The sequence below is a fragment of the Lactuca saligna genome, chromosome 2, assembly GCF_052625555.1.
Source record: "Lactuca saligna cultivar CGN05327 chromosome 2, ASM5262555v1, whole genome shotgun sequence".
In the NCBI taxonomy this organism is placed as follows: domain Eukaryota; kingdom Viridiplantae; phylum Streptophyta; class Magnoliopsida; order Asterales; family Asteraceae; genus Lactuca; species Lactuca saligna.
This window is the reverse complement of record NC_136418.1, coordinates 159,932,891-160,004,979: the sequence shown is the minus strand read 5'-3', so window position 1 is coordinate 160,004,979 and position 72,089 is coordinate 159,932,891. Positions and strand designations below refer to the sequence as shown.

The window sequence follows — 72,089 nt, the reverse complement described above, 5'->3', positions numbered from 1 at the left end:
TAAACCATCACTCACCGGTGATTACACGAAACACCATGAGTCCCTCCACCCACAAGGCGGCCGACGACAAGATGAATAGGAGAAGAAGAACAATAGCAGCGATTTAGAACAGTTACAACGGTTGCTTGGCAATTGACTCGCGACTCCGACCATGGCTACGAGGCATTCGATCGGTCTTTGGCATGCTTCGGGTTCGTCGGCACTCGTCAGGGGGGAAACATCTCCGGTGGCACACCATTCGGTCGACGGGAGGTGTAGCGGTGCCGGCTAAGTGGTCATAAAGATGGCGGCTGGTGAAGAAACGATTAGGTTTAGGGTTCAAGAATGGGTGACGGGTTTATATACCCGGTCCCCTTAGCTACTTTCCATAATACCATCTTTAGTCCCTCCATTCCCTTTTCTTTAAAAAAATAAACCCCCATAGTTATCATTTAAACCCTGAACTCGAAAACCCCTTTCAAAATAAGTCCCATCTTTTACCAAACAATCCCCATCTTCTAAAATCTTTACAATTAGCCCCTCGAGACCATCCTTTCATACATAATTATTTATTTTAGGACTACCATTTATTCATTAATTTATTTATTTAACTAATAAATAAACGGGTGTTACAAATACGAAGAACAACCCCCCCCCCCTTTTTGCGAGATCTATCCAAAAACGCAAAAATATTTCAAAAATAAGATCAAATAATGCCCCAAATCTGATGAAATTGACTGATACAACCAAGCTCTGATACCAATTGTAAGTCCCTAATATGCCTGTGTATCAATCATATCCGTTTGATGGTGCGGAATCCTAATCAAACGGATGATGTCAGATCAAATAGAAGAGAAGGAGAAGAAGATTAATATGAATCTTGTATGTATTGATATGAATTAAAGCTCCAGATACAAAAGATTCACACACACACGTTTCTCTCTTTAGGCCGTAAACTCTCTAATGTTCATCAATCTATTCCTCACACCCTAATATCTATATTTATACTAAAGGAACATGGGCCGGAAACAAGTGGGCCGTAAATGAGTTTACGGTCGTAAGGTGTTTACGGCTGTAAACTGAGTTGTAAACATGACCATAAACTTATAAATATTACAGAAAAATACCATTGCCCAGAAAACTAAAGTATAAACCATATTTTGACCCAACAGCCTTATTAATACATTGCTTAACCTAGTAAGGATCCATGAAATTATCTTTATGTTGATTAGATCTTCAAGTCTCCTTCACTTTCACCAAGAACACTCACTAGTTCTTGGACCGTGAACCCCCTCCCAAGCTTACGTGAGTATCTCTTCTATCTCCTAGTTAGACTTGTTAAAATCTTGATTTCTAGCCTTGGATCATCATAAAATACATGAACATCAAGAGTTTACGGCCGTAAACCCTTGCATGGCCATAAACTCTTGTGTTGGTCCATGTTTTGGCCTCAAACTCATTTTAAGTTCAAACTTAGGACCGTGAACACTTAGGGAATGCTTGTTAGGGCTATAAATCATCTCGTTTGCAAGTACTCCCATGAGTGTATGGCTGTAAACTCCTAGTATGTACACTCTAGGACCGTATACACCAAAATCCGTATACTCCCTTTGGCTGTATACCTCTTTGACCATAAACTCCTGGCCGTACACACCTTAGTGTGTCCATAAACCCCTTTGATGCAATCCTTTGTGGTTGTAACACTTCAATATAAGTGTTTCCTAGTCCCTAAGGTGGTTTCCTTGCATGATTAGTTGTATATACACTAATTATATACATATATGTGTCATTATATGCTTATTATGATCCACTTGTGCCCGAGATTTCACTTAGCACTCAACGTCCTTTTCCGATCTTACAGTCACACCACTCACTACAGGTGAGTTCATACCCCTAACTAACCTTTTAAATGATTTTAAATGCTTTTATTAGGGGGGGATACAAGTTGAAACATTATAGTTATTATATCAATCACATGTGATTAATAACTGTCAAACAAATGGATTTCTTATAATTCAAAATTGTATTATCAAACAAACTATTTCAAAACCCTTTTATCAAAATCTTTTATATGCTAAATTCTTTATCAAACTCTTTTAAACTTATATATTGTCAAAATCATGTCTATTCAGATATAGTTATATAAATAAGATTGAAAGGACTTAAGATTGATAATTCGCTTTATTTCCTATTCCGTGTTTGGTTGTGGACTTAGGGTATCGGTTGTTTTTCCGAAGGTTGTTTGAATTTTAGTTATATATTATGTATATTTGTATGGATATAAAGGTTTCTTACATCGTTTCAATGCCTTTAAGTATTCAAAGGTGTACAAACATACTCAATTATGCAAACAACATCACTAGTAAACTATAATAGGTATAGTTTAGAGGTCTACTACTCACTATTTGTAGTACAATGAAACATACAAGAGTCAGTTCATACATGAGTCATTTCAAACATACCATAACGAGAAATGGAAAGAACATACTATAATGAGAAACAAGTAGGAACATACTACATACTATACAAAGAGAACATACAATACACTAGAACAGACATAGCGTATTAGACAAATACAAGAGTACTATAACATAAATGTGAGTCACTACTTCGTGGCATGGCATCGTACTGTTGTGTCTCGTTTTGTAACCAGAGTATCCTGGAGGGAGAGCGTGAATTTGTGTATAGATCTATACTGGATTGACCATCCTACACCTTGCTGCTAGCAACAGTGGGACCTACAGGTCTACGAGAGACGAATGTCATAACATTTCGATGTCTTCGAGCGTCGTGTTTTCTACTAGTCGATCAAGTATGGTTACAATCATATCACAATATACCTTAATTAACAAATGGTTTAACGTAGTTAGTACAACAGTAGTTACTATATACAATACTATAGTAGTTTATTATTTTTCCCATTGCATTCACATTGTGATCTTCTCACATAAACAGTAATGTAAAGCTATATTTTGGTAATGATAGTCACACTTGGGAAAACACTCACTTTTACAAGAAACAAACAATCAGAACATTTGGGTATTGGTAGAAGGCTACATTTTAGTAGAAAATATAGGATTTTCTAGGAGATTCAAACATTTACTACAAACATTTACAGCAAACTTTCATTACAAACATTTACAGATATTTTACAACATTTATAAATACTTTTCTTCAAACTTATACAACTTTGATGCTAAATACTTATGAACTCACCAACTTAAATGATGATCCTCTCTTTCAAAATAACTTGTATTCTCAAGTCACCAGTAGACAAGTACAGATGGCAAGTTTTGAGAAGACGGAGCACTTTCAAACTCGTCTTTATTTTGATTATTCATTTTTGGTGTCTTAATATTATTGCACCGAACACACGTGTATAAATTATAATATTAATGCAATGGATGATGTTGTTTCTTGTTTACTATTATGCATTGTTGTGATACTGTACATGACGTCCTCCGCCCCGAATGTTTCTACCAATTCGGTTCGGGGGTGTGACAAACTCTGATAATAAAAAACAATATGTAAAAGAAAAGTTTTACATGAAGAAAGAAATACATAATGATAAATTATTTGACGAAATGCGTATTAAACGACCATGTTGCGTACATTCTATTTAATGAAGGAGAAATTTGTGTATTCTTATCTCTTTTTTCTGCAATCTTAATCCTAAAATCTTAACAATCTTATCTACATTCATGAACTATATATACTCTAAATCAACCAATTGCTATATCATGCAAAAGCTCTTGAGTTATAATAGTTAATTAGTTGAAATCCAAATAGCTTTATTATTAAAGCAATATTTATTACAATTATATAAAGTTTTTTATTACAATCATTATTAAAGAGAAATTGAAGGGTTATTGGAGCTTCAAATGTATAAAGATCACGTATTTTAGCATCTATTATCAAGATTGTAGAACTCGCTACTCGGTACCTGTTTGGCCGACTGTCGAGTAGTGAATACTTGGGAGTACTCAGGGAGTACTTGAATTCGGTAATTCATGTAGAAATATTTTTAGGGAAATTATATATGTCAAAATCATAAGTTGATTGAAATATATAACAACATTAGATACATGTGAATACGCAAAAACTAAAAAAACACACAATGGTCTCATGTTGTGAATAATTACTGAAAATTCAAGATATATATATATATATATATATATATATATATATATATAGAGAGAGAGAGAGAGAGAGTAATATTCACATGTATGTGTGTTAAATAATAACTCATTAAATATATTATACATATTAATCACCGAGTTGGCCGAGTTTTACAGCACTACCGCTTCACTAAGGGGCCGATCGGGGAGTACTCGGATTCTGTAACTCGCCTCAATAAGGGGTCGAGTAGAGAGTACTCAACCGAGTAATCGGCCAACTCAACGAGTTTTGCAACACTGTCTATTATAATATTTATAAAAATAACATGTTTATAGGGTCACCCAAGTCTTCCTTTTTACAGATTTGGAACATATTTTAATTTTATTACTATTTAGATCCAAATTGTTAGAATATTAGGGGTAGGAAACAAAATATTGGTAATAAGAATTTGGATTGCTTCACGTATCGTCTTGATTCATTTTTCTTGTCGGTTTTTCTCCTATACGATGATTTCTATACCAAGAAATCCAACTTGAGAAAATATGTGAAGATCATTGTAGGTTTTAGGAGCAAAAACAGAGAAATTATTTATGAAATAATATTTAGATAGTTAATTCTCATTAGAGAGTTTCGGTTACAACAAACAAAATATGATAATATACACTCATATATTCTAAAAATGGATAAGTGTTACAAAGTCTGCGGATTCTACTGATGAAAAGTAATTTTTGAGAAAAAATTTCTAGACAATTTGAATTGTATAATTGGAGCTACCTATAGCAGCTTAGGTTGTAGATGTCACGGTCACCTTGGTACTGCCAATATTATTAGGTTGTAAAGGTAGCTTGAGTCGCCTATGAGCAGACCAAAACTTAGTATTTATCTTTACTCTCCTTCGTTCTGAAATGATTTTTGCACTAATGTAATATCTTCAATTAGGGCCTAGAGCATTTGCATGATTTTTGAAAAAAAAATAAAAAATTAAAAAAATGATGGCTAAATGAGTTAATAAACATTTTAGATTAAATATTTAAAGGAAAAATAGCCAATATGGACTTAAAATATAAAATAAATAGGGAATGACTAGTTTTGATAAGTCGGTGAAATATGAAGGATGAGACTAAAACTGATTATGACTTATGTATTAGAATGATGGTGGGTTGGGAAAAAGTCTAAGCTTTCTAATGTTCATTAAAGTTTAGTGACATTACAGTCAAAATGCAAGATAAAGGACTTGACGTCCAAATTTCTACAGTAAAATTATGATTTTTAAAATAAGAAAAACATCCGTTTTGATAAAAACATAATCAATATAAAACCATTGTTCATAAATCACAATCTAAAACCCACATAATAAAGAAAATCATCATGGAAGTCTATAAACATAAAGTTGATGATGTGTGTATACAGTCACGTCTTCCCTTTCCCATAATCCAAAAAAGTACTTGAAAACATTTAATCTGTAATTATAAGCACAAAGTTTAGTGAGATTCTCAAAATACCATATACAACAATATACATACAATGTCTACAAATAATAGCCTTCAACACAATGTTGTTCCGCCCCTTGGCTTTTAGCATAAAGCTGGTTCGCCCACTGGCCTTCAGCATAATGTTTGTCTGCCCCTAACCTTCAACAGAAAGTTGTTTCGTCCCGAGTATCTTGGCCTTCAACACATAGCTAGACCTCCATCAACTCACAACATGATATATATATATATATATATATATATATATATATATATATATATAACAAATAGACAAACAAACAATCCAACAACAACAGGAAATCGACTAAATTATTCTACTTGCCTAATAGCACACTACATCGTATCTACATCAAAAACGGAGCTCGTATAAAGAATTTACGCCACACCAAAACCTGGAAAATCGGGCATGCGAAGTCTGCGGTGCACACCGATGATGTGGTGCCACCAGAGAGTGTTATGTGGCAAGTTGATCGCTCCCTCCCCTTAAGTTCTACATGACGTGGCACAATACTGGGGTGACACGTGGCGCCACAAGAATTGGACATGTGGCGGCTTCTAGAAGAAGAAAGTGCAGATAGCTCAGTGTGTGACATGTGGTACCAGGCAAAGGAGGACATGCCAACATTGTGCGTGGCGGACATAGTATGGGGCATGACACGCCTCATTTCTTTACTTATAAATATATGCAAAAACATGCTTATTTTCTCTCACCAGTCATCCAAAACCTCTTTGGAGATCTTCCTTTCTCGAGTTTGATTTTATTAGGACTAGAGTATTTTAGCTTAATTTTGGAGTAGCTAGGAGTCCAACACGTAGGAGTATACGGGTCGGGATTTTATCCTCATATTTTCCACGTTTTCACCTAAAGCTTTGTAAGTTAAGCTACACTCTCTTATTTTCATTGTAACTTATATTCATAGTCATAAGTCGTTATTATGGACCTATAAATAATATTTATCAGTAATTCCAAGTCAAAATATTGATTAATCTACTTACGTGAGAGGTGTCTAGAATGGTCATGCTGGCTTGGTTGTTGGATTTTAGAAAAGTTATATACCGAAATGATCCTACCTCCCAACCGTACTTCCCGGCTGATACTTACTTGATAGACCTATCAGTATTCATTGGGATTAGTGACGGATCTAGCCTTCTTTACTAGATTCCCTTAGAATCTAATAAGTTATATTATTATAGGTTAATACTTAATAGGCTCGGTGTCATTAGTAGGATCGTCGAGTTAGTTGTTGATCTTCTAAGTAACTATCCATGTGGGTTCATCTCATATATTATGTATTCCAGTATATATCCATGTATGTTAGGATATAGGAGCCATTAGAGTAGAGTCGATAGCGTAGTTTCTATATGTAGGGCTGAATGTGTGGTGTTTATGTGCATGTTTGTTGGTATGCTTAAAAGTTAGTAAGTGTTGATATCAGAAAGAACAATGTACAAAAGCCTATAGATTTGCGTCTATGTAATTAGGGTTGATGGCAAAACGAACAAAGTATGGGAGCCTATAGAGCCATGAAGATTTTATGGCGGAACACTTAAATTACGAGATCCATTATGTGTATGCATGTATAAGTATTGTGGTATATGGTATATAGGGGGGGGGGGGACTCACTATGCCTAGCACTTACCGACTTATTCATAAATACTTTTATGAAATTCACTGGTTCGTAAGAAGGTCAAGGTTCGACTGTAGACGCACGCATTCACAATCATGTGTCCGCATAATATAAATTAGATTCTGATGTAAATGAACGTTTTGGAACTAATAAAAATGAATTTTTTTTTTGAAAATCGAGACGTTACAAGTTGGTATCAGAGCCTTAGTTTTAGCAAACTGGATGAACACTCGTGTGATTCCAAATTCAAACTAAGGATTTGAGTAATTAATAAATATTTTCATAAAAAGAATTATACAAAAAGGAAGGTATGTGGTGTTTACAATCAACCAAAGCTTTAAAAAAAAAAAAAAAAAAAAAAGTGGTTCCTAAAATATCCATATTATTGTATCTGCTGATATATGAACTATTAGAAATGCATCCTAGTATGTAGGCTAGGGATCTTTTCAGGAACTATAGAGTAGAATTGCCTGATAGTTAAAAAATGCCTTATATCATAGGGATATTCTTGTTATTTTCTTCTTAGAACCTATATTAATATTAAGTAGTTTGACAAAAATACATTAGGTTGCATGCGCTAGAATTAGATAGTTTTAGACTACCTGATTTTGTGCTATTGTGTAAATCTTGTCTGAGTCCAACCATTGTAGGGTCAGATTTTCCAGTCGATACACTGTTTGATCCTACGACATGTAATCATATTTCGTATGATAACTATTTAGTACTGGTAAAATTTCTCCCTCGGTCGATAGTAGAGTGAAGAATAAGAAATCTTAGAAGGAGAGTCTAGGAAGTAAAATACAACATATAGTAGGACGCTGGTAGAAACATAAGATCCTAGAAAGGTCTAAGAAAGAGAGTTGTTAGATCCTTGAACATTGTGTGTGAAATGACATGTCTATATGAGAGCATAGTAACTTAGAAACATTGGGACAATTCTTGGAATGAATATGAGCATGTATGGAAAGTAGTATAAGGGCCCATACTACTGGAAGTATAGGGTTCATACATGAATCAAGTAAAGTCACAAGGTTACTAAGGAGTTGTAAAGGATCGATCATTACCCCAAAAGAGTTTATATATTCGTATTAATCCAACCCATCTATATCTCCATAATGGTAATGATCACGAGGGGAAGCGGTTCGGGTTCAGGATCAGAAGGATCAAGACCAAGAGAGACTGACATTCACGACTAGATAGAAGCAACAATATCAGCTGCAGTAAGGCAAATGATTACAAAGATGTTCGAATCTATCAAAATCGAACTAATCGCCATGTTTGACGAACGGTATGCCTCCATAACTAGCACCACTATCGCAGCAGCTACTATTGTCGTTGTTGCCGCAATCTTGCTTAGGGAGAAGTAAATGCCCTAGAAGGAGTTCAATAACACCAAGCCCCAAAGTTTGAAGGTGTTAGGGATGCAATTGTTGCAATGAGATGAATCTTCAATGTAAAAGGATGCTTCTACACTTGTGCTTGTCTGGAAAATTTGAAGTTCAGATATACACAAAATCTTCTACGACTAGGAGAAAAAGACTACTGGAACGTTGTCACCAAGAACTATTCACCGCCGGAGAAGAGTACGGTGACTTAGGAATAGTTCATTGAGAAGTTCAAGGAAGAGTACATTCTTCCAGTAAAGAAAGAGCGACTCGCTCAAGGGTATCTGTCTCTCAAACAGATCACTAAATTAGTAACTGAGATCACTAAGATGTTCACTGAGAGGGCCTTGTTCTGCCATGAGTATGCTTCATCAGAACAAGTTTAAATGTCTTGATAATTAAGTATTCTCAAGATAGATATTAGGGAGTTTGTATCAAGAAATCGATACGAGACCTTAGTAGAGATGTAGGAGTATGCCAGGAGAAGGGAAATTGAGTTGGAAAATCAAGCGAAGGAAAAGAGGCAGACTCCATCTCCATCCAAGGTAGAAGCCAAGAGATCCAAGCACATAGATTCAAGGAATGGAGGACAAAGACGTCCTCAATGTAGAAAGTGTGGAAACACTCATGTAGGAGTCTATCATGCTTTAATAAGCTACAAGTGCGACAAAAAAGGACATTACAACCGAGAATGTGATCAGAAGGCACAAGGGGTGCGCATCTGTTTCCACTACAACCAGATGGGCCACATCAAGGCCAATTTGTCATATTTTGAACCCAATAGGCATAATACAAGCTTCAACACCTGCAACTTTAAGTATAACTTATGAAAAAACAATTGTAAGAGTCATTATATATATATATAGATATATGTGTGTGTGTGTTATAAATTTGAAGTAATTATAACTAAAACTAACAAACCTAAACTAAAACATTATAAAATAAAATAAGGGGATTTAAGAGGATTCTTGAACACTTAGAAGATTGTATTTTGGATAGTGTGATTTTCTCTTTACATTTTATGGGTATTTATACAACATAACATACTATTCATGCATTATCAAAATAGTAATTCAATAGGTAAAGGAAATTATTCTAGGGGTGAAAATTGTTCATCCACATGCATAGTCTAACTCAATAATTTGATGGAATTTATAACACTCCCCCTTGGATGAAAAATTTTCTAATCTTACTTCAACTTGAAGTACTGTCTCATTAAAAACCTTGCTAAAGAAAAACTCGTGGAAAAAAACTTTAGCGAAGGGAAAAAGAGTGCACTGTATGGTTAACTCCCTCTCATTTAGACACCTGTTACATTATATGTTATGCATATTTCACATTCTGATGTCATTCACATGCTTTCAAAATATTGTAGTAGGGAGTGCCTTCGTGAAGAGATATGTTGCTGTGTAGTTGGATTTAACATATTTTTATCAATATTTTATAATCTCTTGAATGTACACAAAGAACTTTAGAAGTATATGTTTTGTCCAGACACTCTTGATATATCCTTTTTTCATTTAAGCGACACATACTGAGTTATCTTCATAAATCAAAGTTGGGCCTTCATATTTATCTAGTCCACATGAAGACAAAATGAGTTGTCTTATCGATCTTAACCATGTGCATTCTCTACTAGCTTCATTTAGTGCAATTACTTTAACAAGATTTGAGGATGTCGTAACAAGTGTTTGCTTTAGAGAATGCTAGGAAATTATGGTACCTCCATTGATGAATGCGTATCCACTTTGAGACCTAGCTTTTGAGAATGCCAGGAAATCAAGCCTTGGTTTGAATTTTTGGGATAAAATAACCATAAGTCAGTAGTTTGTAACATTGAAACATCAAGTATTTTCTTTTTTAACCTAAAAGTATAATTATGTTGCAAAATTAGTCCTTATTCCAAGCGTACTTTGGGAGTATGCTTGGTGTAGTTCATTAAAAAGTGTGTGTGCATGTGAGTAAGTTGGGCGTACTCATGAGTATGTTAGGTGTACTTGGCAGGTGAGAAAACCCTAATTTTAGGGTTTGAGCACTATTTAAGCATCCTTATCCCTCAAAAACCTTTCCCCGATCAGCCTCCATCTTCCAAAAATGTCCCTTGCAAACCCTAGTTCTTTGGTGTGTGATTTTGAGCTTAAAAAGAGTGAGTTCTTATGCTTGTGAAGGAGGAAGATGGTGGAAGATCATCTTGGAAGCTCAAGTCAACTTACATCCATAAGTATCTCACCCTCAAGCATCCTTTGAAGGTATAAATCCTGGAACTTGATGAATGTTTTCCTTGGATCTTACTAGTTCTTAAGTTTTTATGCATTTTGGTCCCATAATCTTGTTATTCACGAGTATGGCTTACTCTAAACCATAAGAGTTGTCCCTTCAGACGTTTTTAAATGCTAGGAACCATAAAAATGTGATCTTGGTCCCTTTCTTCCTTACATGCAAGAGTTATGATGTTTTGGTTTGTGTATTAAGTTAAGGTTTTGGTTATTGGACCCCTTCTAGCCATGGAAAGTCATAAAGTTGGAAACTTTATGAATTAGAATGATATTTGGCACTAGATCTGAGCTTTGGACGTCGAATCTTAATAGAATAAGAACTTAATAAGGAAAAGTAGGATCAGGTTGAGTACAACGGGCATACCTGGTGGCACGCTGCACGTATTGGGCAAAGGCCCCATATTTTATCTAAGGACCTACTACACCAAGTGTAGTGACTGAGTACATTGGGCGTACTCAATATGTGTTGACCCCTTTGAATTTAGACTTTGACATTAACCAGGAATTTGACAAAGTTTTCCTTAGGGGTATTTTGGATAATTTGAGTGGTAGTTTGTGTTTAGGTCACTTTTTATTGTATAGGTGACTGGTAGAGTTACCAGTTGGAGCCATGATCTGTTTAACTACATTTTAGATTGTGATATGAGTTTTTATCACTATACTTGTGGGTCGAAGGAACTAATTCCGGCCCAATGGATTATGTATCCTTGTATATTGGATTGATGTTATGTTGGTTATATGATACAATGGTAGATCTATATGATTACTTGTGCTCACTGATTATGTGTTAAACCGGTAGATTTGTATGATTACCCATACTTGTTGGTTATTTATTGTTATTATATATGTCGACATGTTAAATGTTAGGTTGAGGTTATCCTACTTTGTAAAGAAGGCCAAAATATCCATGGCGGTCCGGATCGACTGAAGCCTTACAAGGTGATCCAATCAGGCTGAAGGCCTAGAGAGCAGTCCAAATAGGTTGTAGGCCCTGCGATGCGTTCCAGTCAAGTTGAAGGCTCATATATGCATGTTTTATCTGTAGAGTTATGTATGGTGCTTTAGGGTAACTCACCAAGCTTTGGGTTACAATTTGATTGTTATGGTTCCAGGTACTTCATAGGACATGGACAAGGCGAAGGCTTGATCATGCACACCCTTGAGATTTTTTTTTATGAGATTATGATTTTAGGATACTTTAATATGTGATTATGACTTTTATAAACTATGTGTTGTAAACATTTATGGTTTTTGGAATGGTTTAAAAATGAAAATTTTACTTTGATTTTTGGGATGTTACATAGTTCCTCGAAGGTATCGAAGAATATGTTTGATCCCATTCCAATGTCTTCTTGTAGTGGATGAACTGAAACTTTCTAGCAAGTTTACAACGAAATAAATATCAAGTCTATTATAGCTAGTAAGATACAAAAGAGCCCCAATCGTATTTGGATATGGTACTTTTGGACCGAGAACTTCTTCATTTTCTCCACGGGGAAGAAATGGATCTTTGTCAATATTTAATGATCTAACAACCATTGGGGTTCTTAAAGGATTGACATTGATCATATTTGCCTCATCCCGAATTTCGAGGCAGTTTTTTTTATTTATTAAAATATATCAAAGTATGTTTACATTGTACGAAAACATGTGACTAATGCATGTGTGTACATTCGAACCTACCCCTTCTCATAAAGTACCCGAAAATCATTTAACAACAATTGGGTAAGCACGAGGCTTATTAAGTTCCCCAAAATACCATATATCAATATATATATATATATATATATATATATATATATATATATGTATATATATATATATATATATATAGACACATGCATAAAAGCAATGGCTCACTCTATGCCTATATATATATATATATATATATATATATATATATATATATATATATATATATATATATATATATATACTAGGCGAATGCACGCGCGTTGCGCAGAAACACCTATATAGTTGAAGTCTTTACAAATATATGATTTTTTGAACATAACAATAATGTTGTTGTTAAATTAGATATAATAATTCCTATATACTAAATTGATATAATATATTGATTATTTTTAATCATATGATAATATATACATTTATTATAACTTCATAATCTCAATCGTTTGAATGAATTGTACCCACGAGTTATACATGAATAAAATTAAATATAATGTATGATTTGATGTTATTTATAGTTGTTTTATTGTTAATTAATTTTTTAAAATTTATTTGCTTAATGTTTTAATTTCTATAATTATAATTATTGAAAACATCAAACATTGTTTTTTTATTGTAAAGGAAAAAACATCATAAATGGTCCCTGTGGTTTCCCAAAATCTGAAGTTTAGTCCATGTAGTTTAAAAACCTCATAGATGGTCCCTGTGTTTTCAAAACATTTGATGTTTGGTCCTTTTTGCTAACTCCGTTAAGTTTTATCCGTTAACTGAAGGGTATTTTCGTCATTTCACTACCACAGGGACTATTTATGATGTTTTCTTTTATTTTATAAAAAAAATAATAATAATATGCAAAGGGGTTATACCCTCCCTCTCTCTCTCTCTCTCTCTCTCTCTTCCTTTCATTCTTATATCACCAGCCACCACCACCATCATGTTTCTCACTCTTTGTTGCTGATCTGAGCTACCCAGACATCCTCACATGTGTTGTTGTTACTGCTTGTGTCGCTCCATCGGACCAGCTCCCATCACGACCCATATTTTCTTCTCTATTCTTGTACCTAGTTTCCGTTCGGTTTTATGGAGGGTTTCCCTCCAAATCTTGATCCCGATGTTTCTACGCCATTGGAAGGACAATTGGATAAAGCAAAATTAGGCTCAAAATCAGTTACTATTTTCACCTCGAATCTTCCTTTTGGCTCTTATCAAGCTAAAAAAGTGTCTATATGTGTTAAGAAATTCAATCCAGGTGAAAAATTAGCTAAACCTAGGGTTACCGGTTCGGAAAATAGCGATCTTCTGAAGAAATTGAGCTCCAATCCTCCGATTCATTACATTACAGGTATGCCCTCCCTCCATCTTCACTATTTTTGATTCGATCAAATCTTTTCCTTTTCGCGTTTTTTGCAAATTCAATGGGTATGCCCTCCTCCCCTATCTACAACCAGGCTCCTTACCCCCTCTGATCATCTCGATGGTTATCTGATCATCAAAGGAATAATTTAAAAACCCACACGCACACACAAATCGGTACCTGATGTTCTTGGTTAATTTTTTTGATTCCTCTTTCATCCAAAATGAAGTTTTGTCTTAAAGTTTTGGTTTTGTTTGACTGTGTTTGATTCTTGGTTTGTCTGTTTACAGGCATTAAAATCGATAGCTCCTTCTATAAATTTGATTCTAGTCTTTGTTTAATTGTTTTTCATTATTGGCTTGCTTCTTTAATTCTCGGCTCTGTTGGATTCTTGGGTTGTTTAACTATTGGCTTTGTTTGACTGTGATTGAAATCAATTGATTCTTAGTTTGTTTGATTAATCATGCATATGGTTAAGGATTGTAAAGAACTCTTATCTCCTCTTATCTTGTCTCAAACAACCGGAACTTTGTCAAACCAAACAGTTGGAGACGAATTGGGTTCAAGGTCATCGGTGCTAAAAGGTTGCTTTGGTTGGAGATGACAGGAGGAAAAAGGGGGGTCGTGTGTGATGTTTCTGGAATAGATGGAGGAGGCATGTGTGGTGTTTTTGGGATGGAGAAATCAATGGTCAGTAATGGAATGGTACTCACCGGAAGTACCTATGTCGCTTTTCTGGAACAGGGCACCTGAGAGGGAGAGAGAGAGAGAGAGAGAGAGAGAGAGAGAGAGAGTTTATATATTAAATACTTATATTTAGTTTTTTTCTTTTAAAAAAAAGAACTGAAAATATCATAAATGGTCCCTGTGGTGGTGAAATGACAAAAATACCCTTCAGTTAACGGACAAACTTAACGGAGTTAGCAAAAATGACTAAACATCAAAAGTTTTGAAAACACAGGGACCATTTATGAGGTTTTTAAACCACGAGGACCAAACTTCAGATTTTGGGAAACCACAGGGACCATTTATGATGTTTTTTCATTATAAAGCTACCAATATAATTATTTATATAGAATTGTTTTTTATTTATTGTTATTATAAGTTATTTTAAGCTACTTATTTGGAAACTTTTAATGATTATAAAAATATATTTAAGAAATATTTTAGTTAAATTGAAATTACAATTTAGTTTTTGCTTTTATCACTACAATTTATCACTTTTAACTATTTACAAAATATTCTTTAGTTTTTTTTAAATGAAGCTGATATTTATATTTGAGTTGACATTGTAATGCGCATAAACACCTATATAGTTGAAGTGTTTGCAAATATATATTTTTTAAAACATAACACTAACGTTGTTGTTAAATTTGATATAATAATTCGTATATTAATTTGATATATTATATTGACTATTTTGAATTATATGATAATATATAAATCTATTATAACGTCATAATCTCAATCGTTTGAATGACTTCTACTGGCGAGTTACACATCAATAAAATTAAATATTATATATGGCTTAATATTATTTATAGTTGTTATTTTTAACTAATTTTTGAAAATATATTTGCTTAATGTTTTAATTTCTATCATTATAATTATTTAAAACATCAAACATTATTTTTTGATTTTAAAGGTAACAATATAATCATTTATATAGAGTTATATTTAAACTATTGTTATTATAAGTTATTTTAAGCTACTTATTTGAAATTTTTTAACGATTATATAAATATATTTAGGAAATGTTTTAGTTAAACTGATATTACAATTTAGTTTTTTGCATTTATCACTATAATTTATCACTTTTAACTATTTACAAAATATTATTTGGTTTTTTTAGTGGAACTGAAATTAATATTTAAGTTGACACTGTAATGTTATATTTAAATTAACAATTTAAGTATTTTGTCCAAACTGTTCAAAAATTATAGCTTTAAACTGATAATGGTTTACATGCAACAACATTTTAAATCTAATAAATTAAGTATAATATGTTAAAATTTAAAGAAATAACTTTATAAATAAAAGTAAATATATTATTTTAAAATTGAAATTTAGTCTATTTATGATTACACTTTAGGTTTGATATTTATTTAACCTTATTAACCAACTTACAATCATTATTAGAAAGACACTAGAATTTATCACTTTTAACTATTTATAAAATAATCTTTGGGTTGTTTAAGTTAAATAAAATTTATATTTAAGTTGAGCCTATAATGTTATATTTTACTTAATAATTTAAGTATTTTATACAAATTGTTCAAAAATTATACCTTTAAAATGATAATGGTTTACATCCAATAATATATTAAAACTAATAAATTAAGTATAATATGTTAAAAGTTAAAAAACATAATTTTATAAGTAGAATTAAAGATATTATTTTAATATTGAAATTTAGTTTATATATGAATACACTTTAGATTTGATATTTATTTAACCTAATTACCAAATTATAATTATTATTATAAATAAATTGAAAAGTCATGGGAGTTTCAAATGAATGTGGTGAAAGGAAAAAAGAATGGGGGTTTCAAACGCATGAGATTCAAGAAAAAATGCTAGCTTTATAAGTATGTATGATATATATATATATATATATATATATATATATATATATATATATATATATATATATATATATATATATATAGAGAGAGAGAGAGAGAGAGAGAAAGAGAGAGAAAGTTCAATAGAGAACCAATATGGATCAAGGAACCAAGGAGCCCATCTTAACCATCTATTTTCTATTCTTGGCCATTAACCCTTAATTAACCAAAAAAACACGGAGGGGCATTTTGGTAATTTAGCGTCTCATTTAATATTTATGTTTGTCTCCGTTAACGTCTTCTGTTACTGTCCTTCATCTTCAACACTGATCGATCCAAAATCTTGCCCGTTCTTCAAAATCTCAACCTTTTTCATCCAATTTACTAATAGTTTCTTCAGATTTCAGCTAATAATCAGGTATTTTTAACATCTATTCATCTTTCTTTTATGACTATTAGGTCAATTATAGACTTTGATTTTACCGTTTTTCTTCTGATGCATTGTTTATCAACTTATTTGTATTGTTATTGTAATCGTCTGATTGTCAAATTCTCTTGATTTTACCGTTTAATCTTCAAATTGTTATGTTTTTATTGTTACTTTGCTAATTTTATGTCATGTGTTGAATATCCGTTTGATGTTACTGTTTTTCATTTGGTCAATTTTGTAATCATGCGTCTGTAATGCATATTCGACATTTAGATAATCAATTATATCTTGTGCATCTTCTGACATTTAAGTTTTTTCCAAACTTTTAGTGATTTTGAGAATCTTATCTTATCTTGTGCATATATTTTAAAGTTTTGTGATTATCTTGTTTATTCGTTTCCTTTTTTGTATATCAATTCTAAATTTATAATTTGTATATAAACTCCAGGTTACCGATTCATTATGAGTTCTCTGAATTCTTGTTTAGATTTGCATTTAACTTTTAATGAACAATCACGTAAGTTTTTTTTCTTAATATAAAATTCACATTTTCTGTGTAATGTAATAAAATAGATGTTTTTTTTCTTTTGCAGTTCATGATCAATCTTTTTCAAGTATGAATATTGATCATTCAAATAGCAGTAATTCTTGTTCAAATTTGCATTCAATTATTAATGAACAATCACGTAAGTTTTTTTCTTAATATAAATTTCACATTTTTATATAATGTAATAAAATAGATGTTTTTTTTTTGGTTTTGCAGTTCATGATCAATCATCTTCAAGTATGGATTTTGATCATTCAAATAACAGTAATTCTCGTTATAGTTTTGATTTTCAGCTCTACAATACTGAATCTTTTAAGCTTGTTCCTTATGATAAGTTGATACATAAGAAGCCTTTCAAAGGATTGTTGTTTGATTTGTTGGACATTGGTCTTGACTTTTACAAGACTTATGGTCAAGAATCTGGTTTTGATGTGAATATGTCAAGTCAAAAAAGATACAATGATGGCACAATTTGTATTAGATATTCAACATGTAGTAGATCTATTTTCACAGAGTCGTTCAAGAATGAAAATATTAATGTGAAATTTTCAGATGTTAAGAGAAGGAGAACTTCTTCTAAGAAGAACGGATGCCTTGTTGTTTCAAAGTTCAAGAATTAATGATGTTCTTTAATGTTCTACATTTATGTGTTTGTTGAAGATCACAACCATGAACTTGTTGCTCAAGATCAGTTGCACTTATTAAGGATTAATAGGGCAATGGATTTTCTTGATGAATTCTTTATACATAAGGTTGGAACTTGTAACATTGGTGCTTCAAAAGCATATAACTTGGTGAGTAGTACGAAGGGTGGCTTTGATTCTAGGGGAAGGACTGCATTTGACTTTAAAAAATTTCACAGAGATTTGAATTCTAAAACTGGTGTCAAAGATTCCCAAATAGTTGTGGATATATTGACAAACAGAAGATTGTGTTTCTCTAATTTTTCATTTCAGGTCCAAAAAGATGTTGATGATCATCTTATTTGACTTTTTTTAGGCTGGTGATACTTCGAAAGCCAACTATAAGGAATTTGGAGATGTACTATCTTTTGATGCAACTTATCAAACAAACAAGTAATTCCTAATCCTTATTTGTTCTTTTTATGGTATTTGTTCTTTTTGATAATACTTATAAAAAAAATTCAGGTATTTTATGGTATTTGTTCTTTTTACTGGAGTTGACTACCACAAGCGTTGTGTTACTTTTGTTGCTGGTTTACTAGCTTGTGAGACTGCAGATGCATATGTGTGGTTGCTTGAAGTGTTTCATAAAGCATTTGTCAAGCCACCCATGATGATTGTAACAGATCAGGATAAAGCATTTGTCAAGCCACCCACGATGATTGTAACAGATCAGGATTCATCAATGAAGAAAGCTGTTTATTTTGTTTTTCTAGAATCCAAGCATAGACTATGCATGTGGCACATCACTCAAAAACTTTAGGAAAATGTATATTCTTTGTTTCTTGATTCCTATATATGTTTATAACTATATAGATCATAAATGTAATATCCCGAGATTTTCACAGGTATTTCCAAATCCTCCCTCCTATCATTATTTTGTCACTTGTAGTCATTGAGGTTGGAAGTGTACAACCAAGATAAGTCTAAGGGCCAAGGATGCAACCTTGAACCAGGAAGGAGTACATTGAGCGTTCATAAGAGTACGCTAAGCGTATTAAGGTGTGCCTTAGTATGCTAGGCGTACACTTGTGTAGTTGTGTATATTGGGCGTACTTATGTTAGGAGGAAAACCCTAATATCTAGGGTTAGGGGCTATATAAACATCCTTATGGCTCATTTTCTCTCATCATTCTCAGCCTCCATATTCCAGAAATGCCCCAAATCCTAGTTTTGTGTGTGAGTGTGAGTTGATGTGTGCTTTGAGCTCTTGATGATGAAGTCATTGCATCAAATAGTTGGAGAAGGAAGGAAAGCTTGTAGATCTGAAGTTTCCTTGTGCTATAGGAGCTCCATAAGGTAAAAATCTTCAAACTTTATGCTTATATGGAGTATATCTTGCTATATTAACTTTATGGAGCCAATTCTTGTCCCAAAAGTCACAAGTTGGTGCATGATGTGATTTGGACAAAATAAATTGTCCTCCTAGACTCTTGAAGAGGTTTCGAGTGATAAAAATGAGGTCCTAATGGCTTAAGATGTCCCATACATGGAGTAGGAAGGTCTTAATGGATTAAGACCACGTATTAAGAGCTTTATGGACGTAAAAAGTGTTAAAGTTCGTGACTTTATGAGTCTTAGGCACATTTGGTCACTGGATCTGAAGTTTGGGCTTAAGTGCTTAAGTCATTAAGCACTTATTAGGGTTTTAGCAAAACCCCGCGTACACCCCACGTAAATCTATTATGCCCAGTATACTAAGTTAACCACCCCGATGGTGGTCAACGTTAAGAAGAGTACGCCCATCGTACTAGAGGAGTACGCCCCACGTACATCCTTTGTTGGGCTTTTGTTAAAATGGGCTTCGGGATTGGGCCACCTTTGGACTAGTTAGACTTGGGCCTTGATGGGTTTTCTAAATAAGGGTGTTTTGGGCCAGTTTTGAATATGGATCTTAGAATAAGGCCCAAATAAGGAGTTGGTCCCAATGGGGTAAGTTGGGCTAATAATGGGCCTTGCTTGTGGACTTTCAAGATAATGGTTTTGGCATTGGGCCTGGCCCAATAAAGAGAAAGGACATGATTGATTGTATGGACCCTTAGTCAAGACTGATATCTCATGTATTGACTTGGTGTTTATTATGTGATAGTTCGGGATTCCCGGTGAGAAAATGATCATAGGTTTCAGTACTTTCAGCACTACTTGTGAGGTGAGTTATCCTCAATATATCAACTGGGTGTAAGGCACCAATTCCGTCCCTTATCAAATTTGGATCCAGGTTTATTGCATGATATGCTTATTGATTTACGTTCTGGTAGTTAGGATACTGATATTCTATGTTAGTGACCTGTTAGGTCTGTATCATGGTAATAGGATGTTGTTATGATTAGTGATTGGTTAGATCGGTTTAACTGTTATATATGCTAGCATATGATATGTATGATATGTATGTGCACATGTTTGTTGATTGGGGTTGGGTTGAGGTGGTCCTGCTTTGTGCTGAAGGCCAACACCCAGGGCGGTCCCGATAAACTTAAGGTCCTGCAAAGGGGTTCAGTTAGGACGAAGGCCCAGCGAGTGGTCCAGATAGGCTGTAGGCCCCGCGAGGCGGTCCAGATGTGTCGAAGGCTCGGAGAGCGGTCCAGATAGGCTGAAGGCCTGCGAGACAGTCCAGTCAGGATGAAGGCTCATTATGCATGTTGTTTGCTTATATGTTATATGATATGGTTATATATGAATGGCGTTGGCATTTTGGGGGTAACTCAGTAAGCTTTCGAGCTTACATTTGTCAATTATTGTTTCAGGTACTTCGGAATAACGTGGGAAGGAGAAGGCGTGATCGTACACTTCCTCAGTTTTATGTTTATGATTTCTGAGAACTCTGATATGATACTATTTTGAAAACGAATTTTAATAACTTAATGATTTTTTTATGTTTTTTTAAAAGTTCAAATTTGGCATGATTTTTATGGATGTTACAATAAATCATATTGTGAATTCACAATGTAAATTTGCATATGATGAAAGGAACAAATCTAAATCATAAATCATACTGTGAATTCATAATGTGAAACAAATGTTATGTTACTATGAATTACAACAAATATTCAACATATATAATGATTCTTATGTGTTTCTCTTTTTTAGATTCCTATCGATGTTTATAACCATCCGGACTTCCAGAAGACATTTTTGATATTATATGTAATCTTCAATGTTCTCCACGAGATTTTGAAAGTTCCTAGTCAACAATGTTAGATAAGTTTCATCTAAAAGAAAATGACTGGTTAAAGTCTGTTTTTAAAATAAGGGATTTTTGGATTCCGGCTTTTATGAGAGATCTTGAACTTTTTGGTTTGATGTGAAGTACTTCAAGATCAGAGAGTCTGAATTATGCTTTCTCACATTTTTTGCATCATAAATCAAATTTGGTGAAGTTCATGATGTCGTTTGATAGTGCAATAGAGAAGCAAAGACATCATCAATCTTTATTAAATTATCAGTCCACAACTACTACCCCCAAGCTAAGGACTGCTTTGGCTGTTGAAAAACATGCATTAGAAATTTATACACATAATATTTTCTTGGACATTCAGAAAGATTTATACAAATCCGTGTTTTATTGTGTTCAAGAATCTGTAGTTATTGAAGATGAAAGTGAAGTTTATGTTTTGAGAGATTAGAAGAAAAAACAAGTTGATTGATAAAAATGTGAATGAGGATGAAGATTTTGATGATTTTTATCGAAATAGTCTTCCTTCTCATTGTCCTAATATCCGTTACAAGGTATGTCTTTTTGTCCTAATATAATTTATTAAATATAAAATGTAGTTTAAAAATTCACACTGTGAATGTAGGATGTTTTGCTAATTCACTGTGTGAATTCTTATAGAGTTATAAATTGTTTTTACTTTTCATTAGATTAGTATGGAATATGTATTTTTTTTGTGAGTTTGATTTGAAGTACATATTTTATATTATAGTATTATGATTTCTAATGTCCTGTTGATTAATAATGTGAGTCGATGTTAATTTGTATAATTTTTATCGAATGGTATGAGATAGAATTTCTTATTCACATATTAATTTGTTTATTAATGATAATTTTGTAGGTTGTATTTAGTAGAATGGGTGATAGAATTTGCATCAGTTGTAGTTGCAAGCTTTTTGTCCAGGAAGGATTGTTATGTCGTCATATGTTTTTCATATTAAATATGAAAGAGTATCATGAAATTCCATCAAATTTCATTTTGAGGAGACGGGGAAAAGATATCATAGCTGATGGATTGTTGAGAAAAAAGTATTCATATCCTCATAAAGGCAGTAAAAATGAATGTTTGATTCAAGATGCGTATGCTATTCTTCGTTTGTCCATTAACAAGATAGGAAATAATGAGGATGAGTTGGCTAAATATATAAAGCAAATTTAGGAGGTTGATAGTGGTATTCGTTTATGTACCTCATCAAGGGCATCTTCGAGTAGATCAGTTATGATTGAAAAAATTATTGGAGCTGCAGTACCTGATGTTATCAAGATTCATAATCCACAGGGGATCAGAAACAGTGGATGGGCCAGTGGTAAAAGAATCAAGAGTACTAGAGAGAAGGTGATTGAGACATCTAAAAAGGGTTCTAGGTTGTGAAGTTTATGTCATAAACCAAATCACAATGCTAAGAGTTGCATTTTGAGGTTAAAGAAGCCTGATTTAGAATATGAGGTTACAGAAAGTTGATTGTTTCTAATTTTTTCTTTATAAGACTACTAAAATAAGATTTGATTTTTGTAATGATCATTCAATAGATAGAAATGTTGAAATATTCATGTTAATTTTGATATTCATTGTTTTAGACTTTATTTCTAATAATAGAATATATATTTTTTTCAAATTTATTGTTTTTGGTTAAAGATATTTTTTATTGTTAGTTTTTTGAATATTTTCTAAATAAAATTTCATGCTAATGATTTAATTTATGTATAGTAATTATCATTGTTAATCTCATATATAAAATTTTCATGTAAAAGGTTGTCTTAATGTAATTTAATTCACATTGTGAATCTCAACTATTAATTGTTCTAATGATCTATTTGTACCGTAATTCACATTGTGAACCTCACATATAAAATATACATGTTATAATATGTACTGTAACTCACATTGTGAATCTGACATATAAAATTTTCAAAAGGTTAACATATAAACAATATAAATTTTCTACATATATTATATTGTTATTATATTAACATTTAATCATTTAGACCAAAAGAAATGAGGTAAATGTAAGTGACAATGTACTTTCAATTCTTTATTCAAAGTAGAAATATAATCACTTCCCCCCCCCCCCCCCCCCCCACCCACCCACACACCAATAGCATACTTTTAATAAAACATGTAATTGTATAACATATATGTATACTTTTCACATGAAAATATAAACATCTTTTAAGTATTAGTAAAGTTCATTATATTTGATATTGAAACTCACATCAAATTGTAACATAACAAGCATGTATATGTTCTTAAAGAAATTAAAATGCATCTAAACTTATACTAATCATGAATAGAATACTAAGTTTTAAGTCTTACACTTCTTTTTCCAATCCTTAAAGTACTATATCCTTTCTTCCCTTTTTCTCATCCCTTGTTGAGCAAATCTTTTATTTCTTCATTAGTCTTTTTTTGCTAACTTAGCTGTTTGTGCAATGATTTTTGACTTGTATGTGTTTGCGTCACTTAATAGTATCTTTGTCAAATACTTAATGCGTAAAACGTTTAACACACTTTGTTGTTGTTTTGATTCTTTTGAGAACCCGCATGTCCAATTTACTGTTTTATCTCCCATATATGTCTCCATATAACGCATGCAAAAAACTACACAATCAACATGATTATCCCTCGTGCATCAATTCATGTTCACCCTTTCTGGTTCAACACTCTCCAAAATTAAAGTTGATTTATGATTGACCCTCATCAAGTACCTACTAAAAAGTATTTTCTGCAAAAAAGAAATTGTCATTTTCTATAATTATTATTTTATATAAATTATCAGTCTATTAATACTTATATTTATAATGTAAATTTATTATTCTTACCAATTCATTAGGTGCATCACGATAAGCTCTAGAAAACTTTGCAACTGAATTCCTATTGTCAATGACATCAACCGCTGGTTCCTCTAAGTTTATGCAGATGATGTAAAAGTGATTTTTTATGAACTGGGAAAAACACATGTTTAATAATTTTAATTGTAAAACTTTGTTTAAAATATGTAATATATTCAACAAAAAGAACAGTTTATTACCAAGTGAACCTTTTCAAATGTCAGAAGTTCTTTGTCCTTTTTCATTGCATCTTTGATATTTGACTCAAATTTATCAAATCTTTCAATGAAAGGGATATTTTTGTCAAATATGAACTGTCTCTGCAAATTTTTTTTTAATATACATCAAAATTTAAAGAGTAAATTATTAAATTCACAATAAGGTAAATTTTAATTTTAAAATTATTCACATTGTGAATTATAATAGAATTCACTGTGTGAATTTTATTACTTATTTAGGACTATTGAAAATTTTATTTATTATATTATCAACATTATCATGATATATATTTTTTAATTAACTTACCACCATTGATGTATCAAAGAAATATCGATTCACTATAGAATTTGATTTAAGCTTTTCTTCATAGTTCAAAATATCAGACTAAGCATCAATGACATGTGCATGTACCCCTAATCTTGCCTGCATTGTTTCAATCATTCCTCTTCTAAGCACATAACCTCTCTTAGTTTTAAATACATTCTCACTTAATTTGTAATCAAATAGAACAAAAAAACAGTTAATAGAAAATTAATTTATATTTGTATTCATATACTATTGTATTTAAAGAAAAGATAACATGAATTATTACCTGCTATTACCAAATTTGGAAAAAATAATTCTATCCGATACTTTTACTTCATCTGGATCTACCACTTTTGATGCACAAACCTCTCTTTTATTATAAGGAGAAGATACCTTCAGTGATGGTTTTTTTAATCTTTTTCCTAGCTCTTTTTTTTTTGTCTTCATCATCTTCAATTCCCAAGATATTATTGTCACATTCTATTTCTTCTGAATCATAACTTTTTCCTTCATCAATTTTTTCATCTTTTATTTCTTTCTTTATGTGTTCATCTTCACTGCTTTCATCTCCTTCCTGAAACTCTTGTGTAGACCAAAACCAAGTCCAAGTAAAAAACTAAGCATTGATGATTTTCTAGTATTTTTTTTCTGTTTTTTATAATCTATTATTGTTTTTTTGTTTGTTCTGTAAAACTTTTTACATTTTCAAAATCATCAAAATCATCAAAATTTAAAATACATTGAATAGAATCAACAATCTCATGCACTATTGGATCATTGTACAAATTCCCTGGTATTACCATGATTGTTTGATTCTTTATTTCACGTTTATTTAAATTCTCATCACTTTTTTCTTCATCTTCATTCCTATCACTTTTTGCATCATCTTCATTCATCGCATTTGTTTCATCTTCATTTTGAGTTTTATAAATGAATTCTTGTTCAAAGACTTTCTTCATATCTTTCAACCCATCGCTTTCTATGAATTTTGTTGTTGAAAACTCAATTAACTTTTTAAACTTCATTTTATCATTCACTAGTTTTTTGTAATTCTTTTTCGCTTTGCATACCAATTCCTGCGAAATGAAATAAAAAACGTAAATAAAAATGAATTTTTTAACTTTTTTCTATAATAAATTACAGTTTCACAATATGAATGCATTGATGAAGTATCACATTTTTAATGCATTTTAATAAATTACATGTTCACTATGTGAATTTATTATAGAAAAAGTAATAAAATACACTTTTATATTCACAATGTGAATCACTCTATGAATTTCATCTTAACTACAATTTTATAACATATATTTGTAATATAACTTCAATTTTTTTTTAATTATATAGATTATTAACTTACATCGAGTTTCATATCTTCATTTTCATCGGTGTTAGATTCTTCATCATTCTCTATAACATCATCATTCCATTTCAAAGTTCCAAAGTCATCACTCTTTAATTCAGCTTTTTCCCTTTTCACCATCATGTCATAATCCCAAAAATGTAGTGCATGTATTTGTCTTTTTTCATTCTTATCATTTCTCATAAACTCCAAATAAGCTAGCTGCTTATGTAAACAAAATTATGATTAATTAGTTTTCTTATAATAATATAAATAAAAGTGTTAACTATAAGAATTTTCCTTACCAATAATACAAGAAGTGGCCCACAATATTAGTATTCTCTATCGGTTTCATCCCACATCGTCTTTGATATTTTCAAGCAATTGGTTATAAAACCACACCAATCAATTTCTTTCATAGGTGTTTTGCCTAACAAATGTGGCAATACTGTTGTTTTATAAGTTCCAGGCTTATTTTGTTCATATATATTATTAACAAACAGTAATAGAAAGTTTGTTATGAAAATAATCCTTGAATTTGATGATTCTTTAATTCTCTCTTCAACATTTGATGGTCTCATAGCCGTGAAATTGTATTGTTGCTTCCAATCCTTTAATTCTTTTCCTTCACATTGATCAGTATTATATATATATATATATATATATATATATATATATATATATATATATATATATATATATATATATATATATGTATATGTATCTTTTCCACCTAGAGGAATTCCAAGAAAATCATGAACAAGTTATGGTGTTATGTTTATCTTTGTATGAGGTAGATGCATTTTCATATATGATGGATTGAATGAATTCACAACAAAACGTAACAATTTCCCATAAATTCCATTGGTTGCAATTCTCAGCAAATATCCCAATCCCATTTCTTTAAGAGCTTTTTTCTATTCTTTGTTTAAAGATTTAACAATACCATAAAACTTCTTTAGGCTCATTCTTGTTGTCAAAGATACTCAATCATTTGGATTTATGGGCACTTTTGCCTTTTTTTTTCTTTGACTACTTCTAGAGTCTTTGTTTTTGTTTTTCTTTTTCTTGTTAGTAATAATTTCCATAAGCTTTTCATACTATAACATATATATATATATATATATATATATATATATATATATATATATATATATATATATATATACTATAAAATAACTAACAATACAACAAATTACATGTGAATTTGTTTTGCAAAATATAATATAATACATAAAATAAACATGCGAATTTGTTTATAACGTTGTAAATTAAACATGTGAATAGTAATAACCAAATCTGTTGCTTTTTTTCATCAGATTCTTTCTTTACAAGACTATCATCAACTTTAATAGGAGTCACATATTTTTTGTATTCAATCATTTTAAGTCTTGGACTCTGTCTGCTTTTTGTTCATGATTTAAGAAAATTAATAAGAATCATTTTGAGTTGTTTTCTTTTCAGGTGTCTTGAAAACATATTTGTCTTGCTTAATCGACTTTTTCGTTTTTGTTTTTTGAAATCTTGGACTCTGCCTGATTTCTGTTCATTTAAAAAATTTTAATAATAACTGATTTTATATATTAAAGTAAATTATAATTTTATAAATATTAACCTTGTGTTGTTTTCTTTTCAAGTGTCTTCAAAACATATTCATTTTGCTTCATCAATTTTTTTTGTTTGCTTTTTTTGAATCTCATAAACTTCTAATCTTTTTTATTTTTCAACATTTTCATCAATAGTCTTTTCATCTTCATTTTTTCTTAATTTATTAAATATTTCCACCACGGTTTTCCTTGTTGTGTTTTTGGTATATTTTTTTGAACCTTCAACTACACAATGTGAAATTTTTAATATCAATGTCAAAAATATATGTAATATTATGAAATACAGGCAAAAAAAATATAAAATTCAGTATGTGATGATCAAATTGTAAAAACTTTTTAGAAATTCACATTGCGAATCTGTTAGGCTATGAGGTATATCGAAGATTCACATCGTGAATTTATGCATTTCACAACAAAACACTTTGAGATTCACCAAGTGATGTACACATACACATGATGAATTTTTACAATTATTTTGTGCATGGTGAAAACAAACAAAAGTGTTGATCAACTTGCAAATATTTGTTCAGAGATTCGCATTGTGAATCTGTGTTAATGTGATATATACATCTAAGATTCATATTGTGAATTTATGTATTTAACAGCAAAACAGTTTGAGGTTCACCAAGTGATGTACACATGCACATGGTGAATTTTTACAATTATTTGTGCATAGTGAAAACAAACAAAAGTGTTGATCAACTTGCAATTTTTTAAGAGATTCACATTGTGAATCTATGTGAATGTGAGATATACATCCAATATTCACATTGTGAATTTATGCATTTCACAGCAAAACAGTTTGAGATTCATCAAGTTATGTACACATACACATGGTGAATTTTCAAAATTATTTTGTGCATAGTGAAAAAAAAGTGTTGATTAACTTGCAAAAAATTTTTTTTAAAGAAATTCAGATTGTGAATTTGTGTGAATGTGACATATACATCAAAGATTCACATTGTGAATTTATGCATTTTACAACAAAACAGTTTGAGCTTCACCAAGTGATGTACACATACACGTGGTGAATTTTTACAATTATTTTGTGCATAGTGAAAACAAACAAAAGTGTTGATCAACTTGTAAAAAGTTTTTTTTAAGAGATTCAAGTTTTGAATCTGTGTGAAAAATGTGAGATATACATCCAAGATTCACATTGTGATTTAGTTTTTTTTAATAAGTGTGTAGTATATGATTAGATAATTAGTTATTTTAATCTAAATGCTAATGCTCTAACCTTTTTTGTTTATCTTGAATATCTTCAATTTTTCCACTTGTAGTTGAAGGTAGAACATCTTTTAGATTTCTTGTCACTTTCATTCTTTTCTTATGATCCTTTTTTTCATTAATATTTTCTTCATTTTCTGTTTTTGATTAACAAATTAATTCAAACATTAATTTCATGGTATGAAAGTTATGATTTATTCATGTAATTCACAATGTGAATCAGGATTACAAATGAGTTTAACATAATATTTATTTGCATTGTGAATTCAGTGTGAATCAAAACATTACCAATACAACTCTTTATAAATTTACAATGAGAAGCACAATAAGAGATACAATATCAATTAAACATAGATGCACAATGTGAATTTGCACAAGATGAAAAAAATCAAATGTAAATGACAAAGCACCCTGTGAATTCACAATTTGAATAAATGATATGTTAAATTGATATGTAATCATGATTCACTTTGTGAATTGTCAAATAATGTAATACTTAGAAATATTAAATCATTTCGAAATAATCAAATGTAAATCACAAAGCACACTGTGAATTCAAAATGTGAAATTAGTTTTTCAGTTTAATGAATAAACTCAGAAACCACTTAGATTCACAAAGTTTTTAGGAAATTACGGTTTGTAATTTAGATATTTTAGATTTTTGTATCGATTTGAAGAAATTTATATCATTAGGTTTTTGGTAATTATACAAATTCACAAAAGTTAATGAAATTAGGGTTTCGATTTACTTAATAAACTCATATTCAAGTTAGATTCACAAAGTTTTAGGAAATTACAGTTTGTAATATAGATATTCATGATTTCTGTATCGATTCAAGAAATTTAAATCATTAGGTTTTCGTTATGTATACAAATTATTAAAAGTTCATCATCTGAAGGTTTTGAAATCAATCTAAAACGATTTTGTTAATAAAATAGTGTATTCACAGATTCATCAAATACATAATGTAACAAATAATTTAGATTTTTCATTTTGAAATTTATCAATCGGAAAATTTAATGTTTAAAATGCATTAAATGAGATAATCAGAAATGAATAGTAATCAAATGTACCTTCTAGATTCATTTTTACGAACTTTTCGGCAAGATTGACTGTGGATATTGACTGAATCGTCGCCAGAGATGCGTTTAAAATCGATGTTCGTCGGTGAAGTAAAAGATCGTTATCATTGAGAGGGTAAAATCGATTTCACTAATATGTGAAACTGATGAACTAACGTCGTTAATTCTCCGTGAGAGTTAATAAGTTTTAGGTTGATGAAAATGCCCCATTAAGTTCCTTGTTTGGTTATAATCAGTTGCACACTATTGTTTTTCATACTTTTACATCTCAAATCCAATGACTTTTAATTTTTTGATCCAACCATCTTAATAGGTTCCTTGGTTCCTCCATCCATATTGGTTGAACTCCTTATATATAAAGAAGAAACTTGTTTAAATATGTAAATTTAATTAATTAATTTTATATATATATATATATATATATATATATATATATATATATATATATATATATATATATATATATATATATATATATATATATAGAGAGAGAGAGAGAGAGAGAGGGGGGGAAACATTGATATTTCAGGAAATAATAAAGTAGAAACTTGTTTAAATATGTAAATTTAATAAAATTACTTAACATGAAAATTTTTATATTTCAGGAAATAATAAAGAAGACACTTGTTTAAATATGAGCTACATTGATTCTTGCAAAAATCAATCTTCAGAAACTTTCAAACGTTTTTGTTAGAAAAAAAAAAAAGTTTTCAAACAATCATAATCATTGACGTGGGCTTAAAATTACTCTTGGGCTTATTAGTTAATGGATGTGAAGGTGGTGGGATTTTAGTTAATGAGATGTAAACTTAATTTTAGACATAGTAGTCATATTGTACCTGAAATTAAAAAAACAATTGAAAGAGCCGACTAGTGGAGAATATCCGATGTGGGTTTCGAATTACTCTTGGGATGATATAGTTCAAGTATTATAGGAGATTAGGGGTACAATCTGATTCATAAATAGGCAAAACCGCGTTCTTAGTTGATCCAATCTTTTTTACCAATTTACACTTCAATTACTTCAACGGGCCGGTCCAACCAAAGAAAAGAAGTGGAAAGAAATTTTCCTTCGAAAGGTTTTGGAGAGAAAGTTCTCACTTCTCTCCCAACTGGAAACACAAAATATATATTTCTTTTCCTTTTATTTAATCATTTCTCTTCTTTTCTTTATTTATTTCTATTCTTTCTTTTTCTTTCGCTAAAACTGGGGAACCAAGCAGCATATCAAAGATGACACTGAATAATAAATTACATGTCAATGTCTAATTTATAAACGGATAGTATTCGATTAAAACAAAATTTAAATATTTGCATCTATGTACAATTCGAATACATATTATCATTGAATTATAGTGTAAGATTGAACCTTAGTTCCAAACAATATTCAACAAATAAGACAACGTTAACCCCGTTCTTATTTCGATTATCAAACAATCATTCTTCATCTACAGAAAAATCAGGTTCTGTTGGTTTCTGTAATGAGCTACCACTACTTGATTTCGTCCCTGAGACTGAGTGCAGGTTCCCTGACCTCCTTGTACTCGCACGATATCCACTCAACCTCGGCTCCGGTGAAACCATTTGACTGACATGCGCCGGCGAATTAACTTCCGACTCATAATCAGTGCTCGTAAAACTCTCTCGAGCCCTAAGTTCACTTGCATTCTGCCTCCGTTTATACCTCCTCCACGCCGCCTGCACAAAACACGCCGCCCAAGTCCGCCACTGGTGGCTATAAAACCTAAACTTATGCCGCAATTGCTTACTATGCAATCTCCGATACTGCGACGCCACAAACTTTAGATCCTCCGCTATGAGCGCAAAAGCTTCCACTTCGGAAATCGCCTTCACGGTTCTAGTCGATGACGGAATCACGACGCTCGGCCGTGGGTCCAGGGCCCACGTCAGAAGCTCCTCGCCGCAGAAGTCGCCGGGACCAATTCGGCATGAGTTGAAAAACCCTGTTCTGCCGCCGTTTGTGGTGTAGGAATCTAGGTTTCCTCGAATTATAAATAGCATCTTGTCCACCGGATCACCTTCCCTAACCAAACACGTGCCTTGCGTACACAACGCCGGTTTTAATCGCTCGCAGATCGCATCCAGCATCCTTCCGTCCATTTGATCAAACAACGGAACCTACACCATCATCATCATTATCAGAACATCTAAATTTGAAGGTATTATAAACTGTAACTATTTGGGGATAAAACTTACTCGTCGAACTAGATCATAGCAAAGGTGTCGTTTGATATCTCGTCGGAGATCTAAAGGAAGATCTTTGAGAAGCGATTCTTCATCAACCCCTCGTGTAGCTACCCATTTGTATTGATCGTATCTCCGAACAGCTTCCCGGAGCTCCGGTGGCAACTGCCGATGACGCATCCATTGTTCTGTATCAGTTCGCCGGACCCTCCATTCTTCTAATCTAACTGTCGTCGATTGAAGATATGTCTGCATATTTCCGATCAACAACGCAAACAGCACTAGCCCCACAATCGCTATTATGATCGCAAAAATGATTTCCCCGACGTAAGTACTCGTTAACAAATTCTGCCCTAAAGAACTACAGACGAAAAATCAGTGACAATTTAACAAATGATGATGTAATTCATATATGATTGTTACCTAAGATTCTTTAAGCCGAACCAAAGACAGTAGAAGTATTTATTGAAAAACAACGCAGAAGTAACATTTGATGTTAAAGCTTCACCATAGATACCAAATTGATAAAACCCGCTTGTTGGAACACATTGTGTTGAGACGTTACTTGAATTGAACCAAATCTGTCTCTTATTGTCGCCAAATGTTTCACAGTCGAAGAATTTATCCTGACAATGTGGATCCTCAAGTAGGCATGCGTGTCTCCAACAAGCTTCTTGTCTCTCTATCGATAAAACATACCAAGAAGCCCCTAAAAACTGCAACGAAAAACAACAATTATTTTAGAACAAGATTCTTTCTTTTAAATCAACGTAACAAACACAAGATGAAGGTTGATTAGATGATTACATGGCTTGCTAACATGTATAACATAAGATTATAGGCAGCTCCAGCCCATGCAGTTTCAGTTATAACACCCGTAGCCCCAACAATTTCTGATGTTAAAGGGAATATAAGATAAAGTCTCGGGAGATATTGAAAGATGATGATGAACCGAAGAACGTTTTTTGTGTTAGCCATGGTTGAGCCACTTAAACTCGGTATAATGAGCCAGATTAACATCTACATTAGCCACAAAAACAAACAATCAAAACACGTTATCATTTCATATTTCGTTGTAAAAACAAGAACACAACCTTAAAATCATGTATACCTGAGGAAGAGGTAAGGCGGCGATGACATCAATCAAAAAACCACCTCGTATGTATTTTTTAGCTATCTTGGAAGAATCTATAACGAGTTCGCCTCTTCCAAAAACACGGGAAGATGGTGCAACATAGGCAGTAGAAAATCTAATGTAAATATGAATCATGTAAAAAATATCGGCTATTGATCTTACTATGGTGAGACTGATCTCCAGGTTTAATCCAATATGGATGCAAACGTTTTTTGTTCGAACAGATGGGAGATAAAAGAATAAAGGGTCTACAAACAAAGAGATTAAACATGCGAACAAGAACATATTGTTCCATTTTCGAATTGCTAAGCCTCGAGGATCAAAGATTTTCTTTTTAACTCTCTCGTAATCTTCAGAGAAAACTCTTGAAAGAACTTTTGATTTTAATGAAGACCCCCCGCTTTCATTTTCCTCTGCTCTTTGATCAGAAACTTGCTTGATCTTAAATAAGTTGTCTTTGTTCGTGGATGGAAGTTTTGATAGCCCACCATTATCTTGAAATCTAAAGAATTTGATCAAGGCAAAGAATTAAAATTCTCATAATCGTAAACCCAATTTTTAAAATTTGATCAACACTCAAAAACTACAAGAACTAGAGCATAATAAATGCCATTACACTAAACTAATTCAAGAGTTTGACCAAGTCAAAACGATTCATAATTGAGCATAAATTGAAGCGATACTTACCAAGTAAACAGCTGAAACTGAAACTGTTAAGAAGATTCGAAAGCGAAAATACCTTACAGATCTTGAATTGGCATATGACATGGTGATAATGGCAAAAGACTGAATCTTGGAATTGGGTTTCAGTCTTTTAAGAGGAGGGTTTATGGTTTATGGTTTATGGTTATGGAGAAGAAAACTGAAAAGGGGGATGAATCACCGGAAAATTGACCGGTGATGAGTTGCAGACCACTATTGATGAATACCCATTAATGGGTTTGATTCAAAAAGTAACAAGAATCATGTGAAGTAGGTAAAAATAACACAAGTTCTAATTCATTAACTTGATCACGAAACTTAAAGTGGTTCCCTTCCTTTTAAACCATGAAGTCCAGGTCAAACATGTGACCAGTTCTTCGAAAAAAAAAAAGATTAAAATTTTATAAAAAAAAGTTTTCTTGTCAATACCTGAGCTTGACTGAAGTTGAAACAGAGTCATATTGCTCAGTCAAAACATCAAAATTAAAAAGAAATATTCAACGGGAAATGAGATACCATAAAAATCGAGGCTTTCGTAAAGAAAACTTGAAAGCTAAGGTGTAGAAAACATCCGTGATTTTAAAGATGAAAAATCATAATTTATGCACGAGACAGATTTGATGAATTATGAAGCTCTATGGCCCAATTATATTAGTTCATCCACGAGCAATGTTTCTGTTTTGTCTTGTCTGTGTCTGTGAGGCTTTTCATCGAACAGATTGTGCGCAGAAAAACAGAGCACCTGATGCCAGTTTGAGTGCGTGTCAATTTAGCTCAAGGGATTCATGGTGATGGGAGAATAAATGAATAATGCTCCTAAACCAATATTAAAAGTTTAAAATGCCAAATGGGGAAAATGTTGAAGAAAACCTATTACGCCGTATGTTATATCTTGTGCTTTTTATTAATGATTTTGATAGAAGAAAAAGAGTTTGATAAAGAATGTTTATGATTAAACTTCAAAGTATTTATTTAGTATTTACCTGCCGTCAATATTATTCGATAATTTAATAATAATACATATATTACTGTGAAAATATGAAACAAAAGACACAGATCTTAGTGACCAAGGTGCGGCATACAATTTGTATTATTTACAGCCGGTTTTGGCTCATATGCCGGTGTTTGTCGCCCAAGAAAAAGATGGAAAATCTTTTTAAATTTTTTATATATAATAATTTATGTTTTATGGAGATTTATAATATAATATTTTAAAATTTAAACTGTTGTATGTAAAGAAAAATTATTGTTTGCAAATCAAGTCTTTATAATTAATCATTGAAAAAAAAAATTTATGTGGTTTACGAAATACAAGCTCAAGAACGATCTTCATCAGGCCTGTCCCAGATGGAGGGCGATAGGAGCGGTCGTCCAGGATCCATCTTTTAAAGGAGCCCAATTTTTTTATAAAAATTATTATATTTAGAAGATAGTACAAGTAATTTTGTTTCAATTATCGAGTTATTACAAAAATCTTGATGATATTTGTGCATTTTAAGAGCTTATTTTTTTCTTTCGCCTAGGGTCCAAAATATATTTGGAACAACCCTGATCTTCATCGTGTTCTTAGTGAATAGAAGCTTATGAAGATCACCAGATCTTCATCGTGTAAGCTAACGAACTCAAGAACTTGTGATCCTAATTTCTAAACTTGCAAATTTGAGTTTTGGTGCTCCAAAATCAAACAAAAATCTTCACCTAATATATTAATTATTTATATGGGTTTTAGTGTCCGAAAATTAATTTTGTTGGTTGAGAACGACCGAAGAAGATGATTTGAGATGTTGGCCCTTGGTGCAACTTATACCAAAAACCGGCTAAACCTGCAACACATTTAGTCACAATATTATTTTTTTAACATGATATGTGTTTAATGTTAAATCGTGTACAAAAAAAAAATTCCGACTAAATTTGGACACTGTGCAAAATACATTACCTTTATAAGTCACTAACCCTAAATAAAAAACAGGTATGCATATATATAAAGTTTCATACATAATACATAATATAACATTGTTTGGTTGAGTTTTAGTAAAAAGATATATGGTGAGATTTCATAAAATGGTGTATTCTTGTGTTAATGACTTGGAGTTAAAAGATGCATAATCATTTAATCCTATGTTTATCTCTTAATCTGTTAAGGATCTATATTAGTCAAAATGACTTACTTTTACATGCACTTTCAAGTTTCGATTGTGAGTTTCAAGTTTCAACTATAGATTGGTTAAATTTTAACTAAGACATGCAGTAAACAAGAGCCACTTTAACAATAGTCTCATCTAGTAACAATCCTACGTCTAAAACCTTAATATTATTTTAGAGTACACGTTTCGTGATTGAAAAACAGAAGCAAACAAAATGTATACAACATACGCTTTATGCTGAAAATAATATTATTAGATCCCTTAAAAGTTAAAACTTACAATGGTACAAAATTTTATAGAAGACGGTTTCTATTTTTGGTATTTATACAAATAGAAATAGTTCAAAAGTCGGCATGTAAGATATTAAATGATTGAAAATCTTGACCTAAGATGCCACGTGATCAAGGAAAATCCTAGATTCCACATGATTTACATAAAAAATGGAATAAAAACCAAAAATTCTTAAAGGTTTGGTGTAAATCGAGTTTGGGGTCACAGGATTTTGGCCCCGATGATTGTTCGTAGTCGTAGGCCCATAACCAAAGTTGAAAATCTTTTCCACTAGTTTCATGTAGGGGTGTAAGTGAGCCGAGCTACTCGTGAGCTACTCGAGATCGACTCGTTAAAAGCTCGACTCGAGATCGAATTAAACGAGCCCGAGCCGAGCTCGAGCCTAGATATGAGGCTCGTTTACTAAACGAGCTCAAGCCGAGCTTCAATTAATGGGGCTCGCGAGCCTAAACGAGCTTAAACGAGCCTCTCTCTCTCTCTCTCTCTCTCTCTCTCTATATATATATATATATATATATATATATATATATATATATATATATATATATATAGACACACACACACACACACACACACACACATATATATATATATATATATATATATATATATATATATATATATATATATGCATAGAGGCTCGTTTAGGCTCGATTAGGCTCGCGAGCCCACTAAATTTCTCATGAGCCGAGCTCGAGCTTCATTTTAAGGCTCGAATCGAGCTCGAGAAACGAGCCGAGCTCGAGCTTGGTCAGGCTCGGGCTCGGCTCGGCTCTTTTACACCCCTAGTTTCATGTGTTTCCACTCTATATATATTATCCGATCAATTAAGTTATTTGTTTATTACCACTTATGGTAGGTTTAGTATTTACAAAAATTTTAAAATATGATTGATTTTAAAATGATACTTTTTTAAACATAATAATCAGCTTTTTAGCTTATCTTAAAACTCGTTTTAGTTGACAGCCTTGCATCTTTCCAATTTAATTATCGAACATAAATCATAAATTTGTTTTTGTATTAATAGGAACTGATTCGTAAACAATATTTTTTTTTCATACACAACAATTTGTGTTTTAAAATGTTGTATTGTACAAGTCAGTAATGCATAATATAGAAAAGTAATTTGACTAAAGGTGAAAAAAAAATTATAAGTTAAAGTATGGAAAGGATATATGATAGATATTCTTTTTTTCTAAATATGGAATAAAAAATCTTAGAATAAATAAAATTTTATTTATTTTATATAATAATTTATTAGTAATAATATTATCCACCGTGTGGGGAAAAAGAATGTAGGTGAGATAGAGTTGGCATGACATTAAGGTCCTAATGCCGACTCCGGCAACAAACATGGAAGATGTTTTTTAATTTATTGCAATATAAATAACTTTAAACGTTTTATCAAGAAATTATAATAACTAGAGTAAATTACCCATTGTTTCATGTGTTTTTAGGTAATTGTATTTGTAGTTTTTCCATATTTTTTTAGTAAATTACATGAATTGTCTTTCGTGCAGAAATTATGAAAAACGTTTAATTCTTATTTTCAAAATAAATTCAGACCATCTTTTTTGCATGGTTAAAATTTATATGTTTTATCTCTCGTTAATTTAAATTTGCATATTTTATTCTTTATCAGATGTAAAATAACTATATTACCCTTACAATTTATTTTGAATTACTTATAAATTATTTTCATTTGTTGAAAAAAATGAAAATAAATGTCCATCCCCCCCCCCCCCCCCCCCCCCAATCACCCTAAAGGTGGATATGTAGGTCGAACCATGTACACGCCCACCACTTATCTTCCTCTCTCAATAAGCTCTTCTCCACCTAATTCGGATCCTACTTCGGTCATCTTCTCCGACCACCCCGATTTACACCATTTTCACCCCCAGTTTTAGAAATCAAAATAAATCCTGAAACCTATGATCCAATTGATTCTAGAAACTAGAAATCATTTCAAAAATCCCAAAATCGTTTCAAAAATCATACTCAATGAAAATCAATCTGAAATCCAAATAGTTCCAAAAATAAAAAAAAAATTGTGGTTGATCTTTTTGAAAACCTGCAAAATCGGAGCTTTTTGAAAATGGTTCTAGAAAAAAAAAACCTTGAAAAATATTAAATCACCCCTATCTTTCTGTCTCTCTTGCCTACTCTCTCAAAGCAAACACATAGAGACCAAAACATTATCATCGTCCTTTATTCCCAAGTAATCATGTTTATTTCCCGATGAGAGGGTAGCAGGCTACAAATAACATTATCTAAAAGAACAACCTATATCAAAAATCAAACCGTAGTCGCATCTTGCTTTCCAACGAGAAGGTGTTACACCCGACCGTCGGGGTTACGACACCAAAGTTTGATCAAAGTTAACAACACATATTGAATAATACAAGGATTTATGATACATTACATTCTTCCATAAATCCGATACGAGGAATTACACTGTTGTCAAACTAAAAGGCGATAATTACTAAAACATGTTTTGCAAACATAAGTCAAAATGAAACAAAAGGTCTAACCGCCTAACATATTAGCCAAATATTTAAACAAGGAAATGCATAATTCTAAGACGCGCATGGTGTGTCTTCCAACTCCTAAGTTTTTGAAGATACATACGTTTGAAAACAATACGTCAACTATAATGTTGGTGAACTTTACATGTTTTGCCTCTATAAGTTTTAAAATCAAAAGTATGTTTAAACTAATGAGTTATAAAAGTAAAATGTAACATGTTTACACTTGTAAACGTATACAAGTAAAAGAGATTTATTTGTGGTTCTGACTTCATGTTTATTTATAATCAAAAGTGTATTTAGACTAATAAATTATAAAAGTGTAAAGTGCAACATGTTCTATCCTTATAAACCTATACAAGTAAAAGAGATTTATTTATCGTTTTGATTATTTATGTTTTTATAATCAAATTGTGTTTAAACTAATGAATTATAAAAGTGTAAAGTGCAACATATTCTACCCTTGTAAATCCATACAAGTAAAAAAGATTTGTTTAATTACAATATAAGTTATAAAACCTTTGAGTGGTAAATCATTATTAAGAATAATTTTGAGTTGTATTAGTTAAAAGATGGAGGTTTCAAATGAATGTGGTTTGAGCAAAAATGAATTTATATAGTCTTGGGAGTTTCAAATGCATGAGGTTCAATGAAAAATGTTAACTTTATAAGATACAAGATGAGTTCCCGCGCGTTGTGCAGCTTAGGTTAAAAATATATTGTTAAAATGTTGAAAAATATATATTTAAAATGGTTATATTAATAACATTAACTTTGACATAATATTTTGAACAATATTATTCATTGGCATCAATCCATGTTCCTCATTAATAAAATTAAATATAATTATCTATTTAATATTATTTTTAACAATTTTTATGATTGATTAATTTAAATTCTTACTTATGCGATAATTTTTTAATTTCAATAATGACCTTCAATTAGAATACAATTTATTTGTTGTTAACGTTATGTAATTTATAAATTGATGTTATTATTAATTAAAGTTATTATTCTTTAGTTTTAAACCACTTATTATTATTAATAAGTTACAAAAGACTTTTAAGAAACTCTTAATAGTACTATTAAAATTTAAAACATACACTAAATAATAAACTGATAAAATAGATAATTTGTATTTCAAAAGAGATTTGCATGGATAATATGATATATTCATGATTTTTATAATTCGATTTTATTATTTATAATTATGGTTCATTAGTTTTAAAAACACTTATTATTATTAATAAACAAAAGAAAACTTTTAAAAGACACTTTTTATTATAATTAAAATGTTATATACTAAAATATAAAGTGATAAGATAGACAATTTACATTTTAAAGAGACTTACATGAATATTATGTATAATATTGCATATCCATGATTTTTTTATTAAATATTACTTTGAAGAAACACAAAAATAGAAACACACACACACACACATATATATATATATATATAATATTTAATTAAATATTATCTATATCACTTTCCATAATATATGATTAATAATATGAATCTAATCTAATTTACATTAAAGTTTCAACCACAACATACAATGATTGTTTAAAAAGAATAATTAAACCAAGAAAAATATAAAAATGAATTAGTATATAACAAACATACAAATTAGAAACCTTAACATAATAACATGGATCAAAAAATGGTCCAAAGCCATCAAACCAACACAAAACATTTAAAATTGTTTTCTTTGTGAATTTTTATGTGATTTGTATTTGTGTGTGTACTCAAATAGAATGATATTTTTATAGTAGACTATCCATTAATTGCTAATTAAACGTATTATATAAGTTATAAAATCTTTCATGATATGTGATTAATTACTTTGAATGTGAAAATGTGTGGGGGTTTCAAATGCATGAGGTGCTTGGAAATTTGTGTGGGGGTTTCAAATGCATGAGGTGATAGGAAAAATGTCCCCTTTATAAGTATAGTATGATGATATAGATTATAAAAAATATCTTTAGGAAATATTTTCGTTATAATGAGATTAGAATTTAGTTTTTGCATTTAGCACTATAATTTATCACTTTTAACTATTCACAAAATGTTCTTTGGGTTTTTAAATGAAACTGAAATTTATATTTAAGTTAACATTGTAATGTTACATTTAAATTAACAATTTAAGTATTTTATCCAAACTGTTCAAAAGCTATAGCTTTAAAGTGATAATGGTTTACATATAACAATATATTAAATCTAATAAATTAAGTATAGTATGTTAAAAGTTAAAGACATAACTTTATAAGTAGATATAAAGATATTATTTTAATATTAAAATTTAGTTTATTTATGATTACACTTTATTTTTTATATTTATTAACCTTATTAACAAACTTATAATCATTATTAGAAAGACACTACAATTTATCATTTTTAACTATTTACAAAATATTATTTGGCTTATTTAAGTTGACTTATAATGTTATATTTAAATTAACAATTTAAGTATTTTATACAAATTGCTCAAAAGTTATAGCTTTAAAATGATAAAGGTTTACATACAACATCATATTAAAACTAATAGGTTAAGTATAATATGTTAAAGAGTAAAAATATAACATTGTAAGTAGAAGTAAATATATTCTTTTAGTATTGAAATTTAGTTTATATATAATTATACTTTAGGTTTGATATTTATTTAACCTTATTAACCAACTTATAATCATTATTAGAAAGAAAATGAAAAGTAATGAGAGTTTCAAATGAATGTGGTGAAAGGAAAAATGCTTCATGTATAAGTATAGTGAACGAATTCCCGCGTGTTACGCAGTGTGCAAATATATTGTTTAAAATCTTGATTTTTATAACGGGTGTTTAGTTGTTAGAAGTTACTATGACCAAGTAAATAAAACTCATCCACGTCCGGATTAAAACACAAGACCTTCAATCTAAAAGAAAAACCTCTACTAAGTGTGTTAGTCTCACATGGGCGTTTAATTAAATATACATTTCAGTTTTTTATATTTAAAAAAAATACATAATTTTTAACTACTAGAAAAATAGTCTTATGATATTTTTATTTATGGTTGTGATTTAAAACCATTTTTATTTTAACCAATAAGTTATATATATATATATATATATATATATATATATATATATATATATATATATATATATATATATATTAGGTTGAAAAATGAAGAGTTGGTTTGAAATTACACTAATAGTTGATTTTAATGTGTTAAATAAACCAAATTAAGGAGGTTAAAGTGAATGATTTAATTAAGTTAAAAAAAACTGAGTATGTTTGGTTAATTACTTGAAAGATCAAGAGTTTGTGTAACTTTCAAATGAATATTTTGCATTAATATGACATTTATTATAAAATAAAAACCAAGATTAGTGAATAACTAAAAAAATACACATTTTAACAATCTTGGCATTGATATTTCTTATTTGATGTTTGTTTTATAGTTTCAATATTTATTATCATTTATATTATTAATTATTAAGAATTTTTGTAGGTTTAAGTTGTGGAGCTAACCTGTTCGAGCTATGTGTTTCTTTATAAAAGTCCAATTATTATTTTATAGCAATTAAGGTGTTTGACTCCTTACTCTGTTAATGTTGATTTAAGAAAATCACTGCATTGATCATTTTCAAGAATATGAAACATGTGAATGGATAACAACAATAAAATTAAAAACCAAGATATATAACTTGTACAACAAACCTATAACAATTAACAACGGTAAATGGTAAACGGTAAAGTTGTCGGCATCATCTTTAAAAACATCAATGCATCATCTCATTAAAAACTACAAATTTCCTCATAAAGCGATGAACTCATTAGCTCATTAAAGTAAATTTCTACATCTTAATATGAACTTCAATACAAAAACTTGCATATTGTTCAAAATGTGAGGTAATCTTCAACTTAAATATTCATTAAATCTCAGAGTGTTTGTAAATAAGTTCAACAAATTATGCATATCATATTTCAAGCTGAGTTAGAATCATAAAACTTGAGGTTAAATCTTCACCCTTGATTGCTCCATTCACCAATTCAATTTTACCCCCAACAATATAAACTTGTAAGAAATGGATAGTGTAAAGTATTGCCTTTCAAAAAATAATTGCTCGTACCTATATGCTCAATAAAATATTGCATGTGTCAATTTTTAAAATAGATGTTAGAAAGTTCTCAAACCTAAGAGCTACTTTTATTCACGATTAAAAACACAATATGTGAACAAACCAACAAAAAAAAAACCAATTGTTTTGATTAAAAACACAAAATACATATCTTGCTTATTATAGATTATTGAACTTCAATATTATATTAACAACATAAGACTTTCATTTACACTAAAACAGAGTACAAAGGATCACTAATTAGACAAAAGAAGTATTTTATTTTCGTTTAGGATATTTGTTTTAATAGAAGTAAGTATTTATAGGCTAAATACATTTGTGTGAAGGGAATTTCAAAAGTCAAATTAAATCCTATTAAGTTGAATAGTCTTCGAAGTTTCAAATGAATGAGATTCATTACTTTGAAGGTGAAAGGGTATGAGGGTTTCAAACGTATGAGGTGTTGGCAAATTTTTATGGTGGTTTCAAATGCATGAGATTTAAGGAAAAATGTTATCTTTATAAGTATGTATGATATAGATATAGATATAGATATAGATAGATTTTAATCATGTGTAACTCGCGGATACAATTATTAAAACGATTGAAATTATGCAGTTATAATAGATATATATATATATTATTATATAATTCAAAATAATCAATATATTATATCAATTTAGTATATAAATTATTATATCAAATTTAACAGCAACGTTATTGTTATATATATATATATATATATATATATATATATATATATATATATATATATATATATATATATATATATATATATATATAGGAAAAGTGAATATACCCTTAAGGGTATATAAGCTTAGGTACCCAAACTCATAATAATACGTCGTTTTGTTTGATATATTCATTATAATATTGTTAAACTTCAATCCTTAACTTGATTTATATTCAATATTTTTAAATTTTCACTATCATCTTCCTTTTACATCACATGTTTTTGTCGAACACTTAGTAGGCTATATATATTATTGTTGAAAATGACAATTATGTAAGAGGAAGATAAATATGAAATTTATAAAATCTTTGAAGTAATTCAATATATATATATATATATATATATATATATATATATATATATATATATATATATATATATATATATATATATATTTGTAAAAACTTCTACTATATCGGTATTTCTGCGCAACGAGCGGACATTCGCCTAGTAAAATATAAAAGTTAAAAGGTTTTATCTTTCCTAAACATGTGTTTTTCTTCTTTTTAATTTCTTTTCTTTTAACTTCTTACGTATTATTTTCTCTCTCTTTTACCGGGTATTTTGATTAAAGAGTACCAATTGTCTGAATTTCTTTCATATGAATGTTCTTTAAAGAGTTTACCCCACTAATGAATGTAATTATGTTATTTTGACATTAACTTCTATTTTTTATTAGTTTATTTTTTTAATAAGTACGTCATTTGTACATGTGGAAACATGGCCCTTACTTTCATGCCCTCTTATCTCTTATCCCGTGAAGTGCAAGTTAAGAAAAGTTGACTTTCAAACAACAAGAATAAACAACCCAATGAAATAATGAAACTGTTTTACAAAAAAATAATAATGTAATTTCCAACTGTACCACAAATATGATACACACAGACGGCACGTATCAATTAAATATTGGCCGGCAGTGCTTTGCTTTTATTTATTTCTTAAAAATATAAGAAACTAAAAAGTTTTGTCTATATACAAGAGCACAAGACGTAAGCACCGTTGAAGAAAAATGTCCATACGTCATTTACATCAAATAGAAAAACGCACAAATTATAATGTGTTATATGTATGATAATTGCAACTCCACTTGCAAGTTGATAGAATAACTTTGACACCCACTTTTTTGTTAAGCTTGTGGTTTTGAATATGGTTGAAAGGTATAGAACCTATGTGCAACATTTATATACAAATGTGAGAAAATCCTAGATACATGGGACACATGAGGATACAATGCCATAATTGGATAATGGGGACACGGATAGGTTATAAGTTAGGATGTTTATGCCAATAGAAGTTCAAATTCTAACAAAATGGTAACTCTAAAATGATGATAAGAGAAGAGGATCTCTTAAAAGATAGTGGGATGATAGTGTTAGGCTAGACATGTATAAGCTTACTATTTCCAAGATCTACCACTCAAAGATTCCTAAGAAACAGTAAGTCCACTCAAGTAACAACAAATGTTGACCCGGTTGAACGTATCAACCCACAACAACAAAGTCAATGCAGAGGTAAACCTATCGTGGTTCAAAAAGTCCTTTTAATTTGACTTTTTTTTTAATGAAAAGCCCCATTCAAATCTTCATAACCCAGTCAAGGTGGGCTAAAGAAGTTTCCATATTTAGAAAGAATCAAATACACATAAATATTTCTTACAACCAATAACAATCTCACACCTCCAAAAACAGGAATTAAAAAAAAGACATTCAAAACTAAAGAAGCAAAATTTTCGCCAACAACAGAAGTCCATGTTTTTTTTTTGTTTTTCACAGGTTCAAAATTTGGACATGGTAAAAAAAAAAAAAAAAAAAAAAACAAGATATTCAAAACTAAAGTACCTATTATGTATCTTTAATTGAGAAAAATGGAATCCAAACATACATGTTATGTTTTGAGCAGCTACTCTTGTGAGGTGGAGGTGGATGCCGATTCTTTCAAACATGATCTCATGATTTTCCCAAGCTTGGAACACGCATCAAGACATAGTTCCATTGCCTGTTATTTTACATATATATCATATTTAACAAAATTTTATCAGTTAAATGATATACGTAACACTTTAAAACATTAATTACAAAAATCCCATTTTGATGACATACCTCATGAATCTTTGGGGAAGACCATTCTCCAGTTATTGTCAACTGAGTTACCTCATTACGTGAGGGTAAACAAGTAATCATAAGACTACCATCTTGATAACTTTCTTCCTCTGAAACAGGGTCAATCACAAGATTCTTCCCCAAGCAAGACTTTTAAAAAAAAAAAAAAAAAGTGTGAAAAAGCTTACACAATCAATCAAAGAATAACATTGATGTGCATACTGTATACATACCACAGAAACTGCAGCAACGAGATCAAACATCATAATCCCTGCATCTGCTAAAGCAAGACTGGCACATGAGATTACTACAGGAAGATCACCTGCAATTATGATTATATAAACAAATTTTTAAAAAGAGATGAAAAATTAGAAACATATGTTTTGAATAAAAGAGTTAAGAACTTACAGCCACCAGACTCCAATACTAACGCAAAAACATCAACAGTGGTTTTGGGAAATGTATCAAGCATTATGGCACCCTCTAAAGACTTGTGCAATTGTGATGAAATCTCTTTGTTGTCTGATGATGCCTACCATGTATAAAACATTGACTACAAATAAAAGATATGACAAATGAAATATTTTACTCTAATTATTATTACTATTATAATTCCATAAACATACCTGTCCTCGAACTGGAGTGGCAAAAGTTGTATAAGTAACATTACAGTTTAGGCGACCAGTATCACTGTACATCATTGCTTTCTTACTTTCCCTGGGCCCAAATCTGAAATAAAATTATAATGGAAAACTATTGATCTGAAACAAGAGCGTTCATTTGTAAAAAAGATATAGGAGCTGCATAAATCAGTTTCAATTTCTCAAGGATGTGTGTCGGCTTGTATGAATACAAATGCTTAACAGGTACTATGACTTGAAAGAATCAACAGAATATATAAACATGTATCAGTAAAATATGTATTATATAATAGGTGAACTTACATGGACACGATGACCTTAGTATTACCAAACTCTGCATAAGCAGATCCTGATGCTGAATTTACAGCTCCTGTTCGTAAAACTGAAAAGCAGATAATGCAGCACAAAGGTTATTGCATAATCCACTATGTAAAACCCTAAAAAGTTGTAAGTTATGAGCAAAAAGAACAGAACTAGGAAAAAATCAAGTCACTTGGAAATATATCACGGCATAAGCTAAAACATGAAGGAACCTCAAATGCATATGATATTTTCATGTTTAGGCCAAAATAATTGTTCATGTGTCTAAATTAGGGCGTTAGAAATTGATTCTTATAGAAGATGTGCAGGCTTTATATAGAAAAAACTCACACAAGTACGTTATCTGGCTCTAAATGCTGAAGATAAACGTACAGACAAGAAATCATCTTGAAAACCCGATAAAATTAGGGTTTTATTCTTCTTATATTGTTTCTCCCACTCTTCATTGAGTGTAGGGGGCAGGAAATACAGCATGATTAATCAAAAGGTAATAGAAAATCTAGCTACAGAACATTATACAACAAAATATCATACTAATTTTCATATCAAAACATCAATAAACAAACGAGTTGGGAAGGTGATTATGGAGAGGAAGAGCGATATAAGATACTAGTACATACATGCAGGTCTGCACTGGTGAAAATCGCGACCGTCGGGGCGTACCCAATCAACATCGGTGAAAATGGGAGGTCTCTTCTTCTTAAAGGTTGTCGGGGACGGTGAGTACGTCGCCGGAGCTGCTCCTCCTTTGGCGGCCATGAATCGTGTGTCAGACTGGGACCCTTCCGCTTTCTCTCTTGTCTCCTCTCTCCGTCGACTTCAGGGACGAACTCTGATGGTTTTATGTAACCCCTCCGTGGTTTGAGTTTGAGCCTTGAGGAGTTGAGGTGTTGTATACTTGTAAATGGGCCTATTTTCAGTCCATAGATTGGCCCCAGCATCGTTCTGAAAATCCAGATCAATAGTTACACGATTATATCCCAAAAATGTAAATAATGATGATCTATTGGAAATATTGGATTTTTCTTTAATAACTTTTAGGACATGTATTGTTACAAAAGACACAATAGAGCATGCATTTAATTGGATTAAAAATGTAAATGGTTTCAAAGGAACAATTAATAAATATCCTAATAATTTTTTTCCACACAAAAGATCGAGTGAAGTAGGATATACATTCCATCTCGATCTCTTGTTTGCCTAGGATATGTGTGTTGCATCCTCGCAAAATAATATTAAAAACATGTAGTCTTTTTGTGTCTTGCTCAGTATAACAATCAGAGATGATGTTTATTCATTTATAACTTTTGAAATCAATAGGCTATTTTCTAAAATAATCTTTTTTCATCATATACTTTGACATATCTAGTTAATTATGTTTCTTTAAGCAACATTTTTAGGCTGGAGGGAGTGGCTCGCTACCCTCCCTTGCTAAGCCCTCGCCAAAAGCTCGCTACCGCACCTTGACCATGCGTTAAGCACCTGCGCTAAGATGGGCTCGTGGGTTGCTTGGCGAGAAGAAAGAGTATGACTGGTAGTCCCAACTGACTATATCAGCTTCATGCGCTTTTAATTTCAGCTTAACAACTTGTATCATTTTATAGTTTATTTTATATAAATAGTTAAATAAAAAAATAAGAAAAAAATGATTTACCTTTTAAACACATCCCCATTTCATATCATCATATTAAGCTTAGGTGTCCATAAATCTATGACGTATCAATGTTTTAGCAAATACTACCACTCATTCCGATCTTAGTTTCTAATATGCCATCTATCATTAAAATCCTCCAACAAATATGTCATTGTCATGCCTTTTGTCATTTCTTTCATAATCAATTTATCTTGTACGTTCATTTCGAGAATATTTATGTTTTATTTTCATAAGAGTAAATTAAATGAATGGTCTTGTAGGATAATTTTCATGTTTGGTCTTTAACTTATTTTATTAATTCGGAAGGTCCCTACAGTTTGTTTTTATTGTGCTTGGTCTCTGTCTTACCTAAAAATATTATTTTGCTCTTGATTTTTTAATTTATTTAAATAAACACACACCCAATCTCATTTCCACCTCACACTACTCTACCTTACATAAACTCTATAAAATGCTTGCTAAATAATACGTTTGAGTAACATATACTATATAAATGTGAATGTATGGATCATCTGTAGAATATTTATGTTTTATTTTCATAACTAATGTTGCAAAATGCTTGCTAAATAATACGGTTGAGTAACATACTATAAAATTTTGAACAATGGTCGTATGTTTACTTGAAAGTTGGATGTTTACTTTAAATAGATAAAAATTCATAAGTGGTGTATGAGATTAAACATGACTATCACGTTTTTTGCTCTAAAGACATTTTATTTTACATCATTCATGTTGCTTGTAAGATTGGATGCACCCATCATGTTTACCTTCTTTTACAAATGTGGATATCTAGTTTAACCAAACATACCATTTTAAAGATTTAAAGTCTTTTCTCATTTTTTTTTTTTTTTTTGGATAAACTTGTTTTAAGTTATCCAACCAAGAGTTCAAGACCATTCTCCGGTGGTGAGGGTTTATTTATTTATTTATTTTATTGCGGTTAGCTTATATTTCAGAAAAAAAACATTATATTTTTATTTTTTTATGTAAAAAAATTGATTTATAAGTTAACATTTTGAAAAGTTACCCACATTAATAATTCAACGAGTTTATGGATTTTTTAAATTCTTCTAAATATATTATTTATTAATTATAAAAATAAAATAAAATAAAAAACTTATTCCTTGCATGATTTTTTATGCACCTTTTACATTTCCAGCTAGTCTATCATTTATTTTTATCAAATGTGGTTTTTTATTAGCTATCAAATATCTCTTTAATTAGTCCGCCAAAAATAACATATACCTATTTTATGATTCTATTGCTCTAGTTATATTAATAAAAAAAATTCATGTGTAACAAAGTATTGCCAAAATTGGCAATACTATTCTCTTTCGTTTTTAAAGATAAGTTAGGATGAAACATAGCAAAAATAATTTTGATTTTTATCGTTTCCCAACTTTTCAAAGTTTTCATCTTACATACATACATATGTATGTATATACTATATAACATCAATACATCATTTTCTTTTGATCGTGGTCTAGCCTTAGGATTGCCAAAAAAAAAAAAAAAAAAAAAAAAAAAAAAAAAAAAAAAGTTGATCAATAGAAAAATGTGTCTTGAAAACCAACCAGTATCAATAGTCTTAACTACAAACCAACGATTTAAATTCGTTTTTTTTTTTATTATTATTATTTTATGTTCATCAATACAAGAAAGCATGGCAATCTTTCAACAATTCAATTGGTCAAACCTCCATCTACCGACTACCATTCAAATACAGTAGCTACCATTAATGAAATCTTTAGTAGCACCAGCATTGAACTATTTCCATTCAAATTTATTCAAATACAATAAAATCCAAAGTCAAATTTGTAAATAAGCTATTTAAATTTCTGAAAACCTGAGTGACTAGTATACATTTTCAGTGGTATTCTGACATCCAAACTTATTTATTATATTATAATATAATGAACAAAGTTGTGGGGCATATACAAAACACTCAATTCACGTGAATTCGAAAATACATTAATAGCACAACACAAGACCCTAGCAATGATCGAATCTAACTCGGTCTTCACAGAAGAGTTTTTTGTGTTAATAGTTACTTGAATAAAAAAGTATGAGTAACACTGGTGGATTGTAAAACTTTTCGAAAGAAAATTGCAAGTAAAGTTGTGACACTCATTGTTTTTTTGTCTTTTGATGTACAACACTCTCTCTTTTAAACATACATGTGCCCTCTGTGGAGATGATAATTCATAATAGCTATTAAATCATAATTTTGAAATCATTATTTGTCTTAAGTTATTTATTATCCTTATTTTTCGTTTTCGTTTTTTTATCTTTTTATTTCCAACCCTTAAAACCGTTTTAACCTGTATTAATTGATTTTTTTTTTAATTTTATAGTTTTAACATGTAATCCATGTATAGTTTTGTTTTTTAATAAGTTGTTAGTCTCTGATTAATATCTGGACCATATTTTATAGACCAATAAAAAAAAAAACTTAAGTTTGCACTAATATTACCAATTATCTTTTAAGGTAATGTGAGAGTATATATTTTTATTAATAGACCAATAAAAGAAACTTAAGTTTGCACTAATATTAAAGATTATCTTTAGTAAGGTAATGTGAATTTCTGTAAATTTCTTAGTGCATTTAGTCTAAAAAGATAAATAATATTTATACTGGAAACATTTTTATCCATATAAATATCATTATTTATTCACAGCATAGCTTAACAATACAAAATCCAAAAACCAGAATTGTTCTGGTCTTATCCTTGAGTTTAAGAGGATCATCTTTAGGTTTTACGTTGAAAAAAAAAATGTATCACCCCTAGACATTTTTTCTGGCTCGACCACTCATAAGTAATCAGACAATCAATTACTTATAACTTTATTTATTAGTTGTTATGTCTTGATCAATGTCAAACAAATTGCTTTAACTTATATGATCGATATGATCAACATATATAAATTTCGGGTGAAACAAGTATTATATCAAACCATATGACATACACTACAAATACAAGTATAGTCATTGTTAAAACTCCAAAAATAAATAAATAAATAAAGAGTATTAATTAAAAATAGGCAAATTTATGTACGGTGCGCATAAATAAAAGTTTATTAATTAAAATTATGACAAATATATTATATATAATACAGTAATATAATTAAATTATTGATATGTATATTGGATTAAAAAATAATTATATCATTTTTATTAATTTAGAGTTGATAATTTTACAATAATTTGTTATTGCACATTCTAATTATCTTAAATACTACTATATGTTCAAATTGATATGTATTAGAATCATATTAATAGTCATTACCAGAAAGTTAATGAAAAAAAATAATAATAATAATAATTTTCTTTTATTTATAGCAATATGTAACTATTAATAACTAATCCTTTTAGATTGATATTTTTCAATTTAGATTACATGTGAATTTGACATCTCGATTTAGTTTCGATATTTAATATTGTATTTAAAATTTTATTATTTTTAAATAATTAAGATACTTCTTTTATTTTTTGAAAAAAAATATATATATTATTATAAATAATAGTTTTTTCTATTATTTTGATAGTTAAATTTAATTTTTGTATTTAAAAATTAACCAATATAATAATTATAGTAATAAATCAATTAATCATTAATTGTTAAAAAGTCTTTTGAATTGTAGTAGTAAAATGAAGAGTCGTGAAATTTCAAATGTATAAGGTTCAAGAAAAAATCATTATAATTAATATAAATTTCAAAGAATCAATTAATTATCATTAATTAAAAACTATTTTGAGGTTTTAGTGGTAAAGTAAAGAGTCATAAAAGTTTCAAGAAAAAAATGCATCATTTATACCCCGAAAATCTCTATTGAGAATCTTGAGAAATTAAGAAGGAAATTTTTGTCGCGAGGTGGGACAGATAAATCCAAAATCCATTTGGTCGCTTGAGAAAAAGTCATTGCTTCTAAGAGAGACGGTGGTTTTCAAGTTGGCTCCCTTAAAGCCTAAAATCTCGCTTTGCTAACTAAATGGTGGTGGCATTTTAGATCGGAAAAGAACTCGCAATATGGGGTTGTGGTTTACAACATTCATAATCTTAAAGAGAAACCGTCGACTACATTGCCAAGAAAACGCTTCCCAAAGTGTGGTGTGATATCTCCAAAGCAATGAAAAGCCTTGACTACCTAAATATTAGTCCAAATGTAATTTTTTTTTTTGTTTCAGGTACTGATGACGATATTTTATTTTATAATGATGCGTGGCTAGGACTTAACAAGTTGCAAGATCGATTTCCTCTCCTAGTTGAAAGTTTCACAAATGCATGTTGCTTATGGAAGTGGAAAAGCTCCCTCGGGAGCTCTGAATCCATTTTCTAAATTAAATGTCTTGGAGTCTTTACTCGGCTCCTTCAATTTGGTGCCATCCCACACTGGTTTTCGTTTTAACGTAGTCACCGATCAACGATTTTCAGTTGACATCGTGTGAAAGTTTATAAATTCCAAGATCTGCTCATACACTAGGCCTACGATCTCTTATAAAAAAGAATCCCATTAAAGGTGTGATGCTTTGTTTGGATGGCTATGTTAGGAATAATCCATATGGCTAAAACCCTTGTTCATAAACATCTAATCTCCTTTATGTGCACTTTGTGGTGAGCTTAATGACACAATGGATCATACTCTCATTAGATGTAGCCCTGTTAAGTCAGTCAGGGGGTGGGTTCTTAAATGTTGTGATATCCTTGATCAACAATTTTATGGTGTGATTGATTGCATTGGCTTCGCAACATCTTGGGGTAACTGCCGTAAAAAATGCAAGATTACCATTTTCAATATTTTACAGGTTACTCTAGATCATCTAGAAAGCGGAAAATAATAAGTTCTCCAACAAAATGTGCTCATCCCCATCTTGGATTGTTGAGTATATTATTTCCTTGTATTTTGTTTCGTGCAAGTTTTGAAGTAATATAGGGGTTGGAAGCCGATCATCTAGAAAGCGGGAAATAATACAGATTTTTGTTTGAAAGAAATGATGGTTACGACGTTGATATAGATGGTTGGTGCTGACATTTAGTAGTTGGTGATGGTGGTAGAGTTTGAATTTGACTCTCCTAAATGAGTGAACTAGTGATATTATGATTGTATTATTGTGAATTTTGTGTACTAAACTATGAATGAACTGTGTTAAATTTTGTATTTTGTATAATTTTTGTGTTAAAATATGAATCGATATATGAATGAAAATATTCGACTGCAAAAATTACAATTTTACCATTTTCGTACCAAAAATACAAAAGAAATCCGGATTTTAACATGTTTAATAAGTATTGTGTACATATTTAATTATAAAAAGGGTTCTTACCGTTTTTAATCTTTTGTGGTTCTCATTTGAACCACTCCAAAAACACAAAAAAAAAAATCTATATAATGAAAATGTTTTAAAATTATTCCAACTTTTTAATAGTTTTTAATTAGGAGTTTATAAAAAAAATTAATACAACGTTTTAAACTAGTATTTAATGAAAGTATTTTAAAATGTTATAAAAAGTATTAAATTGTCATACAAAATCTGTAAAACACTTTAAAAATGTTGTAAAAGAAAGTTTAGAAATAAATGTATGAAATTTATAAAAAAAATTGTTTGAAAATGTAAAAAAAAAACAATTTAAAAACTTGTAAGAAAAATTAAAATATTTATAAAATACTTGGTTTAAAAGCACTTGTATTAAAATTATATGAAAGTAAAAAAAAAAAAAAAAAAAAAAAAAAAAAAAAAAAGTTATAAGCAAAGCTTAAAACATTGTATTAGAAAAACTTATAAGAAAAAAAATATCATAAAAATATTGTAAGAAATTATAAAAAAATCTTAAGAAATTTGTAAAAAAAAAAAAATTCACATTTAAACAACTTTTTTTTATACACATTCGACCATTTAACTTGTTAAATGTGTTGCCATTTAACAAGTTAAATGGTCAAATGTATACAAAAAAGATGAAATTACCTAAACTTGAATAAGACGAAAAGATAATTACTCTAGCAAATCATTTTCCCTTTTGTAGTGCAAATATATCTTACTAGAATGATAACTAAGAAAAGTATAATATCATATATATCTATGAATGTTAACCAACCATATTGTAATGTTATAACTATAAGGTGACATAAAATACATGTGTACAAACACTACTACACTAATCATACATGATCTCTACACATTCTCTGCAAAACGGCACTAGAAAAATGAAATGAATGGTGAATGTTCCTTTTTAAAATATGAAACACATAAAAGAGAAAAGGAAAGAGAGATTTAAACTCTGGGTTTCAAGATTTGGTTATAAACCAAATATTGAAATAAATTATGAAAATTGATTACAAGTTATGAAGCAGATGAAATATTGGACACACAAAAGGATTCAAAGCGTGGTTCAGTTAAATCAACAGTGACTTCATCATCTCCACCATGTGAACCGGGACCTGTAACTGTAACTGGTTCTTCATTTTCATGAGGGGTATGCACAAGCAATGAAGATTCAGACGAAAATGATATACTGGATGACAGTTGTTGAAGCTCGCGTTCCATTCTAATGGTATAATCCTATTTAAGAAATTAAGATTTGTTTCAGAACACAGAAAAAACGACTTAACAGAGACAAAGTCAAAGTCAAACCTGATAGCGGTCAACGGAAAAATTCCTCCTTTTAGATTTTTCTGGAGCAATAGTTAGAAGTATCTGAACAACTTCACTCATTGTTGGGCGAGCATCAGGATCCAACAACAAACACTCTTTTGCTAAATAAGCCATCACTTGCATCTCTTCTTCTTCAAACTTCCCTTTCAGACGTGGGTCCGGCAGTTCCTTACTCACTCTCCTGCTATCTTGTAAAAGTGGTGTCGCCTGAAAATTATCATTACATTTTTGATCCTTTTTTTTTTTTTTTTGCAAATTTGGTCCCCAATAATTCTTATTATTGCAATCTTCGTCCTTATTTAGTAAAAGAAAAATATAAGATGAAGAAAAAGAGTAAAAAACAATAACGACTAACCCAAATCACAAGGCTCTCTTCCCCTTTGTCTTGTGACTTGTATATTGGATGCCGACCACTAATAAGTTCAAGAAGCACAACACCAAAACTAAAAACATCTGACATCAGCGATGCCCTTCCAACAATCGCATATTCAGGGGCAAAATAGCCAAATGTCCCCTGCATTCTAGCAGGTGAGCTAGAACAGCTTGGAACACCATCACTCACCAAACTCTTAGCCATTCCCAGATCAGTAATCTACCAACAAAAACAAAATCATCACACAATTCAAATCAAAACTTATTAATATTCACAAATATGATATTACCTTTGCTCTCCAGTTCTCATCCAAGAGAATATTAGTGGATTTAACATCTCTATGCAGGATTCTTGGTGCTGCTGCTTCATGAAGATACTCCAACCCTCTAGCAGCTCCAATGGCTACTGCTATGCGGGCCCCCCAGTCTAGACATTTTTCTGAAACCCCATCTAGACACTCTCTCAGGTTGCCATTTGTCATGTATTCAAACACCAAAAGCATCTCAGGCTGTTTTGTGTGGTATTGGTATTCCAAACAGTACCCAAGTAATGGCACCACATGACAGTGATGTAGTCTTGACAGCAGTTCAATCTGAACATAAATTTTTAATATCATAAAACCAAATATGTATATTTAAATAATTATTAATTATTACCTCTGTTAAAAATGTTACTTCAGCATCTAGACCTCCTCCTTGAGACTTAAGACGTTTGACTGCAACAAGTTTACCATCTTTGAGTTGACCATAGTAAACATGGCTACTTACCCCAACCCCGATTAAATTAGTTTCAGAGAATCGATTGGTTGCAGTTTCTAATTCAGAATATGGAAAGCTTGTGATTGTTCCTTGAACAGTTCTTGTTTGTTTTCTAAACAAGAATGAAGCCTTGTGTATAAACCCTGTGACTGGATTTTTAGGAGAATGGATGTATATTTTGGAGTTTTGGAGTGAAGATGTTTTGTAGCTGATTAAGTTTGTACTACTGTTGTAACTTGTGTCTTTATCTGATGATGATGATAAAGGAGGTTGTTTTTTAGGGCATGTATGCCTTCGATATATGTAGAGGCACATTACTGAAGTGAAAATTGCAAGAGCTGTGATCACCATGCATAGTGATAAGATGATTAATACAGCTTTGCTGGAAAATTGCTTCTTTAAAGATTGTGCCTCAATCAAAGATCCTGTGAACAACAACATGATATGTGTAAGGTTTTTGTATTTAGTAATTCTAGGAATAATGGAATATAAAGATTTAATTTACCAGAATTGCAGTTGCAGGACATGAAGCAATTACTTTCATGACTTGTAGCCACTTCAGGGAGTTTATCACTGGGACATATGCATTTCCATTTGTTTTGACTTGTATTTTCTGTGTTTTTTAACATTTTGTTTGTAAATGTATATATATGTGTTTAACTATTAACTATTAAATATATATATACTTTAATCTAAATAGTCAAATGATACCAGAGATGCAGTTACAGGAAGAAGAGCAGTTTGGTGGAATGATAACATGATGGTTTAGTTCATTTGCATAGCATGTACATGTCCACTTGTTTATATCCGGGGTCTCTGCAACTTCATCTGTTCAAATAAAAGCAATGATTTAAGCTAATTTCATAATTAGATAAAATGATGATCAAGAGTTAATTTAGAATAATAAGTTATAACAATGCTAGAGTTGATATTAACCACATATGATGTGTTGAATCAAGATCAAGGTGATAAAGCAAGCCAAAGCAACTTCCAGTTGGAGCTTCATCTATTTGGATGAATCTGAAGACATCAAGACTAATCATGAGTAACAGAAACAAACATAGAAATTATAAAAGCAAATAAACTGATAAAAGACTGTGTAGAACATAGAAAAAAAAAGAGATCAACTAATTTAAGAAACAATGGACATGCTAAAAAAAGTAAAGAGTAGCCATAACCAAATAACCAAACACAAGGTTAGACCAACAACCTCTTTTACTTAAAATTTCTCATTAACAATGTGTTAGGTGAAATAGTAACATATATAATGAAAAGAAGCTCTTTATCACTGAAGAAAATAAATAATGGGTTATATTATAGCTCAATTACAATGCTAAAAAGGGAAAGTTTGTAGTTTGGGACTTTATACAAGGACACCTACCTTAATTAGAAGCTTAAATTAAATGAAGACATGGACATGCCAGATTAACAAGATGAGTATTATGACTAATATTGCTACAATATTATAAAGTAGTAAATCAATAGCATTAAGGAGGAAGAGAAGCTAAACAAAATGCAGTCAATATATTATACTTACAAAAATACTTCATTGTTTCTGCATATATGTTTGCTAATATGCTATTATTTCCAAGTGGGATGCAGATGAAGGATATAAAAAGGAGTTGAAAGCTGATTAGCAGAAAGAAGCATATACCAGAGAGCATTGATCAAAGACCGACAATTAATCTCAGGCAATATCCATATCACATATTAAAACAAAAATGTCAAATTTGGTTGAAATGGACATATATTAGTGAGTTGATGAGAGATTTGTATTAAAAATAGAAAGATTAAATATAAATCACTCTCACCCACTTATATCAGGCTACGAGAGTCGCCTCTTAGCTAATTGGAAAGTGACTCCTCAACCAATTTCAAACGAATACATATTTAATATTCCACCCCCACACAATTATCGAACTTATTTAATTGATCAGTAGTGCTTGATGCCATCATTTTGCTTACTTTTAGAGTTTTGAAACAGGAATGATTTCATTTCGAACAGTTTTATAACGGATAAAACAAAATATCCGATTATCCTTGCCTTCAAAGAAAAGAAGGTTGTTTGTATCTAATTCTTGAGCAATGCTTGAAAAAGCTTAAAGTATTGTAAATCCGACCCCACATATATCGTGTCGGCTGCCCGGACATGAATATACAGTCCATTTTTATCATCATGAACCCTAACTTGTACTTTGTGCTTGTAATTGTTGTATATCTCGTTGAAACATCTTTTTCGTTTCAAATCAACAAGTATTAAGTAACAAGAAGCTTGAATTCAGCGTAGATTTTTCAACAAGAGTATCGTTGAAACATAAGATCAGGTAAAATGGCGTATCGTAAATTCGTACCTAATAATAACGAGAAAGAGATTGAGAAATATGTACGCGCTTCCACCAACGACACTCTGCTTTACTCCGACACCTGTCCAATAAACAGAGTACCTAGGTGTGAAAATCTTCAGGAATTAAATTTTGACAATTACATGTGGTTTAGATGAATTGAGCTAGATTGAACTCACAAATGAAGAGAATGCAAGCTGTAAATCTGCTAACGAGCTGAAATTAGTCTCGAAAAATTTCGTAACAACGCCAGAAAATTGTTGAATTGAGACTCAAAAACCGGTTCTCGTGTAACGATCAATCGAACTCCCGAAGCTACAAACAGCAGCTTACTTCAGAGTGGGAAAAAAAAAGCTTGAAAAAGTATCTAATGGCGGAGAGCTACAGTGATCGACGTTGGTGATACTCGACTGTTTTCGTGTAGAGAGAGATGCAACGGTCTGCTGTTGTGTGAGCTCCGAACACGCAGTTCGAGAAGTTGCAGAGGAGGAGGATGAGAGAAGGTGGTGGTGGTGGAGCTTTTGGAGTTCAGACTATCTTCTAGTTCTCGTCATTTTTTACACATCATCGGCCATGGTCCCTACTCTCCACATGCCTTTATTGCTTTTGTGAATTACGCATTTAATTCCTTGTCAAATGTAAATCACACAGATTTAGTCCTTAGAAAGTAATTGTATCAATTTGGAGCCCCTCACTCGTTGTGAATGCATGAAAGAAAGATTTTTATGGTATTTCTCTTTCTTGTTTTCATTAAAAGATTAAATTTTATTTTATTTTTTGAAATAGACATATTCACACATTCATTAAATTTATTTTTAAACTTATATTTATTTACTCATCCACCAACTAAATCTATTTTTAAATTTATATATTTTAAAGACACTTTTACAAAACATTTAATATTATCTGTTAGTACATATTTTATATCATTAGTTTGTTTCTTATTTACTTTTATTTATTTCTTAAAATTGATTAATTATTAGCTTTCTAAACTTGCATTATTTATAAAATATATTTTATATTTAAGAAATATATGATAAACTCATTATTATTATGAGTATATTATTGATTTCATTTCATAAAAGTGTACTTTAAATTTGCACTATTTGTACTATGGACAAATGGAGCCATCTTATTTTAGGAGAAAAACTCTAAAAATAAGCAACTGACTTTAAATTATTAAATCTTAAATGATTATATATAATAAAAGTCTCAAGTATTTATTTTCTTATCTAAAATCTAGTCATTGTTTTATATACCTAAATGGTGTTAGACTTCCAAAATATATTAAATAACAAATGTTGAAAACGAGTGGCATAATTCATTTTCTCTAACAACTGGCAAACTATAACTTTTGAAGTATAAAATAAAATAAAAGTCTAAAAAAAGTCATTCACCATAAAAGTTTCCTTGTTCTATAATTGTTTAGGGACACATTTTTATCGTTTGTGTGGCAACTTAAAGTCTTAAACTAATGTATAGAGTTTAATTTAAAAGCTAAAACTGTCATTTTGTATTCATAAGGGCTAAGTTTTGTAAATTGTCCAAATAGGTTTTGATGAAATCCTTGTTGGATCTTGGGGCAGTCAAACGTAAATCCTTACAGTGCATCCCCAATACAGGAGAACGGACCACTTCAAAAACAGAGCTTAAAATCCTTCCCTCTTAAAATTTAGCCCTTCGCTTTTTCAGGTTTTGTCTTTAAACTACCCTCGTATTCTTTTTTCGCTTTCTTGGAAAGTGAGAATCCGTCTTGGTTATTTAATTTTAATAATTAAATAATAATTATTTTAATATGTAGGGAATGACAAGTAAACCCATAATAGTTTAGTACTTTACTATGTTTGTACATTTATTTGTAGTTTCAGTTTAATTTGTTAAAATACAATTGTTTATGTTAATATCAGTGTCGGTCTCGGCGGCCGATTAATCGTTTGACGGTTTCAAACAGATTACGATTAGTATGTTTGGCGGAAATTAGTTAAACTCGGGCTTGACGGTCTTTGGTGGTCATAGGCGGAAAATATATTAAAAAATTTTCAAATATTACACCAAAATTTTAAAATTTTAAATTTTGAAGCTTTCAAATTTTAAAATATTATATTAAAATATTTAAAATTTTAAATTTTCATATACTTAATTTTTTAGGAAGTATTAATTTTGTAAATAATTTTATTAATAATTTAGGGTCTCCGATTAATCATCGCCGAGTTTGATTAATCGCTTATCGTCAGTCGATCGTCGAGCTACCGTCGAACGATTTTTACAATATTGGTTAATATAGTGATACACTTTAATTTTTTTAAGTATAAATTGTTATATAAAACTAAAAAAATATTATGTACAAATTATTTCTTTTAATTTTTTTTGACAAGACTTTTTAATATAGTTTTCAATAACTACATTCATGGTTTTTGAGATTATTATTATTATTAACTCTATTCTGTTAAATACTTCTAAGTTCTAAATTAACATATTATCCTAACTTTTCTTTTTCTTTCTATCGGTATTAAAATTCTGATTGTGTATTAAATATGTTCTTTATCCAAGACGGAGATTATTGAGTTTTTTACTAAAAATTGAATAATGTTTTATCTAATATTGGTATATGGAAGAAAGTTTGGGCGATTTCTAAACTTATAAAAAAAGACCAACACTTTGGTTTCAAAACATCACAATCAATATACTTGAATTTGTTTGATTACCTTTTTTTTTTTTGTTTATTTCTCATGTTTTAGAATGTATAACATTGTTATTCAAAACTGCGAAAATAATTTAAAGGGAAGCTTAAAAGATTAATCTGAACAATTGTAACAATTTATTATATAGTTTATCTTTCTTTTTAATCTCATTTTCCCAACAAAGTTCGTAACTGGATTTAATTAAGTTATGTAATATAAATCATTAACCAGTTCATTTGATTCGTTTAAATCATGTAATTCACTAACATAAATAATGTGATAGACATTACTTTTCGAAGCGGAGGCAACAATAACGATAACAAAAGGAACAAACATGAAGATGGATGATGATATTTTCGTTTATGTTTTTAATTAATCTACTTAAAAATAAGATGTTTTGACTTGTATGCTATTCAATTTAAAGCATTTCAAATGGAAACTTTTTTATAACGAGCTTTTATTATTAACAACTTATTACCATTGAAAGTAAAGCTTATTTGTTTTTTTAAATTGATCACTCAATATAATATAGGGAAAATGACTTATATGGGTAACTATGTTTTAAAATCGTTCAAAAAATACCATTCAAGTTTGGTGTGTCTAAAAAACACTATCCAAGTAAAGCATTTGTACAAAAAACACCAACAAAGTACATTCTTTGTTCAAATTTGACCTTTGGTAACCGGCAATTACCGATAAAAAATAAGTAAAGAAAAAAAAAGCAATAGGAAAATGACTCAAAGAGGTAACTATGTTTCAAAATCGTTCAAAAAACATCATCCAAGTAAAATTTTGGTACAAAAAACACCAACAAACTATATGTTTTGTTCAAATATTACCCACCGGTAATTGGTTCTTACATGTTAAATAATAACTTGGCTTAACTATTATGACATGGCATAATAAAAAATAAAAAAAAAACAATAAATGATATATTCCTCCTTTAAAAACCGATTTAGGGTTTCTTCATGAACGAATGACTTCTTCTTCTCCTATGATTGCTCTTTTTCTTCTAAAGTGATGATCTCGAACTCAAGTCTAAAACCTTAACTCTTAACTTAAGGCAAAAAGGGCTCCTTTACCCGGCCTCAATGGGTCTCCCTCCCCTTAAGGCCTAAATCCATAAAAAGCCCAAAAAAGCATCCAAGCCCAACTACAAGACATCTAAGGCCTAATATGGCCCAAGAACCCCCAACATGGCCTTAAGCCCAAAAAATGACATGTTACAATCAGGTGGGCCTAAGGCCTAAATTAAACAAGTATGTGCATAGTCCCATTATATGTTGAAGCCTCTACGATCCGGATGTCGAGCCAGTACGCCCGACGTACTCATAGTGTACGCCCAACGTACTCGACTAGGGTCAAGAACCGCCAATCTTCCGAAGGCCATAACTTCTTCATTCATAGTGTACGCCCAACGTACTCAGCAGGAGTTTCCTCCTCGGTATGAGTGCCAGTGTTAGAGGTTCTTTCATCGCTTTGCTCTTGAATCTCTTCAAGATCAATTTGCCTCCCACTGTCCTCTTGGCTTATCAATTCCCTTTCTGGGAAACCCCTCTTCTAGCAACGAAGACAACATTGTCACTTGGTCTATAGAAAAGATAACCAAAAGACTTGCGTGGATAGCCGATGAAATAACATTTCTCACTACGAGGTTCGAGCTTGTCGTGAGTCTCTCGTCTTACGAAAGCCTCGCAACCCCAAACCTTGATATGTGCCAACGAGGGAGCTTTCCCTGTCCACATCTCGTGAGGTGTTTTGGCAACCTTCTATTGGATTAATGTCTAAGTCCATAACTATATTTGGTATAATAGAGAAAAAAATAGATCCAAGGTTTATAGGGTTTCATGTACACCATAGGAGTGTTAGAATGCTCAAAACCCTACACCTTCTTGGTGGGAACTAAGTTAAGGATATGGGCGGCAATCTCTAAGGCATCCCCCCAAAAAGTTATTGGTAACGAAGCCCGACTCATCATAGAACCAACCATGTCCAACAAGGTCCGATTACGTCTCTCAGCCACACCATTCAATTGTGGCGTTCACAGAGGCGTCAATTGTGAAACAATTCTGCATTCTTTTAGATAATCATGATACTCAAGACTTAGGTACTCTCCTCCTCGGTCTGACCGAAGCATCTTGATTTTCCTACCCAGCTGATTCTCCACTTCATTCTTAAACCCTTTGAACTTTTCAAAGGTTTCTGACTTTTGCTTGATTAAGTAGATATATCCATATTTGCTATAATCATCCGTAAAAGTCACGTAGAAGTGGCAAGCATCCCTTGTGGTGGATCTAAAGGTCCCACACACATCAGTGTGTATTAGATCCAATAGACCCTCACCCCTATCACAAGTGCCAGTGAAGGGTGACTTGGTCATCTTCCCAAGTAAACAAGATTCACACATGTCATCGTCCCTAAGGTCGAATGAATCCAACATTCCATCCTTTTGGAGTTGGGCTATGCATTTCTTGTTGACATGGCTAAGGCGACAATGCCACAAGCATGCTTTATCTAGACTAGTAGACAAATCAATATGCAACACATCATTTCCTAAATTATCAACAACCATCACAGATTCATAAATCCCATTACAAGGTAATGCATTGAAATAAAATATACCATTCAAATAAACATTGATAGAACCATTACTATTATCAAACGAGTATCTGATACCTTATCTAAACAATCCATGAAATGAAATGATGTTTCTTGCCATATCTGGAGAATAGCAACAATTATTTAAATATAATCCTAACCCATTACTCAACACTAAAGAATAAACTCTGACTCTGGTCATAGGTGACGATCTTCTGTTTGCCATAATCAAGTTCATCTTCCCATGTTCCATTTCCCTACTTCTTCTTAGGCCCTGCAAATCAGAACAAATGTGGAAACCACACCCTGTATCAAGAAAATGATGAGTTGTTAGATTTAGTAGAATACATACCTGCAAATGTGGGCTTTATCTTCCCATCCTTTATGTCTTGCAGATACTTGGCACAACTTCGTTTCCAGTGGCCCTTCTCATGACAGTAGTAGCACTCTGCTTCTTTGGGGGTAAGAAGAGGGTTTGACTGAACCACCTTTGGTTCCACTAGAGGAGGAACCATCATGGCGCTTACCCTTGTGGTGGCTCTTACTTGGATCCTTCCTTTTCTTACCCTTTCCTTAACCAATTGCCAATATAGGATCATCCATAGTAGAGGATGATGCAACAAATTTGTCCTTAAGATTGTTTTCAGCAGTCCTTAGAAGCCCTTGGAGTTTGCTCAAGGTGACCTCTTCTTTGTTTATATGGTAGGTCATCCTAAATTGCTTGTAGCACGAGGGCAAGGAGTGAAGTATGATGTCGATAGCCAAATCCTCCCTAAAGTTAACATTTAACTTGCGAAGACGATCAACATACCTCTGCATTTTCTGCAAATGCGAAGTTAGGGACTCTCCACTCCCCATCTTAGCGGTGATCATGTTGGTGATGATCCCATAGCGCTCTTGCCTTGCGCTTTGGTGGTACCTCTCCAACAAATCTTGATACATTTCAGATGGATACATGTCGCCATAGGACTTTTAGAGTTCAAGATTCATGGTGGTCAGCATAATGCAATGAACTTTCGTTGCATCACGCTCATGGGCCTCAAAGACGGTCATTTCTTCGGGACTAGCAACTTCTGGATTGATCTTTTTCAAGCTTCTCGTCGAGGACACATTCTTTGTCCTCTTAAAGAGAAATCATGCGAATGCATCTTATCCATTTGTTGAAATTCGATCCATCAAACGTCACCTTTTGACATAGGCTCATTAGCGAGAATGGACCAGGAGCAGTGTTGTTTGCGTTAGACATCTGAAAATATAAAGGAATAAAGTTTGATTAGAATTGAATCTCCAATTAAACACCCAAATGAGAAATTAGGGCTAGGATCCAACAACATTATTTACAACTTAGAAAGGGATGTCGTACTCTAAAAGTAAATAATTTGAAGGTAAGTGAATGACGATTCACTAATTCTCACCATGAAAAATGAAAAAGATATTAAGTTTTAAATGTATTTGAAAACTCCTAGATCTTTGAGATTCATTGAAATTTTCAATGGCATGTTTAAATCTCGATATACACTTCATATTTGCGACTGGGATGCCGAGGATCGCAAACAAGTTGTGAATAACCATGTGAATCAACATGGTACCCTCAATGTCTCTATCACCTAATCAATGTGCAGTTAGCCACACACGCTCCATTGATCTATGACAAACATCGAGTCACCCTTTGCCACCAATGTCAATCCCAAATTAGTATGTCGGTTCACCACACACGCTCCAATAACGTTTGATAAGGGTACAAAGTGTAATTCCATGGAATAGCATAATTTTCACATTTTACCCTAAAGTAACTAAGATTGGGAATTTGCAACACATGTTAGTTACTTTGTAATATTCATTATACTTATAATGAGGTATTAAGTGCCCTATCCTATCCATTCGGCTAACAACCCTCCACCAGTCAAGCAAGCAGTGGGTATGAGTGTACACCCATTAAGCGTCATTTTATAGGCATCAACCTTATACCCACCTTATAGACCGACTTCGTGAATGAGGCCTACTAGCAATAAGACTAGCTTTATTCTTGTATATATATATATATATATATATATATATATAGTGGGAAGAGTTTGAAGACTTTCCGCTCATCTCCCGCCTTCGACTTGAAAGCGAGAGGCTTTTCGCTCCTCTCCTGCTTGGAAGCTCTCTTTTAGTCGGAGAAGTGCTACCTGTCGACCGTTAGGGAGACTACCGTCGACCGACCTGAGGAGGGAGACTACCGCCCCTGAGGGGTATATATAAATCTTATAATAGATAAAGTATAAGGTTTATTTTTAAACTTGTAAAAATATAAGGGTTAAAATTTAAGACTTTCAGTAATTAAACTTTTAATCAAAAAGTTTAAATTTCAAAACTTGAGGGTAAGTTTTGAACTTTTCAAAACACAAAGGATCAAATAATAAATAATATAAATTAAGCAATTAATTTAGTGATTATCTATATTTGACCTAATTCATTTTCTTGCAAGATAAGTTACCCAATTAATTCAAATAATCAATTTTAATCATATAAGGAAATTATTATCTAATCAATTAGTAATTATCGTGTGTTTTGGCAAGGATAATCTTTCAACAACAATAAAATTCGTATTTTATCAGATTAAAACATATATGACAATTATCCTTTAGCAAAACAGCAAGAAAATCTGAAAATCTTTCTGTCTGACAGCTAAACTCATCGAGTCCACATTGGAACTCGTCGAGTTCAACCTACCCGTCGAGTTCATCAGGAAGTTAGCAAAAAACTGATTTTTAAGGCTAGAACAAATAAACAAGGCATCAATACAATAGAAACCAAACATAACTCTGATACCACTGATGTGTTTTATGCATAAGAACAATCTTATGTGTTCATACAAACCCTAATGCTTGGATCTAGGTTTCTCTATTGTACATGCAATGAATCCAAGACTTACAACCCTAGATCTAACATGTATAATTCGAAATTAACATCATAAGAAGAGATCTAAGTGTTTACCTCTTTCAATTTGCTTGGAATCCTTTGAATCTTCTTGATCTTGAGCTTAGAGTCACAATTATAACTCCTTTAATGGTTCACAAACACCACAAGAAAGAAGGATATCAGGAGAGAGGAGGAGGAACACTAGAAATCGGCCCTAGGATTTTCTTAGAAGCAAGTCTCTGAAAACTGCATCAAAGGGCCTCTATTTATAGTGTATGCAGCTAGGGTTTCAGTCTAAACCCTAATGAACAACTTAGCCACCAAGCAGCCCAAGGAACCTTCTGGAATAAGGCCCTTGGAAGAAAATATGATGATCCTTCATCATAATTTCGTTCCCCCTTAGTCCATTAGGTTTCCTAGTCCAAAAATCAACTATCACACATTTGACAGTTTATGCCCTTTTATTTAATTAATCTCTTTTAGTCACCAAATTAATTCCTAATTAACTGATGACTAATACTAATTAAATAAATATGATTTCCCCTTTAATATATTATTCTTATAATATTATAATAAACCATAATATCCTCTCACTTTCTTAAATAACCTTGTCAAGTTGTTTTGGTGAAGGCAATCCAAAATGACCATGCACAACCGGGTCAAGTACATACCAAATATAGTTACGGACTTAGACACTAAACCAACAGACTCCCCCTCAACCAAAACATTTGGAGTCATCTTTTCTTCAAAAACATGAGGAATATTATGAACTTCACCAAGAACATCAAGAGCACCTTCCTTTTTCTTTTCAACTCTTTTCATCTCCAAAATCTGTTGTTTATTTTCTCGATCTAAATGTCTATGGATAATATGAAATTGTTCTACTATTCTATCATCTTTTTTTAATTCACCGTCACTAACACGTGAGTATTTAGATATTTTTCTTATCAACAAAAAGATTATATAACTCAGTAACATCCCTCAACACATATTCACCAAGAATATGAAACATTGTTACTTTGTTGACACCATAGATTGGTTTAGTAACCTTTAATCCAAGTTCTAAAATGGAGTTACAGAATAAAAAATTCATTAGATCTTCAACAAGTGACAGAACTTGAAGAGAGAGAAAGTAGATCTGATAAGAATTCTAAAGAGAGTAAACGGATCTGAGATGGTTTCTAGATAGAGAAAACATATCTGAGATGATTTTTTAGATAGATAAAGTAGATCTGAACACAAATACTTTGACAAAACACATAATTCTTCTTAGGTTTCTCTTCCAAAACACTATTCACGAACAAATTAGATGAAAAAATGAGTAGAAGATAACAGATCTGAACAAGATTTTGCAATAAAACGAGGTATTTCACTTTTCTTTTCAGAAAACTTAAAAAACTTAAAGAACAAGGTGAGATTCATGATAAAATATCGTCATAAACAAGATCGATTCTTGCAATAGTCGTTGAGATTTACAAGAACCCGCTCTGATACTTGTTAGAATAAATTAGAGATGACGAATGCGGAATATCGAGAACAATTATGAATCAATCACCATAATATGCAAGAAATATGTCAAAGGTTTTGTGTATATTGATTTTGATATGAACGTACAAAGAAAACCCTAATAAGGAAAAAATTCTCATCAAAAGCTAACCTAATGATTATTTATAGGGAGCATAAATTTTTTACTAAAAATATAAAACCAATGCCTTAGAAGAGCTCGATGAAGAACTTCTACTGTAAAGGCACCGTAGGGAATCACCAAAATGATTAACCCTAAAAAGGCTTCCCTAAATAACCAAACATACCAAATCAGTTTCAATATCTCAAATACTCAACACACACACATTATATTTCAGGATTTTATGTAATGATAAAACAAGACGCAATGTAATTTTCTTTTGAATAATTAATAGAAATTATATTCCTCGCTATGTATTTATATTATTATTATGTCTATCCAAATGATGGTGATCCATGAATAAGTTGCACAGCCTGACCTTTCCGTCACCGGATGAGGACATGACACATTTCTACCCTTTAGGATTCTTCAAGCATAGTCAGTATAGGTTTCTTTCTAGCATCTATGATGATTGCATTAAAACACTTGGTAACCCTATCTCTACAACCTCACAAGCATAAACCATGCACCATGTAGATTTTGTAGTTGCCCAAAACATGTTCTTGAACTCCACTCCACTATAAACTTTTCTAAAATTAGCATAGATATGCCTGGCATATTGTATGTGCTCAACATAGGGTAGAATATTCATCCTAGCTTCAAGAAGACGTTATCACATGAAAAGGTTAATTAGTAAGTACATAAAAGAATGTAAACAAAAAGCAAGCAATCACAAATAAAAAGATAGTTACTTTACCTTTTTTGATCACTGATTACATACACACCCCTTGCACCCTACAATCCAAGGTTATCATTAAACAAATCCATGAACCATTTCTAGTTATTGTTGTTCTCTACATCAAAAATTGCCCAAGCTATAAGATACACCTGATTGTTTGCATCCCTACCTATTGCAGTTAACGATTCTCCTTTGTGTTGTCCCTTCAAAAAAGAACCATCCAACCCAATTACCCTATGACATCACCTTTTCCACCCCTCTCTTATTGCTTTAAGCAAGTGTGGATTCTATGAAATGTTGTAATATTACCATGGTTTACAAATATAGAAATCCTAATTGTACTGTCTGGATTGGATCTCATCAACTCGTGTCCATAATCCCAAACTCTTACATAGCGGTCACTAAATTTGCCATTAATTAATGGCAACACCCTCATCCTTGCTCTATATCATTTTGACCATGACATTTGGTAATGACATTTACTTTGTATAATTACCTGCATCTCCTTGCATTCAAGTTAGGTTTCCTGATCAACCCCTTCACAAATTTCCTTACTAATCAGGTAGGATTCATAAGGCTTGAATTGTTAAAATTTCTAACATGTGTATGGATATCTACAGTCTTTTTGACTTGGAATGGACTTTCAGTACTCATCTAAGAGGCCTTAACCACGAATGGGCACTTCTCTAGACCACTGTCACATATTCTCACTAGTATAACACTATCACATTTTTTAAACGAATTCGATAACCCATACTAATATCATAGCTGGTTAAACACAATTTCAGTTTATATTGGGATTCATACCTTTCACCACACATTGGTTTCATTAAGTCCCATTTCACCTTTGGGTTGTGGGTGGAATACTCGAAATCATGATCAATATTTTCTTCATCACTTTCTTCCACATACTCTTTATCTGATTTTTCAATATTACTTTTAGGTTGAGAACCATCATTTACGTCGTCATTGTCTTCTTCACAAAGAATATTTCGAAAATCATCTTTGCATCGAAAAATTTGTTTCCTTTTAAAGTATTCATCAAGCTCCACATCTATGGTATCCAAATTATGGATCTCTTCCATGATTTCACCTGCTCGTACGTGTTCAAGGGTAAAAACCCTACTTTATTAAGAGGGTGAAACGACAGAGGGGAGAGTAAACGTTCGGGTTTGTAAATGAGATTAAGATGATTCCACATAAGCCAATTAAGGCCACATCATCAAGTGTTACCGGTTAAATGAGGGTCACTGGAAGGAAAAGACCAACATGTTCCATTTATTCGGTTCCATGAGTGTTTTTTTTTCAAAAAGTTTTTTGGGACTAAAATATAAATTCTTCCAAAATAAAATGATTTTTTTGAAGATTTTCATTTTTATAATAAAAAAGCTAACACCTTATCATTACACGATAAATACGTTTTTTGGGACTCCTATAGCATCCTAGTTTTTTAATACATAGGTGGTAAGCTCGCAATTGGGTTGTAAATGTCACTTGTACATTGTTTGCATTACACATAATTGATATTATTATTTTATTAAAAATGTAATATACCAATTGGTTTTTAATATTTAGATATAATTATTTGATTAATTTGAAAGATAAAGTCCAAATAAATTTAATTTTTGTTGAGTGGCATTGCAAGGAATTTTTGAAAGACATGTGGATGGTTTAAAGTAACTACCATCATACAAGATTTGTCAGTTACATTATACATCAATCATTGTTTGTGAATATTTATTTTTAAGAATATTCAAAATCAGTAAGGTTGCCATTGTAAAATCATTGATTAGTAACGTATTATATGAGCTATAGTCCTATTTTTTTTAATTTATTATAAAAATCATAAATAAATTTATAAGTAATATATATATATATATATATATATATATATATATATATATATATATATAGAAAAAGAGAGAGAGAGAGATTGTTATCAATTGCAATGTCAAAAGAACTAATATTTTCAGCAAGTCATGGTAGACTCAAATACATCTTTTATTGATATTTAGTATTTCATAAAACTAGTATTTTTTTTCGTTTAAATGCGGGAACATGTGTTTTTGCATCTTCATGAATTAAACATTTTCGTAGTACATATATTAAAAATGACACCAACAACTCAACAAAATGACCAAGAAACTTTACTGTTATATATATATATATATATATATATATATATATATATATATATATATATATATATATATATATATATATATATATATATATATATATATATATATATATATATATATATATATATATATATGTTCAGGTTCATTTGAGACCTATCTAATTTTGTGATACCGTGAGACCAAATCTATAAATAATTTTAAAATTTAAAATAAATGGAAAAATCCAAAAATTCTTTTTTTAAATATTATTTTCGGAACTTGAATTAACTAAAAAAAATTAAAAAAAATCTTTTTTTTTTGAAAAATAAGTGAAATATTACACTGACATATTCTAAAAAATAATTTTAAAATGCAGAATAAATGGAAAAATCTAAAAAAAAAATAGATATTATTTTCGGAACTTGAATTAACTAAAAAAAAATAAAAATAAAATAAAAATAAATTCCATTTTTTTTTGAAAAGTACGTGAAATATTCTAATAGAATGTTACACTGACATATTCTAAAAAATAATTTTAAAATGCAAAATAAATGGAAAAATCCAAAAATTCTTTTTTTAAATATTATTTTCGGAACTTGAATTAACTAAAAAAAAATTTAAAAATAAAAAAATACGTCTCACGGTCTCACAAAATTAGGCCGTCTCACATAAACCTAACCCTATATATATATATATATATATATATATATATATATATATATATATATATATATATGTATATGTATATATATATATA

General features: G+C 30.9%; 4 protein-coding genes across 7 annotated transcripts; 1 reads left to right on the top strand and 3 right to left on the bottom strand.

The window, feature by feature from the left end:
• The first annotated feature begins 21,527 nt into the window (after positions 1 to 21,527).
• Positions 21,528 to 22,514, top strand: LOC145030305 (protein FAR1-RELATED SEQUENCE 12-like). Its single transcript, XM_078978693.1, has 3 exons — positions 21,528 to 21,741; positions 21,812 to 21,870; positions 22,197 to 22,514. Exons 1-3 carry the CDS (start codon positions 21,528 to 21,530, stop codon positions 22,512 to 22,514), a joined length of 591 nt encoding a protein of 196 aa, XP_078834819.1.
• Positions 22,515 to 31,237: 8,723 nt separating this feature from the next.
• On the bottom strand, positions 31,238 to 34,844 carry LOC145032407 (protein CNGC15b-like). 2 transcript variants are annotated; one of them, XM_078981202.1, is made up of 6 exons: positions 34,051 to 34,844; positions 33,288 to 33,813; positions 32,984 to 33,196; positions 32,600 to 32,892; positions 32,189 to 32,537; positions 31,238 to 32,110 (listed from the first exon to the last, which is right to left on the bottom strand). In XM_078981202.1, exons 1-6 carry the CDS (start codon positions 34,077 to 34,079, stop codon positions 31,409 to 31,411), a joined length of 2,112 nt encoding a protein of 703 aa, XP_078837328.1. In that variant the 5' UTR covers positions 34,080 to 34,844; the 3' UTR covers positions 31,238 to 31,408. The 2 variants fall into 2 exon arrangements, with proteins under 2 accessions (XP_078837328.1, XP_078837329.1); XM_078981203.1 differs by having other exon boundaries at positions 33,999 to 34,843.
• Positions 34,845 to 45,542: 10,698 nt separating this feature from the next.
• Positions 45,543 to 47,762, bottom strand: RRP41L (3'-5'-exoribonuclease family protein). The gene is made up of 7 exons (XM_078981200.1): positions 47,511 to 47,762; positions 46,873 to 46,951; positions 46,555 to 46,657; positions 46,337 to 46,460; positions 46,162 to 46,250; positions 45,929 to 46,078; positions 45,543 to 45,824 (listed from the first exon to the last, which is right to left on the bottom strand). The coding sequence occupies exons 1-7, from the start codon at positions 47,647 to 47,649 to the stop codon at positions 45,729 to 45,731; spliced, it is 780 nt and encodes a 259-aa protein (XP_078837326.1). The 5' UTR covers positions 47,650 to 47,762; the 3' UTR covers positions 45,543 to 45,728.
• A 6,830-nt stretch (positions 47,763 to 54,592) lies between these two features.
• NCRK (Protein kinase superfamily protein) lies at positions 54,593 to 59,216 on the bottom strand. 3 transcript variants are annotated; one of them, XM_078981197.1, is made up of 10 exons: positions 58,846 to 59,216; positions 58,676 to 58,748; positions 57,261 to 57,344; positions 57,036 to 57,152; positions 56,830 to 56,937; positions 56,223 to 56,749; positions 55,856 to 56,158; positions 55,549 to 55,785; positions 55,173 to 55,400; positions 54,593 to 55,100 (listed from the first exon to the last, which is right to left on the bottom strand). In XM_078981197.1, the coding sequence occupies exons 3-10, from the start codon at positions 57,328 to 57,330 to the stop codon at positions 54,882 to 54,884; spliced, it is 1,809 nt and encodes a 602-aa protein (XP_078837323.1). In that variant the 5' UTR covers positions 57,331 to 57,344; positions 58,676 to 58,748; positions 58,846 to 59,216; the 3' UTR covers positions 54,593 to 54,881. The 3 variants fall into 3 exon arrangements, with proteins under 3 accessions (XP_078837323.1, XP_078837325.1, XP_078837324.1); XM_078981199.1 differs by lacking the exons at positions 58,676 to 58,748; positions 58,846 to 59,216 and adding an exon at positions 57,979 to 58,102; XM_078981198.1 differs by lacking the exons at positions 58,676 to 58,748; positions 58,846 to 59,216 and adding an exon at positions 57,862 to 58,030.
• Positions 59,217 to 72,089: the final 12,873 nt, after the last annotated feature.

Excerpts from the sequence above, each read along its gene's own strand:
- LOC145030305 (XM_078978693.1), top strand. The coding sequence starts at position 21,528 with ATGTCGTTTGATAGTGCAATAGAGAAGCAAAGACATCATCAATCTTTA. Across the intron at positions 21,742-21,811 it reads TGTAGTTATTGAAGATGAAA|ATTTTGATGATTTTTATCGA; the intron begins GTGAAGTTTATG and ends ATGAGGATGAAG. Across the intron at positions 21,871-22,196 it reads GTCCTAATATCCGTTACAAG|GTTGTATTTAGTAGAATGGG; the intron begins GTATGTCTTTTT and ends ATAATTTTGTAG.
- RRP41L (XM_078981200.1), bottom strand. The coding sequence starts at position 47,649 with ATGGCCGCCAAAGGAGGAGCAGCTCCGGCGACGTACTCACCGTCCCCG. Across the intron at positions 46,251-46,336 it reads AGTATTGGAGTCTGGTGGCT|GTGATCTTCCTGTAGTAATC; the intron begins GTAAGTTCTTAA and ends TCATAATTGCAG. Across the intron at positions 45,825-45,928 it reads CTTCCCCAAAGATTCATGAG|GCAATGGAACTATGTCTTGA; the intron begins GTATGTCATCAA and ends GTAAAATAACAG.
- LOC145032407 (XM_078981202.1), bottom strand. The coding sequence starts at position 34,079 with ATGTCATATGCCAATTCAAGATCTGTAAG. Across the intron at positions 33,814-34,050 it reads GCCAATTCAAGATCTGTAAG|ATTTCAAGATAATGGTGGGC; the intron begins GTATTTTCGCTT and ends CAAATTCTTTAG. Across the intron at positions 32,538-32,599 it reads TTCGGCTTAAAGAATCTTAG|TTCTTTAGGGCAGAATTTGT; the intron begins GTAACAATCATA and ends TTTCGTCTGTAG.
- NCRK (XM_078981197.1), bottom strand. The coding sequence starts at position 57,330 with ATGAAGCTCCAACTGGAAGTTGCTTTGGCTTGCTTTATCACCTTGATC. Across the intron at positions 56,750-56,829 it reads GTCCTGCAACTGCAATTCTG|GATCTTTGATTGAGGCACAA; the intron begins GTAAATTAAATC and ends TGTTGTTCACAG. Across the intron at positions 55,401-55,548 it reads AAGAGAGCCTTGTGATTTGG|GCGACACCACTTTTACAAGA; the intron begins GTTAGTCGTTAT and ends GATAATTTTCAG.